We start from the raw sequence: 71232 nt of genomic DNA on the forward strand, positions 1-71232 counted from the left end.
AAACTCACTCACTTTTCTGAAAGTTTGTTCCCACTTAAAGTATATCTATTCCCAAGGAGCCCCCGCTAGAGGCATAAAATCTCGAGACCCCCCAAGGTGAATATCTTGCCATGACCACCATCATCCCCAGAAATAAGAATGGCTTAATTCAGTGTGGGAAGCAGAGTAAGAAGGGGCATGGTGCCAAGTTTCACTTCATAACAAACAGCTTTAAATAAGGAGAGGGGAAGTAGTTTAATTTTCCTAAATTATTTATTAACATTATGTCACAGTAAATAAATCACTTCATAATAAGTCATTTCACTGTTGACACTACAGGCAGAGTGTCAGTTTGACTCAACAATTATTGAGTCACATGAGAGAAGAAACACTGAGCTAAATATAGAGGCAACACAGTAATTAGAAGAACATGGATCACAACCTAAAATGGTCTATCTTGTTGATTGGGAAAGGAAATAGGAGTTTTTCTACGAATCAGACAGAACCAAGATAGGATGAAACTGCAACTGTCTTTGAATGTCATCTCTAATAGGCCTTCAAATTCTAATATATTCTAACATATCAAACATACACAGTTTTGTCAATTATTCAATCATGCTAGAATGAAAGAATCAATTGGTTAGAAATATTCTAGTCTTCCACCCCAATGCACCCCAAATCTTTTGCTTCTCCTATCACTCCATCTGCAGGATGCTCACCCACCAATGCAGGGGTATGTCAGGAAGAGTAAATGGCCCTTTTTGATGCCATAATCTCCCATGATCTTCCCATCTTCCAGTTTCTTTCCATTGCAATTCACAATCTGCTTCTTAGGGGGTATAGCGGTCTTCATCTTGATCATCTCCTTCACCTGGGTCACTGAGCTGGACCTTCGCACCTGGAGCTCGTGCCTCTGCCCCTCGTCACCAGGCTCCACCAAAACCAAGGGCAGCTCCTCATCACTGGGCTTCACCACCTTCAGGGTGAGGTGGATGGTCATCTCCTTGTCGATGCCATACGATGACAGAGTTCTCTGCGGCTTTAGGGTCTTCGAGCCCAGCTGCAGGACCTGATCTGGCACGGGAACCTTGGTCTTAGAGCGGACATGTTCCTTGATCATATTCACTCTGTCTCCCGGATGGGCAGTGAAGGACATTGGTCTCCATTGCTCAGAATGGACAGTCACCTGGACAAAAACAAAGCCAAGAGACAGTAGCCCAGAATGCCTGCCCTCTTCCACACCCTTTGTGCCCCCTCCTTCATTGCTCCCACCCTTCACTGCCAGTCTGGTACTCCAGATCCTTTACAACAAGCTGTCCTTCCCTTGTTTCAAACTTGTCTTTGAAATTACCAGGTTATAATGCAAGAAAACCAGTCTTATTTTGTAACCACACCTCTTATCCACCCCCAAAATGTTATCAATGATTTCCCACCTCATTTACCTGTCTCCTATCCAGATAAAATTTGTCAGATGTCAAAAAACAAAACATCTAAAAATGTACACCGGAGTTTATAAACACCTCTCAAAGAGAATTTTGAAGACTTAACAATCTCATGGAATACTCATAGGGCTGTCTTCCATGACTGTGACTATTTTAGATGAAAACCCTGTTTAGGAAACATCTCTGTACTGTTTGTACTTTTTTTGGTAACAATAATTCATTTATTATAGTGTCCCTATTTTCAGTATCACTTGGCCATATGTATTTCCTATGTTTTCCTATCCACATATTATAGACTATGATCTCTTCCTTTTATCAAATCGGGGCTCCACTCACAGAAAGTAGGGACTACATCTGAGTATTACTTCAGTAATCTCAACAAAGGGAATCTCATTCCTATGCTCTTGCTGGAAAGTCTCAGAGGACTTCTTCCAGGCTTCATTCAAAAATATCTTCCCAGTCCAGATGGCACAGAGATTTCTTCACTGAACTCTCACTCTTCTGTGCTAAGCATTGCCCTCATTACAGGTTCTCTTTGTAGAGAACATAGTCTTACATAAGGTAATGTAATAGGACTTTAACAACTTAAAAGAATTCTGTCAACCTTCTTTTGGTAAAAGAAGAAAGCTTATGTTTAATTGCCCTGGAGGCCTGAACAGGGTAAAAGAGAAAGGGATCAAGACAATATTTTCATAGTTTCAAGCTTGCCAGCCCTGCTGAGCACAAACTCCACTCCTGCTTCCTACCAAGTATCCCTAAGTGTGAGCAGTGCAAGGTCTCCATGTAAGAGAACTCAGGAGCCCAAGAACTCTTTATAGAAACTTTCTTCACGTTCAGTAGGTATTGATGCCCATCTCCTCCCCTTCCAGAGGTCTTCCCAGCAACCCCCCACCTTCATCTCCCAGCACTGTCCCTCATCTATTCCTGAGTCTCTCCCATGTCTCAGAGGTCTTCTCCCTTTCCCCACCTCTGGTATCAAATCTCAACTCACACAGAGGGTGGCAGCCATGTCTGCAATCAGAGGTGCAGAATCAGGAGACAGAGCAAAGGACAGGGCCTCCAGTTTAAATAAGCAGCTGAATGGGAAATACCCCGCCTGCCTGCTGTGTTTATTAAGCCTCTCTGTACCCTTTGCTCTTGCATGATATGCTGAATTTACTTTCACTTTTGCTACTGGGGAGTCCACAAACAAAAATACCTCCTGACCAAGCACTTCTCAGGTCAGCCAATCCATTTGCCCTCCTTGTTCCAAACAGGGGATGGTCTTTCTCTGTTGAGAATTTTCCCCTGATTAACCACCCACCACTCCCAATCCTGACTTGTAACTTCCTAACCTGCAGCTCTGACCTTCACTGGCTTGAAGACCTTTAACACTGGTGATCCTCCCCTTAGCTTTTAAGAGCCCCCCACCGCCATTGGTCAGAGAACTTCCTGAGAACAGGTGTGCCTGGGAGAGAACAGCGAGAGTTGCCATGTGTGATGTGACCAACAGCACCCTGTTAACCCTAGCCTAGCAGAATGTGAGAAGCTGGCCTAGAGAAAACATGGGATAAATAACCCTAGACTGAGAAGAGCCGTGAGTTCCAGTCCCAGGGCTGACACTCAATTAATTTACCTGGGAAAATCTGTTCACCTCCCTGGATGTTGGTTTTCTGGTCTATAAAATGATATGATTGGAGAGAATTCCTAAGTGTATTCCAGGCTCAGAAAATCTTGTTTATAAATATCCTTTACAAAGAACTTTAGATTCCTGGGTCTTGAGCTTTCTAGCACTTCCTCCGGTGTCTGCAAACCAAACCCACTACTTCAGAGCAACCCAAATCCAGCAGTCGAAAGCTGACTACCACCTTCCACATGGAAAACAATCACACATCCCGTTCACACCACAGTGCCTCCATTTCCTCACCTTTACTCCTGGATACTCACTAGGAGCTATTTGCTCCCCGGCTCTTCAGATTTGGATTAGGACGAAAAGGGAATACATAACTGTGTGTGCTCAGGGAGTTTTCTTGATATCTCCTCCTAACATTCCAAATTAATCGCTGTCTTTTCCCAAAGTCTCAGGTCTGTGCCTGCTAAGTCGCTTCAGTTGTGTCTGACTCATTGCGACCTCATGAACTGCAGGCTCCTCTGGCCATGGGATTCTCCAGGCAAGAATACTGGAGTGGTTTGCTGTGCCCTCCTCCAAGGGATCTTCCCGACCAGGCATCGAACCTGCATCTCTTGTGTCTCCTGCATTGGCAGGTGGGTTCTTTATCACTAGCGCCTCCTGGGAATCCCCCAAATCCACTTTAAGAAAAACATTTATTGAAAGTGCTTTAAATGTTGTCAGAATGAAAGGTTTATAAAAATGCCAAGTTGTCATCTTTGTTTACTGTGTTTTCAGTGATCATTTACCATATCTTCACTCACTGAGAAATATCAAAGATCCCATTTATTCCAGGGATTTCCATCCTGGAGAACTTGGCTTTACACAAGTGCCTACACAGAGTAATGGGATCCAAGAGCTCATTCCAATATATCAATAAGTTTAACATAAATTATGTTCTCCTATTTGAAGCTCTTATCAGACAGTTAATAAAATTGGAAAAACTAATTGCTATTTAAATTGTTTTGTGGGATAGACATACTTTTTTAAACTCATAGGGTGTGTTTGAAGGGGAAAGAATGCCTGATGGAATAGCTTGGAGACCTTGATCTTCTATTTGCCCTTCAGATATCTTACCACGTTCTCTATTTAGAAAACATCATTATGACATCTAACTCCTCCACTGTCCAATAGGATATGGGGACTCCGAAACATCACCAGTGGCCAGGCAGAAAATGTCTGATCAGGTTGAGGGTGATAGAGAAAGTGAAACCCCTGCAGTAGGACAAGGATGGGGGATGGGTCTGGAGAGAGAAAGGGAAAGCTACACAAAGCAGACTTGAGGGAAGTGTTTTCAGTTTTCAAATTTTATTTGTACCTTAGGGCTTCATGTCATTTCTGGAAAGAGAACAAGAAGAGTAGATGGTAAAACTTCTTATAATCAAATAACTTTTTTCTCACCCCGAGGCATACAAGGTCTTAGTTCTCTGGACCAGGGATTGAACCCATGCCCCCTGCAGTGGGAGAGTGGAGTCTTAGCCATTGGACCTCCAGGAAAATCTAGCCTACACCATCTTAGTGCCAACATCTGCATTCTCTGGGGAAGCAGGGGGCCTTAGTCAGAATCTCCTGGTGGGAGAGCCCAGGAATGACATTTCCCAGGGATGATATTTGTCTGTTGATACCCCTCAGATCTGTGCCCGCAGCTGGCCCTGAGCTGCAGATCTGTAGGTCTAGCTGCTTCCATGCATGGTTCCCTGGACTCCCTGCATGTTTTGAACATGCCAAGGTCTCTCTGTCACTGGGTCACTGAGCATGACTTTCTGTCCACTGTATTCCCAACACTGTGGATTTACAATAATATGCAAGGTAAGCAGCATCTCCTCCAGGAAAACCTCCCTGATATTCTTCCATCCTGTTCTGGGTTACATGCCCATCTTCTGTCCTTTTATATTTCCTCTGCAAACCTCTCAGAGGCCATTTCTCCAGCCACAAGTTCATCTGCTTACTTGTGCTTTACCCTCAATCAACAGTAGGAGTCTAGGAGGTCATAACTGTGTCTCTTTTTTGGCTGTGCCATGTAGCTTATGGAATCATAGTTCCCTGACCAGGGATCGAACCTATGCCCCCTGCATTGGAAACGGGGCAATGTCTGGACCACCAGGGAAGTCCTTCATAATTGTGTTTTAATTGTCTTGTGTTTTTAGCACTCTTTAGGCATGCTGTCTGGCACACTAAATAATAAATATTTAGTAAATGCATGAATGAATTATTAAATGAATAAATAAGTGAATAAAAAGTGAGAAATAACATTTAGTGAGTATTATTATATTTCAGAAACTGCACATGATATTATTAAATGGTACCTCATTAAAATTTTAGCATTCTAGTGAGGTAAGTATTAGTAATTTTGTTGATAATAAGAGTCCTATTAGTAGTAGCTGGTAAGCAAGGGTTCAAATACAAACCTCTATTTCTACACTCCTTGTCTTCTCCTGTTTCCTCTTACAGTGGAAAGAAAAGTGAGGCGTGTGTACACGTGTGCGCTTTTTATTACAGCAAAGATACAAGTTGAGGGAAGGAATAGAGAGAGAAAGGAAAGCTGAGGATGCAAGGAACCTTAGGATGAATAAGAACAAGAAGGGTTTGGCAGAGGGGGCTCTATATGTAGGCAGGAGCATCCCTGGGTGGTGGGCCCTACCTGGAACAACATATGTGCCTCCACTGGGCAGAAAGAACAAAGAGTCTGTGAATGCAGGACTCAGAGCCTGGAGGAAGACTGCACCCTGGTGCAAAGGTAGAGGAGAACTGCTGTCTCAGGACTATGAGTGGAAAAAGCCAACATTGCAAGGCAATACCACAGAGCAGTAAAGAAATTGCCTGCTGGAGTTGGGGATTTCCTGCTTAGACAGGATCTGGATTCTAAGAAACAGTGTCCTTTCAAGGAAGGAGAATAACAAATCCGGACTGGCATCTCTCTTTTCCTTCTTCCCTTCTTATGTGAAATTCCCTCCCAGCCTATGTCCAGGGGGAGGGCTATCCTAAATGCCCCAATGTCCTTTTGCTGACCACAGGTTTTTCTTGGGAACTGACTCCTCTTTGCTTTTTACAACAGCATCCATCTGAATTTTTTCCATCTGTCACAATAAACTTTTTCAGAGGCAAATAAAAATCTCTTTTGTTCCTCTAACAAATCTGGAAAACCAGCCAAGGTCAAAGATCATGCTATGGAGATTTTGGCAGGTTTTCATACAAATGTCTCAGATATCCAGAGCCTCCCAACTCGGTCCTAGCTGGCCAGGTGATCTAGGGCTCATCATTGTCCCCACTGGGACCCCCTGGAGCAGATGTCTCTTTCCCATCTCTTTCATAAATGCCCATGAAAGAAGTTGCAAAACTGGGATCAGGAATATTGCTTCAGAAATGCCAAGAAAACTCAACCAAAATGCCCCTGTGAATTCTTATATGATGATGGTTAGGGGGAAAGTCTGTCCACTCTCAAGAAGGACCATTTGGAAAATATCTGCCAAACTCCAAAATGGATGTGCCAAACTAAAACAACCCAAATATTTTTCAGTAATAAGGAAATAGACAACTGAACTGTAGAACAGCATCAGCAATAAACATGGATGGATGATACCTGCAAACAATGATATGGATGGACGTGGCACATACCAATTGAGTGAACGAAAACAAGGCCAAGGAGACTACAGAGAGTATGATACTCTTCATAACTCTTCAAACCAAGCAAAACTACACAGAGAGACAGAGAAAGAGATAAGCTACTTTGAAATTCAGAGTATATTTGTTTTTTAAATAAATAAAGCCGAATCCAAATGGTGATAGGAGTTACTTAAAGATTTTCAACAGGGAATAAGGCATTTAAGAACCCTCTGATAGCTTATCCTATTATATTTAGAGTCTAAAGTTGAACTTTGGGAACTTAATGTTTGGTGACACAGTGTATTGAATATAACTAATGTATGTTTTGTGTTAGTTGCTCAGCTGTGTTCAACTCTTTGTGACCCCATGGGCTGTAGCCTGCCAGACTCCTCTGTTCATGAGATTCTCCAGGCATGAATACCCGACTGGGCTGCCATTTCCTTCTCCGTAATGGGCTTCCCTGGTGGCTCAGAGGTTAAAGCGTCTGCCTCCAATGCGGGAGACCCGGGTTCGATCCCTGGGTCGGGAAGATCCCCTGGAGAAGGAAACGGTAACCCACTCCAGTATTCTTGCCTGGAGAATCCCATGGACGGAGAAGCCTGGTAGGCTACAGTCCACGGGCTCGCAAAGAGCCGGACACGACTGAGCGACGGAACGGAATGTGTGTTACCTTATTAATTGATTAATTAAGAGATTAACATCTATTCACTCTATTAAAGGTACAGTAATGTTATGACCTGGGCTTCCCTGGTGGCTCAGCCGGTAAAGAAATCTGCCAGCAATATAGGAGACCTGGGTTTGATCCCTGGGTTGGGAAGACTCCCTGGAGAAGGGAGAGGCTACCCTCTCCAGTATTCATCTGGAGAATTCCGCTGAGTGATAGACCATGGGATTGCAAAGAGTCGGACACTATTGAGTGACTTTCACTCACTCACTCAGTATTATGACCTAAAACATAAATAGTTCTAAAGGGAAATAAACATAAGCAAAACTGAACAGTCAGTGTTTAGGACCATACATGTGTGCATTTAAACTGTCATAAAAGTTTGAAAACCATGAGTGTTGTTTATGACAAAATTATGCTTTAGAGTTTACATATATTACATATATTCATTTGTGGTACCAAAGTTGGTGACAAAAATATAATTTTTTTAAAAAACTCATATACATATCCTAAATCCAACAATTCCATTTGAGGAATTTATTCTATTAATATACTCATATATGTATTAAATAAGACATATATCAATGCAAGTATATAGTCATGTGGTATTATTTGTATTAAAAATAGAAACAACATTTATCAATAAGGAACTAAAAAAAAAAAGGAATGGGAAAAAATGACCTCAGATGATTAAAAAGTGATGAGTTATAAGGGGATTTTGGTGCATCAAATGAAGATTAAACAATGTCCTAAATGGCTCTTCAAAACTTGAGATTCTAGAATTTGTGCTTCTTACCCGGTAGTCCAACACAGAGAGAATAAAATAAAATAATCTGAAAATTTACAACAAAGAGAATAGTCTGCATTAGATTACCTCTCCTGTCAATAATAATTATAAATTCTCTGAAAACAAAAAATATATAAAAAACAACACACAAAGTCAGTGGGAGTGATGAAAAGCAAGGAGAAACTAGAGGACATTTGACCCTTGAAAAAAGAGAGCTGTTCTAGCAGGAAATTAAGAAGAAATCCCAGGAAAGAGGAAACTGCAAAAGGACAACTCCCCCACCCCCAAACTACATACTTATGAAAGAGAAATTCAGTCAAAATGTTCCTTTGTTAATACTTTCTGGATACATAACAGAATATTGAGAAATACTTCAGTATTCCAAACAAAATAGGTGCTCAGTAATTGATTGCTGAATTAATGAAAACTAATTAATTAATCCATATTTCACATTAGTTTCTTTTGTCTTCCCTTGGTGAGTCTGAGATTCCATTGTGAGGCTCCATGTGTTTTCTGCACATTCATGGTTTCCTCATTCCCACTGGACCCCATTTGACCAGGAGGAACAGGGGAAGAGAAGGAGCTGCTGGATGGTGACGTGCTGGGAAAGAGGCTGCGTGAGTGATGACAGAAGAGTCATCCACCTGGTATGACCTGACAAGCACCCAGGGCGAGTTATTATAAAACAGGTGAGAACACACGTTCAGACAGCCCTCATCCCTCCAGGTCTGGACAGGAATAGGCCATGGTTAACAACAGCTTCCCGATGAACTTCCTCCATCTGGGCTTCTCTGAACACCCAGGGCTTCAAAGAAGTCAGGATCTATTCATAGTTGAGTGAGCCCTTCAGAAGTGAACTGGTGATTATATCCTGAGGTTCTTGAATAATGTCCCTTAAGTGCTGCCAACTTATGTGTCTGTTGCATACACTCATAGGCTGTAGATCTTCTGTTTTTTAATTATCTGTACAAATGTTTCCATTTGCATCCAATTCAGTAGCTTCTATATGTTTCTCTCTCTCTGCTCTGTTAAGTGTCCAACTCTTTGTGACCCTGTGGACTGTAAGCTCCTCTGTTTATGGGATTTTCTAGGCAAGAGTACTAGAGTGGGTTGCCATTTCCTCCTCCAGGGGATCTTCCCGACCCAGGGATTGAATCTGTATTTCCTTCATTGCAGGCAGATTCTTTACCTGCTGAACTATCAGGGAAGCTCCTTTATATGTTTCTAAAATAACCTACATTTTCCTCTTTAATCATTTGGTTCCCCAGTGTAACTCTTCCTATCTTAATGCAAACATACATTAGCTCATTTCCACATAGTGAATCAGCAAATATTTCATATTAATAGTTCTCTCTGCCGTGTTTCAAACCCCTTGGAAGAATTCTCTGATACCCACACCACCCACACACTCGTACACTTTATTCTATCATTCTCTATGCCTTTGGCCTCATACTTGTCCCAAACTCAGTTGTGTAGTGGCTACTTATGTTGGAGTTGTATCTCTGACCATCTCAATCTGCTTCAGACACTTTGAGGTTGTGATTGAGTGATCCTGTGCTGGAGTTTGCCCTCGAGTATCTAATAGATAACTGTCCACGCAGACTGAGTGCATTTGAAATGTTAGTCCTAAAGCCTGTGTTAAACCATTTATTCAACAAATCAGTTTTCATGAAAACATGTTGTTTACACAGCTTCATTTAATTATCTATTGTATTTCCCTTACAGTCTGTCTAGAAAGGATTTTCTTATATGGGAACATTAGGGCCTCTGGGCAGAGGAAGTTGATAAAGAGGCAAGAAGAGTAGAGGTTTACTGGTTCCACTAAGAGAAAGAAGATGGAGGTGGTGTACGGTCAGGCCACTCAAGATGGATGCTCTCTTGCTCTCTCTGTTCACTCCTGCTGACCAGTTCCTGCCTTACCTCACCCTACTCACAGGACTGACCTTCCCCCTCTTAGTCATAGAGCTTAATCAGTAACTATCTCCATGCTGGCCCCAGGCTCCAGCAGTCATTGTTCTTATCTTTGGGTCAGGTCAGAAGAGTTTCACTATGCTAGTTTATCAGAGAAAAACATCTGATCCTTGACTGACTTAATGGAAGGGTTAACCTACCTCCTGAGGAATCTGTATGCAGGTCAAGCAGCAACAGTTAGAACTGGACATGGAATAACAAAATGGTTCCAAACCGGGAAAGGAGTATGTCAAGGTTGTATATTGTCACCCTGCTTATTTAACTTGTATGCAGAGTACATCAATGCAAAATGCCAGGCTGGATGAAGCACAAACTAGAATCAACATTGCGGGGAGAAATATCAATAACCTCAGATATGCAGATGACACCACCCTTATGGCAGAAAGCAAAGAACTAAAGAGCCTCTTGATGAAAGTGAAAGAGGAGAGTGAAAAAGTTGGCTTAAAACTCAACATTCAGAAAACTAATCACATGGCATCTGATCCCATCACTTCATGGCAAATAGATGGGGAAACAGCGGAAACAGTGACAACCTTTACTTTTGGGGACTCCAAACTCAATGCAGGTGGTGATTGCAGCCATGAAATTAAAAGACACTTGCTCCTTGGAAGAAAAGTTATGACCAACCTAGACAGCATATTAAAAAGCAGAGACATTACTTTGCCAACAAAGGTCCGTCTAGTCAAAGTTATAGTTTTCCTAGTAGTCATGTATGGATGTGACAGTTGGACTATAAGAAAGCTGAGTGCCAAAGAATTGATGCTTTTGAACTGTGGTGTTGGAGAAGACTCTTGAGAATCCCTTGAACAGCAAGGCGATCCAACCAGTCCATCTTAAAGGAAATCAGCCTTGAATATTCATTGGAAGGACTAATACGAAGAACTGACTCATTGGAAAAGACCATGATGCTGAGAAAGATTGAAGGTGGGAGGAGAAGGGGACAACAGAGGATGAGATGGTTGTATGGCATCACCAACTCAATGGACATGACTTTGAGTAAACTCCAGGAGTTGGTGATGGACAGGGATGTCTGCGTGCTGCAGTCCATGGGGTAGCAAAGAGCTGGACATGACTAAGCGACTGAACTGAACTGAACTGATGAGAGGTGTGCTCCACTGCTCGTTTCCCTGGTAATAGATGGGCCAACCAGAAGTCAATTCCCCCTGTAACTGGTAACCTCTGCTCATCCCTACCCCTGCAGCTAATGTCTGATCTCTGCCTTATGCTGTGCGGGGGTCACTCCAAGATCTTTCTCTATCCAATAAACTGATATTCAGTAAATCATTGATGTCTCTGTCACTGTTCTGGGCTCTTTCTTCAGACTTAAGGCTGAGTGATTACAGGGCTTGAGAAACTTCATGGTGTAGCCCAATAGGTAATCAAGAAAAAAATGTATTACAAATGTTTGAAAAGTGGAATTAGGCTTAGCATTCATTGTAGGGCAAGATTAGAATTATCAAACAAAATGGGAAATCTACATTGAAATTATGGTAAGGCTAGTAAGGAGGCCAAGAAGACAAGAAGATTGGACTAATGGATGGCTGAAATGAAGATTAGGATTAAAATAGAGTTAATGCTGCTATTCTTTGCTGATGCCAGAGTAAATGTTGAATCCAAGCCATTTTGTGTTGGGACTAGAATGGAGGTGGAAGTGTTAGTCACTAAGTCGTGTCCGACTCTTTGTGACACCATGGACTGTAGCCTGCCAGGCTCCTCTCTCCATGAAATTCTCCAGGCAAGAAAATTGGAGTGCCATTCCCTTCTCCAGGGGATCTTCCCAACCCAGCAATTGAACCTGGGCTCCGCATTGCAGGTGGATTCTTTACCATCTGAGCCACCAAACCTAGGCTTTTCCTTTTTCTTATTTTATCAGCATGTACCTGAGAGAATTTGGTATTGGTGCCATTGCCATGGGAGAGCTGGGAGAAAGTATCTGTGAGATTAGGACTCCAGTACCCTTTACACGTTCTTTGGAGACATTTACTCACTCATTCTTTTATAGAACTAATTATGGGCCAGCTTTCTGCAACTTCTTGGTCCTTGCTTCTAGGACCCTGAAGTCCAGTGCAGGAACTGAGGAACACACACCATGTACCAAACTTCCTCAACACACACCATGTACCAAACTTCCTCAACACACACCATGTACCAAACTTCCTCCAGGCAGGGTATTGTTTCTTGTTTCCATGGGATACTTTGCAGCATGTTATAAACTCTTATTCCAGGGGAGCAAAGCAACTAAACACTTTTTTAGACTGGGATGATTTCCTCAAAGTTTTTTAAAAAAATACTTATTTGGTTGCACTGGGTCTCAGTTGCAGCATGCAAGATCTTTTAGTTGTAGCCTGCGAACACTTAGGGCATGTGGGGTCTAGTTCTCTGATCGGGGATGGAACCCAGGTGTGGAAGCATGGTCAGAGAAATCCCCAATTTCCTCAAAGTTTACTGAGAGCTTGAGAATTCTCACCTGGGCTGGGGAGACACTATTTGTATCCAACTGCAGGATGAAAATCATGAAAACTCAACCCAGTCCTCTCGGGTCCAAAGCTCTGACATTGTTAAGCTGCTACTAAATTCTGGGTCTTAGTTTCTGCATCTGATAAAGGATATTACATATTTCATAGTATTGTAATAGTGATTAAAAGAGCCAATGTCTGTGAACTACTTTAAATGGTACCTGGGATATCATACTCACTATTTAAATACCTAATAATAACAATACGATAATTATCATCTTTCTGAGCAAGAGTACAGGACTGTTGACCCTGGACAGGTCTTAGGTCAGAAGTCTGAGATGCCAGATGTAATGCCACATATTGCCATTAGCAGTGTTAGTCACTCAGTCATGTCCGACTCTTTGCGACTCCATGAGTTGTAGCCCGCCAGGCTCTTCTTTCCATAGGATTCTCCAGGCAAGAATACTGGAGTGGTTTGCCATTCCCTTCTCCAGAGGATCTTCCCGACCCAAGGATAGAACCCGGGTCTCCTGCATTGTAGGCAGATTCTTTACCATCCGAGCTACAGGGAAGATCCATTCAGTTCAGTTCAGTTCAGTCGCTCAGTCGTGTCCGACTCTCCGCAACCCCATGAATCACAGCACACCAGAAGATCCATTAGATGGCATCAATCCCTCCTTGTCAAAACTGCTCACCAGCATAAACATTTTGATGTCTCCCTCTCTGTCTTAGAGGTTGGTCTGTCATCTGTGGGGGCCAGAGAAGAGGAAACAGTAGAACTGAAGAAATTAAGGTTTCTCCTAAGCCTCTGTTCTGACTTCCAGCCCAAGTATACGGAAATGTTTGATGCTGGTATGAAAACAACTGCCTGTAATTGTGAAGCTGCCTGATGGAAGTCATGGGGCCTGGGATTTAGTCCTAACACTGTGTGTCCTTGGGTGAGTTTTGGAACCCCCTGGGCTTCACCTCCCTATCTCTTTGCTGTCATGTGGGGGTAAAATAGAATGAGATAGCAAAATAGACACATAGGGAGGTGGAAAAAACTTAAGGGAAAACTACAGTAGAAATTAGAAGTGGAGGTGAAGAAATAGTGACAATGTGACAAGGAGGTGAGTTAGAAATGGAAATGATAAAGCTGGGGAGATCATCATTTTGCGTGAAACACAAAATTGGGAAAATATTAAATTTGATTCATATGTTTCATGGAAGCATGGTCAGAGAAATCCCCAATTTCCTAACTCCGCTTAACACATTTTCAGTTTTTGTCTCTCTCTCTTTGTGTGTCTTTCTCTGTGTCGCACATACACACTCACACTTACATGCACAAACAGGGGGCTGTCAACCTTTTCTGTGGTATGATGGGTGTGAGGAGAGCAGAGTTGTGTGGACACAGACTTCCTGGCAAAACCACTGAGAAGCTGTTTGTGCTTTTCCAGCACATCGGGCAGCTCTCCCTCAGCTCTCCCTGGAGTCCACATCCTTCCCCAGCAACCTCCCGAGCGCCCTCTTTACCTCCTTGCTCCTCAGGGTGTATATGAGGGGGTTAAGTAAAGGAGTGCCCACTGCATAGAAAAGACCAAAGAACTTGCCCCTCTTCTGGGCGTAGGGATTTTTGGGCTGGAGGTAGACAGCAATGACTGAGCTGTAGAAGAGGGTGACCACAATGAGATGGGAGGAGCAGGTGCCCAGAGCCTTCCTCCATGCTGTGGCAGAGTTAATCCGCAGCACTGCCCGGGCAATGGCACCATAAGAAACCAGGATGAGGCTGAGAGGCACAACCAAGATGAAGACACTGGCAACAGCCATCTGGATCTCATTGTAGGTGGTGTCTCCACAGGAGAGGCGGATTAGAGCTGGGACCTCACACACAAAGTCATCCACTCGCCGGTGGTGGCAGAAAGGCAGGCGGAGGGTCGGTGGTGTCTGGACCACTGACTCCACCAGCCCAATGACCCAGGCCACGGCTGCCAGCTGCCGGCACAGGCGGGGGTGGATGATGGTGGCATAGTGGAGGGGCTGGCAGACAGCCACGTAGCGGTCAAAGGCCATCACGGTCAAGAGGACACACTCCGTGGTCCCCAGGAACAGGAAGATGAAGAGCTGGACAGAGCAGCCAAGGAAGCTGATGGTCTTTCTTGGGCCCCAGAGGTGGACCAGCATCTGCGGGACACAGCTGGTGGTGAAGCAGAGGTCCAGGAAGGAGAGGTTGGAGAGGAAAAAGTACATCGGGGAGTGGAGCCTGGGGTCCAGCATGGACAGCAGGATGATGAGTGTGTTGCCCACCAGGGTCAGGAGGTAAGAGATCAAGACAACCACGAAGAGGATTCTTTCAAGCCCTGGGTGTTCAGAGAAGCCCAGAAGGAGGAAGTCCACCGGGGAGCTGTGGTTGACCATGGCCTGTTCCTGTCCAGAGGGATGAGGGCTGCCTGAGTCGTGTGTTCCCACCTGTCTTAGAATAACTCGCCCTGGGTGCTTGTCAGGTCATACCAGGTGGATGTTCTCTTCTGTCATCACTCACGCAGTCTCTTTCCCAGCACGTCACCATCCAGCAGCTCCTTCTCTTCCTCTGTTCCTCCTGGTCAAATGTGGTCCAGTGAGAGAGAGGGAGCTATGAATGTGCAGAAGACAGATGGAGCTTCACACTGGTCTCAGATTCACTGGTTCAGTTTAAAGGGGGCTGGTGTAAAGCATGGGTTAATTAATTCACCCAACATGCATTTATGGAGTGCTGCTGTTTTCAGAGCACTATTCTAAGTGTTGTCTTTTTCCTTATGTATTTGTTGGAAGAAATAGCAAGGTATATACTTTGAATACATTTTCTGATTATAAATGTAGATTTGATCATTTCTCCCTTGTTCTGATGAATTTTTAGAGCTACTTATTTATGCTCCATGGATTTTGTGGTTGTTTATTTGCAAGGCAGCTTATGAGAAATGGAATGTTTATCTATGAGACAGGTTGTCCCCTTGTGTCTAATGACAGATAAATTTGCTTGCCTGAGTCACTGAAGCCGCAGTCCTGGTTGCTGAGTTGATCCACGTGCTCAGACTCTGCCACAGGAAGCCTACAGGCAGGAAGTGAGGTGGTCCCGTGTACATTAAAATCATGGAGAAGATCTCGGGAACATTGTCAAAGACTCCAAGATAAAGGTCAGGAATACCAACACACTGAGTGAATTAGAGAAAAAGTCAGAAAGATGAAGGACCAACTTGGGTAGGTGTATCAGGGAAAGCTTCCTAGAGGAGGTAACTGGATTAAAAAAAAGTAAATAGGGAAGTACTGGGGTATAGAAGGTCAGCTCAGGAATGGAGTAGAAGCTGCAGCCACTCTGGCAGTTGAGAGACAGGACTCAGGGTTCTCTGGTCTTATAAGATCTTCAGAAGGCTGCTGGGGGATGGGGGCAGGTGGCAAAAGTGCCCTGCAGCTCTAGGGTGGCCTGAACATCTCTCATCACAAGATCTCTATCTGTGTTTAAGCTCTATTGCTTCCCCTTCTTGCCAAAAACTTCTGCTTTTGTATCTCTCTTGGTTTGTTCTTTCTTTTTCTCCCATAGATCTTTTTTCCTTTATAGGATATAATTTAAAGTACTTTCAGATTGTTATATACTCAAATGAAAGTGTAAGCAAAGCATATCTCTATAGTCTAATGAGTAATAAAGTCAACCCAGTAAATGTGCCAACCTGGACTGAACCAACGTCTCAAGCATCTTAGATGCTCCCGGGGCCCCTCCCTGACTGCTCAATTGCCCACTCCTAAAAGTGTAACCACCATTTTGAATTTGTTTTTAACATTTTGAATTTTAAATTGTGACTTTGTTTTCTTTTTTGAAGATATATTTTACATACCATAAATTCACTCTTTTAAAGTGTAGGTTATCTAATGGTTTTTAGTATATTCATAAATTGTGCAACCAGCACTATCAGCTCCAGAATATTTCATCTCCCCAAAAAAGAAATCGCAGGCCCTTTGAGCAGTCATCACTTCCTTTATTTCTTTACTATAAAAGCCCTTGTATCCCTAATCAATAACCAACTATTTCTTAAGATTAATTCACCAACTATCATCCTAATATTTTTTTTGTATTTCTAACTATCTCATTCTTTTGCCATTTCACTCCCTTTTTTCCTCTGCTTTACTCCTGAGTCTCTTTAAGTGAGATCTTTCTTAGTGAGTCTCTCCTTTTTCTCTCCTTTGATCTGTCTTTTCGACTTTTTTTTCATTTAGTATCTTTCTCCTTTTCCTCTGATACATTCATTCTTCAGCTTATACATTGATTCAGTTTTTGCGCCCCAAAAGTACCAGCCTTGTGCTAGGAGCCGGGGCAGGGGTTGGCGGGTCCACTAAAAGGAGTTTTAAATAATCCAGTGATCGGTACCTGCTCTTCCTATTAGTCACAACATTTGTTAAATGCTCCCTATGAGTCAAGCTTGGTGCCAATCAACTCTTTGAACACCTGGTTCTCATAGTAACGCTGCAATATGATGTTATTATCCCAGATTTACCAAGAAGGGAACAGTTTCAGAGAGGTTAAGTAACTTGGCTAAGGTCAACCAGCCAGTTAGTTTCTGGGCCAAGATTCTAGTCCCTGTTTTAGTTTGAAGCTGTTGAGGACATGTGAAATGTGAAAACTCATGCCTCAAAGGAGGATAACAAGCTTTTCACTTACTCTCAATCAGATAAAAATCTCTTTTGCTGCCACTGATGACAAAACTCTTAACTGGTGCCTAGCCTTCTTTTGGACATCAAGGGGAAAATCTGAAGTAAAGAGGAATGGACATCCTTGAATGGGCAGTAGGTGTCTGATCACAATACAGATTGCTAATACTTAACTGCTAGGCACTTTTCTAAGCATATGAGCCTGTGATGTGTTGCAGTTGACTCATACTAGCTCCTGATTGTTAAATTTTCAGGAATTTTGTGAGACATATACTAAACTATTGGTAGGTTGAATCAGCCATGGCAGCTATATTTACATAATGGAAACTGGCAACGCTTCAATTTAGGACTCTGTCTCCCCACAGCCAAGCTGGTTGTTTAACCTTTGCCAGCACATCTCTGATTGTCCTTACCACAGTTCTGAGTGTTATCTTCCTTTTGGTGGTGGTGGTTCAGTTGCTAAGTAAGATGAGAAAATGGAAACTAAGAATATTTAAATAGCTGTGCTCCCTCTGGACAGCACATATACTAAAATTAGAATGATACAGAGACGATTAGCATGGCCCCTGCTCAAGAATGTTTAAATAACTTTACCCAGACAATGTAGTTAGTAAGCTGATATTTGAAATGAAGTAGTGGGTTGTAGAACCCACTCCAGTACTCTTGCCTGGAGAATCACCTCGGATAGAGGAGAGCAGGGGGCTGCCGTCCATGGGGCAGTAAAAAGTCAAACATGACTGAGCGACTCAGCACAGCACAGCACAGAGGGTTGTAGGGCCTCCCCTGCTGGCACTAGTGGTAAAGAACCAGATGAGGGTTCGATTCTGGGGTTGGGAAGATACCCTGGAGGAGGGAATGGCAACCCACTCTAGTATTCTCGCCTGGAGAATCCCACGGACAGAGGAGCCTGGCAGGCTACAGTCCATAGGGTCACAAACAGTCAGACATGACTGAAGTGACTTAGCATACACTCATGCAGTGGGTTGCAGAGACTGTGCCCCAACCACAGCCCTGAGCATCTCTGGAGGGAAGGCGAGGCCAATGGAGTGGAGGTCAGAGTTACCTATGCTGTGGAGCTCCTTTCCACCAATCTTCTCTCTCTGTCTGCAGGAGCTGTTAGCCTGTTTTTGTGGCAAGGGAGGTTAAAGATTGACACTGGTGTGGTGATGGAGGGAGGGGTCCCAGGATTCCCATCCGATGGAGAGGTAGCCCTCATTACTCTGCTAAGACCCTGGGGCCTCACAGTTTACAGGCAATTAGCTAGATATTCCCCCAGGAGAATATCTAGAGGAGATGTGCCAGCAATAGTCATCCCTGTGGGAGGTAAAAAGGTCACCCACCAATTCTGTCAATAGGGAGAACAAAGTGATCTCTCCTTTTCTCCACCTCCAGAGAGTCCCCCCTAGGCTTCCAGATAGTCCTTTCAAGCCTCTGATTCATCAATTCAGGATCCCATTTTAATTTTTTTGGCTCTGCCTGAGGTCTTAGTTGCCATGGATAGGGTTCTCTCTAGTTGTGATGCCAGGGTTTCATAGCACGTGGGCTCTTAATTCCCGATCAGGGATTGAACTGCAGCCCCTGCATCGGAAGGTGGATTCTCAACCTCAGGACCATCAAGGGAGTCCCAGGATGCCACATTTATTTTATTTTTTAAAATTGATTAATTAATTTTATTGTTGAGTGTGCTGGGTCTTCGTGGCTATGCTCAGGCTTTTTCAGGTTGCAGCCAGGTGGAGCTACTCTCTGGCTGTGGTGCTCGGGCATGTGGGATCTTCCAAGACCAGGGATCAAACCCCTGTCTCTTGCATTGGCAGGTGGTTTCTTAACCACTGAACTATGAGGGAAGTCCTCGCCTGCTTTTTAAAGTTCTCTACTTCTTCCTTTTCCATTTCAAAGCACACTGTAGTGACACAGAATTATAAGACCCTAGGGTTGGAAGGAAAGTTATGACCAACCTAGATAGCATATTAAAAAGCAGAGACACTACTTTGCCAACAAAGGTCCGTCTAGTCAAGGTTATGGTTTTTCCCGTGGTCATGTATGGATGTGAGAGTTGGACTGTGAAGAAAGCTGATCGCCGAAGAATTGATGCTTTTGAACTGTGGTGCTGGAGAAGACTGTTGAGAGTCCCTTGGACTGCAAGGAGATCCAACCGGTCCATTCTAAAGGAGATCAATCCTGGGTGTTCATTGGAAGGACTGATGCTAAAGCTGAAACTCTAATACTTTGGCCACCTCATGTGAAGAGTTGACTCACTGGAAAAGAGTCTGATGCTGGGAGGGATTGGGGGCGGGAGGAGAAGGGGATGGCAGAGAATGAGATGGCTGGATGGCATGACCGACTCAATGGACATGAGTTTGCGTGAACTCTGGTAGTTGGTGATAGACAGGGAGGCCTGGCATGCTGTGATTCATGGTGTCGCAAAGAGTCAGACATGACTGAGCGACTGAACTGAACTGAGGGTTGGAAGAGCACTTAAGCGTTCAGTCTAACCCTCATATGATGTAGCTGCATCATTATCACGCCCTTCCCCCATCAGAGCAGGGCTATGGAGTCCTCTAATAAATGGCATCCTGGCCCAGTCCAGATCTCAATGGATCTGCTAGGTGCATGGACCTACCCAGTAGTCATCACTGCAGACCCTGAATATATAACTGGAATGCATGTACTTGGTAGTTGGTAGAATCTCTACAACTGCCCTTTGGTCTGTGGAGTAAGAGAGGTGGGAGTGGGTGGGAGATGTGGAGTGTGGGGCACCCACGTTGGAAGGGCTGTGAGAAGGCGACCATCAGGCTGGGTTAGGGCTCTGAGACTGCTGAGAGCTCATGTCTTCTGGGCACACAGTTGGGGCAGGGCACCACTGAATGTCCTCATACCTCCTCCCTGGACCAGTGCAACCACTGGGCCCAGAGAGAGAAGCCCTTTCTCCTGCAGTTCCTCCTGAACCCTCTGAGAAACCTTAATGTCCTCCTCACTGTAAAGGGGAAATCTTGAAAGGAATTCTGTCCAATAATACATAGCAGTTATTGAAGCTGAATTTGGAGCTGAGTCAATATATTGGTAACTGGTATGCACCTACAAATAAAATAAATATAAATGTGCACAGTCCTTACTTTAAAAAAAATTTATAATTTTTATACTTTTGACTGGGCTGTGTGGCTTGTGGGATCTTACTTCCCAGAACAGGGATCGACCCCACACCCTCAGCAGTGAAAGCACAGAGTCCTAACTACTGGTCCACCAGGGAATTCCCTACTGTCCTTCCTTTTAAAAAATACTGCCAGCACAGGGACCTCCTTGGTGGTCCAGACTTTGCCTTCCAGTGCAAGGGGTGTGAGTTGAAAACATCAATCAGAAGCAATATTGTAACAAATTCAATAAAAGCCTTAAAAACAAACAAGAACAAAGACACCAATATGTTTTTTAAAAATACTGCCAGCACATTATTCATACATTGCACACCTCATTTTGTTCATTTGCTAGATGATCTTCTTAATTTCTTGTTAACTCCTTTGGTTAACTCCTAGAGGTTCTGAAATGGTTGTTTCTATTTTGTCCAAATTTATTAATTAGTTTTGAGAAGAAGATTTGCTGGAACCTCTCAGCTAGGCACTCTGCCTCCACTGAATTTCTACTCTAACCATCAGTAAATAAAAATTCAAAGTAGGTTTGGGTTTGGTTTGTATTTCTAAAGCATTACTTTTTCTATTCTGTTAATAGTGTGCTTTCAAAGCACTTTCTCACATTCTCTCATGAGACTTTACTCCTAGAAGGAAAGGAAGCATCTTCCCCAGGGAGGACTCGATGGGTGGATTGATTTGGTCAAGGCCACTTCATCATCCTGGGGCAAGAAGGGAGGTTCATGGGCTTATGCGCTACTTATTCCATCTCCTTAACCTGTTAGAATTCCCACAGTCTAATTCTACTCCTTGTCTGATTTATTTTTATATTCCTAGAGAATAAACAGGGTCTTCTCAGGTGGCTCAGTAGTAAAGAACCAATGCAGGAGATGTGGGTTCAATCCCTGGGTAGGGAAGATCCCCTGGAGAAGGAAATGACAACCCACTCTAGTATTCTTGCCTGGGAAATCCCATGGACAGAGGAGCCTGGCGGGCTACAGTCCATGGGGTCACAAAAGAGGCGGGCATGACTTAGCAACTAAGCAACACAAACTACAGAGAATAAATAAGCTGAGACTATTCTGTCTTCAGAGAATATTCTCTGAAGAGAATTTTACTTTTTTAGGACACGGAGCAAGAGAATCCATTCTGATGCTGTATTTGTAGCCAAGGATGTGTGACAACTCCTGAGAAAAAAAGTGTTTTTGATCAGGAATGAAGGCAGCTGGGGAGTCTGGGTCTGTTCTGTCTCTGGGAATGAGGTAATTTGACACAGGAAGGGAGGAGCAAAGAGGGATGACTAGGATCCCAGGTTTGTTTTCTTGAAAGGGCAGCATTTCCCTGAACTCTGGCCCTCACTGTGTAGGGAATCCCCTGGGTTAGTCTTTCCTGGAAGGATCCCATGTTTCCTCCTGTAACAGCTGCAGGCTGTAAATCCCCAACTCCAGTGGGCAGGTTCTCTGTTGTCACTAGGGTCTGGCCAGTCAGGAGCAGCATGACACTCAGTGAGTTTGGAGGTGAGGATTTCTATTTGTGAAATCTGTAAGGGGAGGGGGATTTACTTTAACTGACCAGAGGGGTAACTGACACAGCTCTAAAACTCTGTGTCTTAAAGTATAGTGTATTAATAGATACAGATATGAAACTCAGTTATGCCAACAGTTTCAAAAATGATGGCCACTGAAGAGATGGTTTATTACTCATAGATTTCAAGAGGAGGTGGCCGTGCAGGGTCACATTGGAAAGCAGCAAAGCTGGTCACAGGAAGAGACAGGAGCAGAGAATTGTGGGCAAGAGGCTTTCATGTGGTTTTGGCAGAAAAGAATGAACAAGACAGAAGGAGGTTGAGAACTAGCTAGTTTGTATAATTTCAGTGGACTCTGACAAAGGGATTGTTTCTCGTTGTCTGGAACCTGGCCCTGGTGAGATTAAGGCGGGTGGATGGTGGCCTGGAGTGTGAGGGCTTGATGAAGGAGGTGGTTGGGGTCTGAGCTCCGAGTTGGTTGATTTGCATTTGAAAAACCATTCCCAGGGTGACCTGTTTACTGAGCAACTGTTGTGCCAGGGCTTTCTCTAGTTGTGGCGGGGGCTGCTCTCTAGTTTCGGTACACAGGCTTCACATATGGTGGCTTCTCTTATTGAGGAGCACAGGCTCTAGGTGCATGGGCTTCAGTAGTTACAGCACTCAGGGTCAGTAATTGTGGCTTGCTGGGTCTAGGGCACGCAGGTTTCAGAAGCGGCAGCATTGGGGTTCACTAGTTTTGGCTCAAGAACTCTAGAGCGGGCAGGCTTCATTAGTTGCGGTTCTTGGGCTCTAGAGCCTGGGCTTGGGAGTTGTGGTGCCATTGCTATGAGGCACGAAGAATCTTCCAGGACCAGGGGTTGAATCTGTGTCCCCTGCACTGGCAGGCGAATCCTTATCCACTGTTCCACTAGGGAGGTCCAGGAATGAGCTAGTCTTGGGGCAAGTCCCTCCAGGGTCAACAAAACCCTAGATGTCAAAGCATCAGGATATAACAAATGAAAGACATGATTAATATATTCTGCCTGGGAGTGGAGACCTCAGGGGTTTAGTCTTTGCTTTGCTCAAATGTTGAGACCCTGGCAATCCTGCAGGAGCCTATAGGCCATGTAGCATCAGCTGATGGGTGCGAGTATTGTCTGAAATACAGGCTGGTGGGGTCCTGAACACTCACAGTCCTGGGAGAACAGTTCTGGTCTACCTGTCCTCCAGGCTGCATGCTTTCTCCAGGCCCCGTCCCCTGCATTCAGGGGCTGTTCTCTTTCCTCTGCAAAGTATGGGAAAAGTGCATGGAGAGGGGTCCCAGGGAAGGCCCGCCATCCAAAGATACTTGCTCCTGCCTGCATGTAGATCCCAAACCTCTCCTTGTTTTCACTCATACCAAAGCTCCTTGAAGTTCTCTTCACTCTTTTTTTTTTTTAAAACTCTGTTTCTCTTTATCCAACATACATGTCTCCTGTAACACACACACACACACAGACACACACACACAGACACACTGTGACCCACCATAGCAACTTGGATAGGTATAGGGAAGGCTGTAGATTGGAGAGATCAAACTTGTTAAAAAAAAAATAAAGAATATCCTCTCAATGAAAGCACATCAAGCAGCTCACCTTTAGTTCTCCCTGGAGTCCTTGTCTTTCCCCAGCAACCTCCCGAGCGCCCTCTTTACCTCCTTGTTCCTCAGGGTGTATATGAGGGGATTAAGTAAAGGAGTGCCCACTGCATAGAAAAGACCGAAGAACTTGACCCTCTTCTGGGCGTAGGGATTTTTGGGCTGGAGGTAGACAGCAATGACTAAACTGTAGAAGAGGGTGACCACAATGAGATGGGAGGAGCAGGTCCCCAGAGCCTTCCTCCATGCTGTGGCAGAGTTAATCCGCAGCACTGCCCGGGCAACGGCACCGTAAGAGATAAGGATGAGGGTAAGTGGCATGACCAGGAAGATGACACTGGACACAGCTAACTGGATTTCATTGTAGGTGGTGTCTCCACAGGACAGTTGAATTAGAGAAGGGACTTCACATACAAAGTCATCTATCTGCCCATGTAGGCAGAAGGGCAGGCGGAGGGTTGGTGGTGTTTGGACTACTGATTGGACCAGACCCATTACCCAGGCCATGGCCGCCAGCTGCCGGCACAGGCGGGGGTGGATGATGGTGGCATAGTGGAGGGGCTGGCAGACAGCCACGTAGCGGTCAAAGGCCATCACGGTCAAGAGGACACACTCCGTGGTCCCCAGGAACAGGAAGATGAAGAGCTGGACAGAGCAGCCAAGGAAGCTGATGGTCTTTCTTGGGCCCCAGAGGTGGACCAGCATCTGCGGGACACAGCTGGTGGTGAAGCAGAGGTCCAGGAAGGAGAGGTTGGAGAGGAAAAAGTACATCGGGGAGTGGAGCCTGGGGTCCAGCACGGACAGCAGGATGATGAGTGTGTTGCCTACCAGGGTCAGGAGGTAAGAGATCAGGACAACCACGAAGAGGATTCTTTCAAGCCCTGGGTGTTCAGAGAAGCCCAGAAGGAGGAAGTCCCCCAGGGAGCTGTGGTTGACCATGGCCTGTTCCTGTCCAGAGGGATGAGGGCTGTCTGAGCCGTGTGTTCCCACCTGTCTTAGAATAACTCGCTCTTGGTGCTTGTCAGGTCATTCCAGGTGGACGTTCTCTTCTGTCATCACTCACGCAGCCTCTTTCCCAGCACGTCACCATCCAGCAGCTCCTTCTCTTCCCCTGTTCCTCCTGGTCAACTGTGGTCCAGTGAGAGTGAGGGAGCTATGAATGTGCAGAAGACAGATGGAGACCCACACTGGTATCTCAGACTTACTGAGTGAAGGCAAAAGAAACTGTGAAATATGGAATAATTAGTTAGTTTTCCTTAATTCAACAATCATTTATTGAACGCCTATTTTCTTCTGAGAACTGTGGTAGTTTTTGATATTCCCTTATGTCAGAAATCATTACCAAAAGAATCATTTTTACTGAGTTTCCTTCCTGAGAGTATCTATGCAGTACTTCCTACTTTGGATCATAAATTTTCTGGATCACTCATGTTTTATCCACTTTCCTCTCATTTATAGGAGAGTCACCAAAAGCAAAATGTATGAATTAAGGACATTTCTTCTCTGTATGAAGTGACCCCACCACAGAGCTATTAACTAGGTTATCCTGTCCCATGAAAAAATTGTGATTGGGACTTCCCTGGTGGTCCAGTGGCTAAGACTCTGAGCTCCCAATACAGGGGGCCAGGGTTCGATCCCTGATCAGTGAACCAGATCCCACATACATATCAGACCTGGCACAGACAAATAAATATTTTTAAAAATTGTGATTTATTAAACTAAGTACAAGAATGTTTTCTATAAATAAAAAACCCGAGGACTTCCCTGGTGGTCAGTGGCTAAGATTTCGAGCTCCTAATGCAGGAGGCCCAGGTTCAATCCCTGGTCAGGGAATTAGATCCCACATGTCACAACTAAAGATCCCACGTGCCACACTAAGACCTCATGCATCCAAATAAATAAATAAATTTTTTTTATAAAGCCCTAAGCATTCATGGGGTCGCAAACAGTCGGATACGACTGAGCAACTGAACTGAACTGAACTGACTGAAGCTCAACTTAACATTACATGCGTGTCACAAAATAAGACCAAACAGGCTGCCAGTTGTCTTGCTTTGGAAGTAGAAACATCTATACTAATTGGACCTTGAAATAAGGAAGATGATGTAATTTTAAAAAATACTTTCCCTTTCAGATAAGATTATATCAAAAGGAAAATATGCTGCATTGATATTGAGGTATTTAAGTAGAACATAGAATTTGTTGAATGCTTCCTTAATTCTACTCAGTATTTGAGATTTTAAAACTTTCTATATCCAACTCTGAAACTTGCAGAAAATTTCCAAGTCTAAAAATTCTTATTTATTCTTGGTCAATAAATTGTTAGTATTTGCCACTTTTAAATCATTCTATCTTTTCTTTATATACACAGTTATATTTATTCAGAGCTATTGGTGAGTAGGTTGCATACATAATGCTTCTTCACACCTTCATATGTTAGCATGTAGTTTCTAATCAAAAGGAAATTCTTTTCTGTAAACACAGTACAGCTACTCAATATAGAAAATCTACCATTGGCAAAACACTGACTATAGCTCATACTCATAATTTTGCTAATAATATTTTTTATAGCAAATTTCCCCATAAAAGATCCAGTGCCTATCATTTACGTGTGACCTTGATCCTAGCCTTTCCTTAGTACTGAAATGAACAAGTCTTCAAGTATAAGGTGATGGGTTCAAGTCTCACCAGGAGAAGCAGAGGCTGGCGTACAGCTGGCCTCGTGCAGTAGTTCAAAAGGGAGGAAAGGCATAGAAAATATCGAGACTGCCAAGAAATTGAAGGCAAATAAAGCAAAGATGATGGGTGTGTGAGAGAAGGAAATCTGCACGGTAAGGAGGATTCTGGGCAAGTAAGTCAAGAAAACATCCTGGAGAAGGTGACCCGGATCTTTGCTGTGAAAGACAGTTTGGGTCACAGGTGAGCTCACAAAAAATCCTAAAGGAAATCAGGCCTGAATATTCATTGGAAGTACTGATGCTGAAACTGAAACTCCAATACTTTGGCCACCTGATGCGAAGAACTGACTCATCGGAAAAGACCCTGATGCTGGGAAAGATTGAAGACAGGAGGAGAAGAGGACGACAGAGGATGAGATGGTTGGATGGTATCACTGAGTGGATGGACCTGAGTTTGAGTAAACAGGGAAGCTTGATGTGCTGCACACCGTGGGGTCGCAAAGAGTTGGACACGACTGAGTGACTGGACTGAACTGAGCCCAAAGATGGTTGCGAGATGTGGAACCACTCTGGCGGTCAAGGGGCAGAACTGGGGGTCTTCTGAGAAGAGACAATTGTAGGAAGCCATTCAGGGGATGTGGTGGCAAGCATGTGGGTAATTTTAATGGCAGAAAATGTCCCAGAAACTTTTGGAATGGGATAGGCTTCCATGTTGGCTCAGTGGTAAAGAATCTGTCTACCAGTGCAGGGGATGCAGGAGCTGTGTGTTTGATCCCTGGGTCGGGAAAATCCCCTGGAGGAGGAAATGTCAGCTCACTCCAGTATTCTTGCCTGGAAGATTCCAGAGGAACCTGGCAGGCTACAGTCCATGGGGTCACAAAAGAGTCAACATGACTTTGCTACTAAATAACAACAAAGCATCTCTTCATCACAAAGTTGCCATTTTGTGTTAGAAGCTACATTTCATTCCCTTTTTGTTCAGTTCAGTTCAGTTCAGTTCAGTCGCTCAGTCGTGTCCGACTCTCCGCGACCCCATGAATCACAGCACGCCAGGCCTCCCTGTCCATCACCAACTCCCGGAGTTCACTCAAACTCATGTCCATAGAGTCAGTGATGCCATCCAGCCATCTCATTCTCCGTCGTCCCCTTCTCCTCCCGCCCCCAACCTTTCCCAGCATCAGAGTCTTTTCCAGTGAGTCAACTCGTCGCATGAGGTGGCCAAAGTATTGCAGTTTCAGCTTTAGCATCAGTCCCTCCAATGAACATCCAGGATTGATCTCCTTCAGAATGGACTGGTTGGATCTCCTTGCAGTATAAGGGACTCTCAAGAGTCTTCTCCAACACCACAGTTCAAAAGCATCAATTCTTCGGCGATCAGCTTTCTTCACAGTCCAACTCTCACATCCATACATGACCATGGGAAAAACCATTGCCTTGACTAGACGGACCTTGGTTGGCAAAGTAATGTCTCTGCTTTTTAATATACTATCAGTTAGGACTCTTTTTTGTCTTCTTCTCCAGTTCTTCTTCCATTGTTACTTTCCCTTTGAGGATAAGATTTATTCCCTTTAATACTTTTTTTTTTTTTTTTGCAGCTTGTGGAATATTAGTTCCTTGACGAAGCACTGAATTCATGCAGTGAACATGTGGAGTGTTAACCACTGGACCACCAGGGAATTCCCAACAATTTATTATTTGAGTAATAAAGAGTATATAAAATATGTCTATAGGCTTTATAGGATAATAAAATAAACACATGGCATACCTGCCCCCGACTCCAATTTAAGAGCAGAACAAATGTGACCATAGCTCTGGGTACCTCTCTGATCACATATGATCACAAAGAGACATCTTCTCTTTGCCCTTTAGGAAGTAATCAGTATTCTGCTTATTTTAAATTTCTTTTGAACTTTATAGTTGTCCTATTGCTTGTATCTCAGCAACTATTCACCATGTTTTATTCATCCATCAGCTGTAGAATTTCCCTACTTTTATTTTCTTGGCAATGTGTTGCCTTACTCTGTATGTTATTTCTGGATATCTTCAGGTTCTATCTTCCTGTGACTCTCTGTTCCTTCTTTTTGTCTGTCTTTCGTAACACGTCTTTTCCTCACCCTCTTTCTCTAGGTTCTTCTTTTCTCTTACCCCAAGAAAGGCAAACACTACTTCCTTGTTCCCATTGATTCCAATATTCATGTGCATGTTTAATCTTTTATCAGTCACCAAAGAGTCAGTCATTTCTAAGAGCTACAAGGTCATGAGATGCAAATTCAGCATCCAGTAGTGATAATCTCATATTATTTTCATAGTTATAATCTCTTGAGTGTGTCCTAAGCACCAGGCACTATGTTAAAAAAATTCTCAATATCTGTATCTCACAAAAGCCATGAAAGAACTTGTTGATACTATCCCCCATTTATAGAAGAAACAGCCTCAGAAAGGATAAGTAAGTCACCCAGGATTATCCAGCTAGTAAACACCAGGGCCAGATTTCTAGACACTGTTTCATTCATAATATTAATGATGATATATAGTAATGGATGGGCTATAGGAGAAGAATAAATATGTGACTTACCCACAATCAAGTCAGTCTCCTCATTGCCTTGCTGCCAGAGCATCCCCATGATATGGAGCTTTTGGACTGGTTCAAGCCTTCACTTGATCCTCACACTGAAAACTAAAAGCATATTATGAGAAATACTATATCCCTGAAATTGATTAAAGCTCAGATTTCAGGTAAGGGTAATGATTGCTATGGCTTCCTTCCTCAGTCACTTTGCAAAGCACAACACAGTATATTGCTCCTTATGACAATTTCAAGAGATGGGCACAATTATTATCTTCTTTTTTGGACAAAGAAATGAAAACGAACAGAGGATGAATCACTTGTTCTGAAAGTGTAGCTAGCAAGCACCACTGCTGAGATTTGAACCCAGGGTGGGGGCTGAGGAGGTCATGTAATAATCACATCCCACCATCACTTTGCTGAACATGTGAGGCCAGAGGCAGCCTTTTACTGTGGAGCTTTTTGATAGCAAGTTCTCCTCCTCAATCCAGGAAGTTAACTTCTCTTTTAGTGGTACTGGAGGTAGAAAGGGAAGAGTGGTGAGGTGATGGAGGGAGAGATCCCAGGGCTCTTATCCCATGGAGAGAAACAGCTCCTCAATTCTGCCAAGACTGGGGGCCTCATAACTCACAATTAATTAGCGACTGCCACTAATCATTGTTAAGAAAAGACAGGAGGATCTAGAGTAAATGTGCCAGAAACAATGCTCCCTTTGGTAAATAGAAAGGTCTCCCTCTGCTCCTCTGTGTCACAGGGGAGTACAAGGGTATTGTTTTCTTTTTACTACCACCTCCCGAGTGTCCTGGGCTTCCCTCGTGGCTCAGTGGTCAAGAGTCTGCCTGCCAGTGCAAGAGATGCAGGAGATGCGGGTTCGATCTCTGGTTTGGGAAAATCCCCTGGAGATGGAAATGGCAACCTACTCCAGTATTCTTGCCTGGAAAATCCCATGGGCAGAGGAGCCTGGTGGGCCACAGGCCATGGGGTCACAAAAGAGTTGGACATGACTTAGCAACCAAACAACAATAACAGGGGGAACAACAACATGCCTATTTAAAGACTATTTCACAGCCTCCCTTTCAATTTCATGTGGTTGTAAGATGCTAGGCAATAGGATGTATGAGAAATCTCTTCTGGCTATTTCATGGAGCCTTTTGAAAAATACCACTGAAGCCCTCTCTTCTTGGAATAACAATGCAGTGGCTGGAGCACTAGCTACCATTTTGGACCACAACAATGTGGACCGTATCCTAAAAATAGCACAGTTCAAAGGAAAGTGGTCCTAAGCTGCTTTTTTTTTAAACAGAACTATCACATTGGCTCTGAATCTTCTACTTCTGAATTTTGAAGCCACTTCTATCTTGATGAAGCCAAATATTTTTAGGTATCTGTTAATGGAAACAGAGCTTAATCCTAAGTGAAATCCCCAGCTGACAGAAGAAAGTACTAAGTTTGAGGATGGTTAAATAACTTGCATAAAAGTAGGAAGTAGAGCCTGAATTTATTCTAGGACAGCCTAATGGCTGCAAAGTGGATGTGGGACACTGGCCCACACGCCATCCCACACCTCCTAGTGCATTAACTACTCCAGGTATTTTGTCCATTTAGTCAATTTTCACACATGGCCATCAGACTAAGATCATGGCCAAGTGATAGTTCTTGAGTTGTATATATATAATATATATATTTGGTTTATTTGGTTAGATTTGACCAAAAATCTAACCAAAGATTAGGTTTGACCTCTGACTTTAGCTAAATTTAAATTCCCTTGATTTCAAATAATATTATAGAATATATTACTGATCTTTCCAAGTTTGGGATTATGTAAAATATTAGTGGATGTTGCATGTTTGGGAGTAGAGAAGGCACAGGATCATGACAATTAACCTACTATCAGTTCAGTTCAGTCACTCAGTCGTGTACGACTCTTTGTGACCCCATAGGCTGCAGCACGCCAGGCCTTCCTATCCATCACCAACTCCCAGAGCTTACCCAAATTTGTGTCCACTGAGTCAGTGATGCCATCCAACCATCTCATCCTCTGTCATCCCCTCTCCTCCTGCCCTCAATCTTTCCCAGCATCAGGGTCTTTCCAAATAAGTCAGCTGTTCGCATCAGGTGGCCAAAGTATTGGAGTTTCAGTTTCAACATCAGTCCTTCCAATAAACACTCAGGACTGATCTCCTTTTGGATGGACTGGTTGGATCTCCTCGCAGTCCAAGGGACTCTCAAGAGTCTTCTCTAGCACTACAGTTCAAAAGCATCCATTTTTCAGCACTCAGCTTTCTTTATAATCCAACTCTCACATCTATACCCTGACTACTGGAAAAACCATAGCCTTGACTAGACGGACCTTGGTTGGCAAAGTAATGTCTCTGCTTTTTAATATGCTGTCTAGGTTGGTCATAACTTTCCTTCAAGGGGGTAAGTGTCTTTTAATTTTATGGCTGCAATCACCATCTGCAGTGATTTTGGAGCCCCCCAAAATAAAATCAGCCTCTGTTTCCACTGTTTCCCCATCAATTTGTCATGAATTGATGGGGCCTGATGCCATGATCTTAGTTTTCTGAATGTTGAGCTTTAAGCCAACTTTTTCACTGTCCTCTTTCACTTTCATCAAGAGGCTCTTTAGTTCTTCTTCACTTTCTGCATATCTGAGGTTATTGATATTTCTCCCAGCAATCTTGGTTCCAGCTTGTGCTTCATCCAGCCCAGCGTTCCTCATGATGTACTCTGCATATAAGTTAAATAAGTAGGGTGACAATATACAGCCTTGACGTACTCCTTTTCCTATTTGGAACCAGTCTGTTGTTCCATGTCCAGTTCTGTTGCTTCCTGACCTGCATATAGGTTTCTCAAGAGGCAGGTCATGTGGTCTGGAATTCCCATCTCTTTCAGAATTTTCCATAGTTTATTGTGATCCACACAGTCAAAGGCTTTGGCATAGTCAATAAAACAGAAATAGATGTTTTTCTGGAACTCTCTTTTTCGATGATCCAGTGGATGTTGGCAATTTGATCTCTGGTTCCTCTGCCTTTTCTAAAACCAACTTAAACATCTGGAAGTTCATGGTTCATGTATTACTGAAGCCTGGCTTGGAGAATTTTGAGCATTACTTTACTAGTATGTGAGATGACCTACTATAGTGCTAGCTTTTCATGGCCAGCTTCTTAGCAGCTAGTGATTGGACACAGAAACTGGTTCCCATTGGTGCATGGTGCATAGCTTGTCCAGTTCTGTTTTGAGGCAGTGACAGCATAAAAAAGATACATACCCCTTCCTTCACCCCTTTCTCTGCTCCCTCCTCTCTTTTGCTATTGAATAGGTAATACATACACAGGAGGCTGAGAAATGAAATATTGCCAGCTGTACCAGAAAACAGTGTCACAGTCATCAGTGATTGCAGCACAGATGAGCGGGTGAGCCCTGAGGGAACTCAGGAAGGAAACAAAGAATACCTGCCATCTAGCAGCCATCAGACTGCAGCTGCTCTCTAAGGTGAGCCCCAAGGAAACTCAGGATGAGAAAACACAGGATACTGGCCCCAGAGAGCTGAGATGCATATCAAAGGAAGGATTTCAATGAGCCCAGACTCTAACATCTTCCCATAGGTAGAAAAGCACTGAATTCCTTAAGATACCTAGTTTTCTTTTATTAACAGCAATCTTTTATTTCTAGTACCTTCCCTTTGTTGCAAAACTCCTATATATCCTAGCTTCCACTTCACCTTGCAGCAGTTTTCTCAGGGTTATTTGAGATATTGCTCTGGAGCTTAAAGCTGTTGGCATGTCCCCTGAAGAAAACACAACCCTTAACTTTTAGGTGGTGAATATATTTTTTTAGTCAATGATGCAAAACTAAAAACAGTAACAGCACAAGGCACATAATCAGTAAATCTCCCTCCCAGTCCAGTTCCTTAGGCAACACAGCTTCTTTCCTCTCAGAGATGTTGCGAGTATGCATATTTCAGCATATGTGTGTATGTATTTTTCCTTTTTAAATATCAGAAAATTATACATTTTATAACTTGATTCTTTCAGTTAATTCCTCTGTACACACTTTCATTTATTTAATTCCTTGTTGAAAAATCTTGTTTCCATTTTTTGGATGACAAGTAATACCACATGAATATGCTTGTATTGATACATATCTTATTTCACACATATATGAGTATACTGATAGAATAAATTCCTAAAGTGAAATTGCTGGGTTTAGGATAGATAGATTAAAAAAAAATTAGTTATAGCTTTGGTACCACAAATGGATTATGTAACATATATAAACTCTAAAGCCTAATAGTGTCAAAATCAACACTTATGGTTTTTACCTTTTTATGACAGCTTGATGACACACTACATGGTCTTAAATACTAATTGTTGTTTTGCTTGTATTTATTTCCCTTTAGAACATTTATGCTTTAGGTTATAACATTATTTTATCTTTAATTGACTGAATATGTGTTTTCTCTTAATTAATTAATAAGGCAACATACATTAGTTACATTCAATACATTGTTTCACCAAACATTAAGCTCCCAAAGTTAAACTTTAAACTCTAAATATGACAGGATGGGGCTTCCCTGGTAGCTAAGCTGGTAAAGAATCTGCCTGCAATGCAGGAGACCTGGGTTGGATCCCTGGGTGGAGAAGATCCCCTGGAGAAGGAAATGGCAACCCACTCCAGTATTCTTGCCTGCAGAATCCCCATGGACAGAGGAACATGGCAGGCTATCGTCTATGGGGTCACCAAGAGTCAGACACGACTGAGCACAGCACAGCATGTGACAGGATGAGCGATCAGAGGGTTCTTAAATGTATTATTCGCTGTTGAAAATCTTTCAAGTGACCCCTTTCAGCATTTAGATTGGGCTTCATTTATTTAAAAAACAAATATACTCTGAATTTCAAAGTAGCTTATCTCTTTCTCTGTCTCTCTGTGTAGTTTTGCTTGGTTTGAAGAGTTATGAAGAGTATCATACTCTCTGTAGTCTCCTTGGCCTTGTTTTCTTTCACTCAGCCAGTATGTGGCATGTCCATCCATATCGTTGCTTGCAGGTATCATCCATCTATGTTTATTGCTGAGACTGTTCTATAGTTATCTATGTCCCTATTACTGAAAGGTATTTGGGTTGTTTTATTTTGGCATGTCCATTTTTTATTTTGACAAATATTTTCCAAATGGTCATTCTTTGAGATTAGACAGACTTTCCCTACAGTCATTATTAAATAAGAATTCACAGATGCATTTTGATTGAATTTGGTTGGCATTTCTTTTTATTTATTTATGGCTATCTGAGTCTTCCTTGCTGCATGGGCTTATCTCTTGTTTCTGTGAGTGGGGACTTCTTTCTAGTTGCAGTACAGAGGTTTCTCATTGCAGTGGCTTATCTTGTTGCAGAACACAGGCTATAGGGCCAGTAGGCTTTGGTAGCTGTGGCATATAGGCCCAGTAGCTGTGGTTCCTGGGCTCTAGAGCACAGCTTCAATAGTTATGGCACATCCGTGGCATATGGGATCTTCTCAGACCAGGGATTGAACCCGTGTCTCGTGCATTGGCAGGCAGATTCTTCATCACTGAGCCACCAGAGAAGCCTTCTGATTGGAATTTCTGAAGCAATATTCCTGATCTCAAGGCAGTTTTACAAACTGTTTCATGAGCGTTTTGAAAGAGATGGGAAAGAGGCTTCTGCTCCAGGGAGTCCCAGTAGGGACAGTGACGTGCCCTAGACCACCAGGTCAGCTAGGGCCAAGCTGGGAGGCTGTGGATGTCCAAGACATTTAAAACCTGCCAAAGTTTCCACAGCATGATCTTTGAACTTGGCTAGTTTTCTGAATTTGTTAGAGGGGCAAAGGAAAAGAGATCTTTTTGCCTCTGAAAAAGTGTATTGTGACACAGAAGACAAAAAAGTCAGATGGACACTGTGGTAAAAAGCAAGGAGGAGTCAGTTCCCAAGAAGAGCCTATAGACAGCAAGGGACATCGGGATGTTTGGTACAGCCCCTCCCCCGGACTTAGGCTGGGAGGTAATTTCACAGAAGAAGGGAGGAGGGCAAAGAGAGATCAGAGTCCAGATTTGTTATTCTCGTTCCTTGAAAGGACTGAGTTTCTCGGAATCCGGATCCTATCTGGGGAGGAAATCACTTGAACCAGTTTTTCCTGGGAAAATCTGTGGCTTGCCCTAGAGTAACTCAAGGCAGTAAAATCCCCAGCTCCAGCGGGCAGTTTTTCTACTGCTCTGTGGAATTGCCTTGCAGTGCTGTCTTTTATTACTCAGAGTCCTGGGAGAGCAGTTCTCTCCCTGGGTGCAGTCTTCCTCCAGGCTCTGAGTCCTGCACTCGCCACTGCTCTGTTTACCCCTGCCCAGGCAGGGTCTGCCACATGCATCCAAAGGCTCCTTGCATCCTCTGCTTTCCTTTATCTATTTGTACGTTTCCTGTAATAAAAAGGTATGCAAGGGCATATACTCCCCACCCTTCTTTCCACTGAAGCACAGCGTGAGAAGATGAGGACTATAGAAACAGAGGTTTGCATTTGAACCCTTATTTCTTGTTGCTCAGTCTCTCAATTGTGTCCAACTCTTTGCGACCCCATGGACTGTAGCCCACCAGGCTCCTCTGTCCATGGGATTTCCCAGGCAAGAATACTGGAGTAGGTTGCCATTCCCTTCTCCAGGGGATCTTGTGGATCCATGGATCGAACCCATTTCTCCTTCATTGGCAAGTGAATACTGCTGAGCCACCAGGGAAGCCTGTGGAACCCTTACTTACCAGCCAGCACTAATATGACTGTGGGTAAGTTAGCATCCTGTTTATCCATGAGGGTACTAATACTTACTTGTCAGAATCCTAAATTACTTAATGAGGTACCATTTAATAAAACCTTGTGCAGTTCCTGTAATATAATTGGTACTCACTGTTATTTTTCTATTATTATTCACTTACTTATTCATTCATTTGGTTTACTCAATACATTTGGTAAATATTTAGTAAGAATGGAGTGTCAGACAGCCTGGGAAGTGTTGAAGATACGAGTTAAGACTTAGCCATGACCCTCAAGAGTCTCACTGTTTACTGAGGGTGAAGGACAAGTACACTGATGACATTATTTCTAGAGAAACATGCTCTGGGAAGTTTGCTGAAGGAGTATAGAAGGACAGAAAATGGGCATGTAACCCAGAATAGGATGGAAGGGAGTCAGGGAGGTCTTTCTGGAGGAGACACTGCTTCTGTTGTATATTCTTATAAATCCATGGTGTTGGGGGTAGAGTTAAAGGGAAAGCCATGTTCAATGATCTGGTGGTGGAGAGGCTGGCATGTTCAAAAATACACAAGGAATTCAGGACCCCATGCATGGAAAGAAGTGGCTAGATCTACAGTTCTGCAGCTCAGGGTGGGGCTGTGGACACAGATGTGAAGGGTATCAGCAGACAAATATCACCCCTGGGAAATAGCCCTGGGATCCTCCTCCCCCTGAGAATGTAAACATTGGCACCAAGGTAGTATAGGTGCCAATATTTACATTCCCAGGCCAAAAAGGCAAAGCAGAAAGGGTATGAAAAAAGAGTGATTTAATTTAAAACAGCTTTAATCATCTATTCTCCCTCTTCTCTTTCCAATAATGATGTGGAGACCTAAGAAATTGAGGGGTGCAAATTAAATGTGAAAACTGAAAGTTGTTTCCTCAAGTCTGCTTTGTACAGCTTTTTCTTTCTCTCTCCAGACTCAACACCCATCCTTGTCCTGCTAGAGGAGTTTCACTTTTTCTATCACTTTCAACCTGATCGGACGTTTTTTGCCTGGCTACTGATGATGTTTCAGAGTTCCCAAATCTTATTGGACAGTGGGTGCAGGGTAGCCCTTCTCTACTGTGGGGTAGCCAGAGGTCACAATTATGTTTTCTAAACAGAGAGGCTCTTGGAACCTGCAGAAATATCTGAAGGGAGAAGAGCAGGGCAGGGTTTTCAGTCTATCTCATCAGGTTGCATTCTTCCCCCTTCATTTTCATTCTGTTTATAAAAAAGTTTGTTTACCCCACAAAGTATATTTAAATAATAATTAGTTTTACCAGCTTTATTAACTATTAAGAGCTTCAGTTAAAAGAACATGATTCATGTTAAGCTTGTTGAAATATTGGAGTGAGTTCCTGGATCCCATTGCTTGTGTAGACATTTCTGCAAAGCCAAGTTCTCTAGGCTGGAAACTCCTGAAATAAAATGGGATCCTGTGAAATTTATCAGTGAATGAAGGAACAGTAAAGGTTCACTGAAAGCACAGTAAAGAAATTAACTTGGCTTTTTTTTAACAGACTTTTTACTTTGAAGTACTTTATTTGGAGCACTTCAAATACATGTTTTATTTTTAAAAAAATGGGTTTTATGGAGATGTCCTGAGACTTTCAGAGAGAGCAGGGATTAACTTGAAATGTTAGGAGATCAGAGTGATCAAGAAAATCCTCTGAGCACGCACAGTTTATGTATTCTCTCTCTTTTTTTAAAAAAGTATTCATTTACTTGGCTGTGCCAGGTCATAGCTGCAGCAGGCGGGATGGCATGGGAATCCTTAGTGGAGGCATGTGGGATACATTTCCCTGACCAGGTTGAATCTGGGTCCCCTGAATTGGGAGCTTGGAGTCCTAGTCACTGGACCACCAGGAAGGTCCCCTCTCTTTTTGACCCCAGTCCAGATCTGAAGATCCAGGGGTAAACAGCTCCTTGGGCATTTCTGAGGTCATGCTAGTGAGGGTCCAGGGGTAAAGGTGAGGACGTAGAGGCACTGTGGTGCAACAAGGGTGTGTGGTTGTTTTGCATGTGGAAGGTGGGAGTCAGTGTTCGATTGTGGGCTTCAGATTGTTCTCAAGTAGTGGGTTTGGCTTCCAGGTTCTCAGACAGCACGAGAAGAATGTTAGAAAACTCAAGACCCAGGAATCTAAAGTTCTTTGGAAAGGACATTAATAAACAAGATTTTCTGAGTCTGGAAGACACTTAGGAATTCTCTCCAATCATATCATTTTATAGACCAGAAAGCCAACATCCAGGGAGGTGAACAGACTTACCCAAGTTAATTGAGTGTCAGCCCTGGAACTGGAACTCATGGTTCTTCTCAGTCCAGGGTTATTTATGTGTTTTCTCCAGGTTAGCTTCACACATTCTGCTAGGCTAGGGTTAGCAGGCTGCTCTTGGTCACAACAACCATGGCAACTCTCACTGTCCTCTCCCAGGCACCTCTGTTCTCAGGAAGTTCTCTGACCAATGGCGGCGGGGTGGGGGTGCTCTTAAAAGCTAAGGGGAGGATCACAGGTGTTAAAGGTCTTCAAGCCAGTGAGGGAGTGATCAAGCCAGTGATTGGGAGTGGTGGGTGGTTAATCAGGGGAAAATTCTCAACAGAGAAAGACCATCCCATGTTTGGAACAGGGAGGACAAATGGATTGACTCTGGGGCCAAGTGCCTAATCATAAGGTATTTTTGTTTACAGACTCCCCAGTAGCAAAAGTGAAAGTAACTTGAGGTCTGACAACAAAAGCTAGAGAAAAAATTGAAAACCACAGCACCCAGGCAGGGGATTTCCAGTTTAGCCACTTATATAAACCGGAGACGAGGTCCTTTGCTGTGTCTCCTGATTCTGCTCCTCTGACTGCAGACATGGCCACAGTCGTTGATGTGAGTTGATTTGATACTGAGGGTGGGGAAAGGGAGAGAACCTCTGAAAGGGGGAGATTCAGGAATGGATGAGGGGCAGTGCTGGGAGGTGAAGAGGGGGTTGCTGGAAAGGCATCTGGAAGGGGAGGAGATGGGCATTGTTACTTACTGAATATGAAGAAAGTTTCCATGAAGAGAACCAGGTCGCTTGGCTCCTGAGTTCTCTTGCATTGAGACCTTGCACTGGTCACACTTAGGGGTATGTGGTAGGAAGTGGGAGTGGGCTTTGTGCTCAGCAGGGCTGGCAAGACTTGAAACTATGGGAATATTTTCTTGATCCTTTTCTCTCTTATCCTGTTTAGGCCTCCAGGGCTCTTAAACTTAAGCTTTCTTCTTTTCCCAAAAGAGAGGTCCACAGAATTCATTTATTCTAAGTTGTTAATGCCTGTATAAGACTTTATGGTCTACAAAAAGAACCTGGAATGAGGCTAATGCTTAGCATAGAAAAGTGAAAGTTTAGTGAAGAAATGTCTGTGACATCTAGTTTGGGAAGATATTTTGAATGAAACCTGAATGAGGTCCTCCAAGACTTTCAGGTGATAGCACAGGAGTAAGATTCCCTGTGTTCATATTATTGAAATAAGACTCACATGCAGACCCTACTATCTGTGAGTGGGACCCTGATCCAATTAAAGGAGGGATCATATTCTACAACAGGTGGATATAAGAACACAGGAAACAGATGAACAGGTGATATTGAACATAGCTTCACTACAATGTGTGAGTTATTATTTAAAGCATTAAGAAAGACACTAACAGTACAGAAAAGATGTGTCGTAAACAGAATTTCCTTCTAAAGAAGTCATAGTCATGGAGGACAGCCATGTGTGTATTCCATTAGGCTGTCAAGTCTTGGGAATTCTGTTTGAGAGCTGTTTTTCAAATCTGGCGTACATCTTTGGATGCTTTCTAGTTGCATTTAGTTTTTGACATTTGACAACATTTATCTGGAGAGGAGACAGGTAAATAAGATAGGAAATTATCAATAACATTTTGCAATGGATAAGAGGACAAATGGATAAGACTGGTTTTCTTGCATTACGACCTGGACATTTCAAAGACAAGTTTCATACAAGGGAGGGGCACAGCTTGCTGTAAAGGATCTGGAGGACCAGACTGGCAGTGAAGGGTGGGAGCAATGGAGGAGGGGGCACAAAGGGTATAAAAGAGGGCAGGCATTCTAGGCTACTGTCTCTTGGCCACTTTTGTCCAGGTGACTGTCCATTCTGAGCAATGGAGACCCATGACCTTCCCTGCTCATCCAGAAGACAGAGTGAATAAGATCAAGGAACATGTCCGCTCTAAGACCAGGGTTCCTGTGCAGGACCAGGTCCTCCAGCTGGGCTCGAAGACCCTAAAGCCGCAGAGAACTCTGTCATCGTATGGCATCGACAAGGAGGCGACCATCCACCTCACCCTGAAGGTGGTGAAGCCCAGTGATGAGGAGCTGCCCTTGGTTTTGGTGGAGCCTGGTGATGAGGGGCAGAGGCACGAACTCCAGGTACGAAGGTCCAGCTCAGTGACCCAGGTGAAGGAGATGATCAAGATGAAGACTGCTATATCCCCTAAGAAGCAGATTGTGAACTGCAATGGAAAGAAACTGGAAGATGGGAAGATCATGGGAGATTATGGCATCAAAAAGGGCCATTTACTCTTCCTGACATATCCCTGCATTGGCGGGTGACGACCTGCAGATGGAGTGATAGCAGAAATGAAAGAGCTCATTTTCTTTTACTTCTTACTAACCACACCCTCTGAAAATCTCCCCAAATTAATGTGAAAGATAAATAGAAAGAGCAGATTTAGGTTGGGTTGGTGAAGAATGTTGTAGAACATTTCTAATTCATTGATTCTTTCATTCTCACATGATTGAATAATTGCAAAATCGCATATAATACATTATATGTTGATATGTTAGAATATATTGGAATTTAAACACCTATTAGAGGTAACATTCAGAGCCAGCTTGCAGTTTAATCCTGAATCGGTTCTGTCTGACTCATAGAAAAACTCCTAGTTCCTTTCCCAATCAACAAGGGTACATTTTAGATTGTGATCCATGTTCTTCTAATTACTGTGTTTGCATCTATGTTTAGTGCAGTGCCTCTATCATATCACTCAAACATTGTTGAGCTACACTTACTTTCTACCTATAGAGAATAGTGCAATGCTTTATTATGAAGTGAATTATTTACTGTGATGATTCCAATCTTATTAATAAATAATTTGGAAATTCAATCAAACTACTCCCCCTTGCCTTATTTAAAGCTATTTGTTATGAAGTGAAACTTGGCACCATGCCCCTTTTTACTCTCTATTTCTCACACTCTTATTAAACCATCCTTATTTCTGGGGATGATGCTGGTCATGGCAAGATATTCACGGTGGGGATCTAGAGATTTTATGCCTCGAGTGGGGGCTCCTTGTGAGCAGATGTACTTTAGGTGGGAACAGAGTTTTAGAAAATTGAGTGATTGTGAAGCAGTCTCTGTCCTGACTGCCTTAGGCTCTAGCAGTTCTTCTCTGGGTTGGATGGGAGCTGAGGATAGGTTTCTGGGTTGACCCCAACACTCTGCCCACCGTCTGGCTAGTGGAGTGTTCCCCTCTCTGCTTCCTCTGTCTCCCTCCCTTCCTTCACTTCTCTGTCTCACCACCTTAGGTCTCCTTCCCAATCACCTATATGTTTTTCTTGCAGCCTGAAACATGTCCACCCTCTTCCCCACTAGCCTCTTCTCTTCTTTATAACGGTCTCAAGAACCACTTCCTGCAGAAGCCTTTCTGAACTTATCCCCACTCAGCACAAACCGCACTTACAGGTGTTGCTGACTATAATTATGGGTCAAGTTCTCCGGGGTGGGCACTATTTAACTGGGTAGGAGGGCATTTGTTTGCACTGATTCTCTGCAATGAGAGACCATGTCTTCTTTTTTTGGGTGGAATCTCCCACAGGGATGAGTCTATGATTTTATTGTCACTTAAGGATATGTCTGATGACAGACACCATGGGGTCTTCCATGGCCTCTTCCACTAGACTGCGATCTTCATACATCTCTTATCAGCATATGGACTCTTGAACTGGGGATATGGTAAGCCTGAAGATGGGAAAGGTCCTCCCCAAATCTCACTTTCTTATTTTCATCATTTAAGAGAAAGCCCAAGGGCCATTTCCCCCTCACTAAACCTGCACAGTTAAAGAACATGGGGGTTTTCCCTGCAGCACAAGAGCCTTTTCTGATGGGAGGAAGGGACCTCCCCATTAACCATGGGCTTCTTAAGGACTAATCTTATGGATTCTTGCAGAGAAATGAAAAGCCTGAAGGCTAAACCCTTTTCACTGGGCATTCCCATCCTTGGGCCCTGGGGCAACACTCCCCACCTTCCCTCCCCGCCTGACTCACTGTGCATCTTGCCCTCTCCCCACACCCCCCAGGAGCCTCCTCGCTGCCGCCTTCACTTCCTTATTCCTGAGGGTGTAGATGAGCGGGTTGAGGGCGGGTGTGACTACAGTGTAGAAAAGAGAAATGAACTTGCCCCGCCGTTGGTTGTAGCTGTGCGTGGGTTGCAGGTAGGTGTAGATGGCTGAGCCATAGAACAGGCAGACGGCTGTCAGGTGAGACCCACAGGTGCCCACCGCTTTCCTGCGGCTGCCTCTGGTCCTCATTCCCCATACAGCGCGGGCCACGCCGCCATAAGAGGCCAGGATGACGGCGGACGGCACCAGCAGGATGAACACGCGGGCAGCAAACATCTGGCGCTCGGTGGAGTCCTGGCCGCCGCCGCCGCCGCAGGCCAGCTGGAGCAGCGCGGGCAGCTCGCAGATGAAGTGGTCCACCCGACGGGGCGCGCACAGCGGCCGAGCGGCCAGGAGCGCGGTTTGAGCGGCAGAGTTGGTGAGGCCTCCGAGCCAGGCGGCGCCGGCCAGCGCGTGGCAGAGGCGCGGGGAGGCCAGGCCGGCGTAGCGCAGCGGACGGCACACGGCGGCCGCGCGGTCCAGAGCCATCACCGCCAGGAGGACGCACTCGGCCGAGCCCAGCGCCAGCGATGCGCACAGCTGCGCCAGGCAGCCGCCGCGCTCCAGCCTCAGCGCCCGGCCGCGCAGGTTGGCCAGCAGGGGTGGCAGCACGCTCGTGGTGAAGCCCGTATCCACCAGGGCCAGGTGGCAGAGGAAGTAGTACATGGGCGTGTGTAGTCGCGCCTCGCGCACCGCCAGCAGCACCAGCGCCGAGTTGCCCATCAGAGTCAGGAGGTAGCAGAGGAGGACGACGACGAAGAGGACAGGCTGCAGGGAGGGCCAGTCGGAGAAGCCCAGCAGGAGGAAGCGCTCCTCTGTGCTGCGGTTGCCCTGAAGAGGGAAACTCGCAGGTTTGGAAGGACGACACACCCAGGGTGATGTGTCCCTTACAAGCAAAGGAAAACCTGGACCATGGGAGTGGGGAGGGGGAACAGATGGCAGCACACACATGCTTAGGTGTCCATTGGAGCTCATTTACAGATCTGAACCCTTAGTTTAGGAAGGCAGCCTATATATTCTACTTATATATTTACCAGAAAATTCTATGAGGAAATAGAATCTCACTCCTAGAGATGAACAGACTTGGGCTCAGTAAGGTAAAGCATCCCAAGGTCATAGATAAGTGAGTGGCCCTGTGGACATGTACTCAGGACTATTTGATTTCCAAAATCAGTGTTTTCTCAGTGGCTTTCCTGCCAGAAGGAGACATTTTAATTTGTGTTGAATCTCTCTTCTAGGCTGTGTCCAGTGCCCATGCCACTCCTGCTTACCAGCTGCTGTGATGAGCGTGAACAACACGGATGGACACATGTGTACCAGCCTTTAAATCCAGAGCCATCTGGGTAGAGAAAGACCACTAGTCAGGAGACCTGGGTTTCACTTAGTAGAACTCCCTTTGGCTAATGATTTGATACGGGGACGTCACTTCATTTCTTCCCACCTCAGTTGAGTCCCTTGGACTGCAAGGAGATCCAACCAGTCCATTCTAAAGGAGATCAATCCTGGGTGTTCATTGGAAGGACTGATGCTAGAGCTGAAACTGCAATACTTTGGCCACCTCATGCGACGAGTTGACTCACTGGAAAAGACTCTGATGCTGGGAGGGATTGGGGGCGGGAGGAGACGGGGATGACAGAGAATGAGATGGCTGGATGGCATGACCGACTCAATGGACATGAGTTTGAGTGAACTCCGGGAGTTGGTGATGGACAGGGAGGCCTGGCGTGCTGTGATTCATGGGGTCGCAAAGAGTCGGACACGACTGAGCGACTGAACTGAACTGAACCATTGAGTACCTTCCTGGCTCTCATTTTAATAAATAATTTTTTCATTTTAATAACTATTTTTCAAGCAAAGTAAAAGTGGATGCAAAAGTCTGAACCCTTGCTGCTGCTGCTGCTGCTAAGTCACTTCAGTCGTGTCCGACTCTATGTGACCCCATAGACGGAAGCCCACCAGGCTCCCCCGTCCCTGGGATTCTCCAGGCAAGAACACTGGAGTGGGTTGCCATTTCCTTCTCCAATGTGTGAAAGTGAAAAGTGAAAGTGAAGTCGCTCAGTCGTGTCCGACCCTTAGCGACCCCACGGACTGCAGCCTACCAGGCTCCTCCATCCATGGGATTTTCTAGGCAATAGTACTGGAGTGGCTTGCCATTGCCTTCTCTGCTTAACCCTTGAGGTAATGCCTAATCAAGTTTCTAACAGTACAGAAACCATCATGGTTGATGTGATGGATAGAAGTCACATAGAAATCTTCCTACTGCATGGTCCCTGACAGGTATCATTATAAGGATAACATTTTAAAAATCATATTCACTGTTCTTAAATTATAATCCTGTATTTTTTATTGTTCAGAAAAGAACCTTCCTCCCCCTAATACAACATTGTATTTGTATGGTTCTCTTATTTATCTTCCTTAAGCAGAACAAATATGAATGTTTTGATTAACAATTAGGGTTTGGGGGACTTCCCTGGTGGTCCAGGGGCTAAGACTTGGCACTCCCAATGCAGAGACCCTTTGTTCAATCCCTTGTCAGGGAACCAGATTCCACATGCCACAACTAACAGTTCACAAGACACAACAAAAGAGTCCTGCATGCAGCAATGAAGATACTTTATGCTGCAACTAAGACCCGGCACAGCCAAATATTGATAAATAAATAAATATAATTAAAAAAACCTCAAGGATTTGGGAGTCAGACTGCCCCTGTTCCATTCTTGCTTCTCTCATTTCTTACCCGAGCGACCTTGGCCAATGTTGTTTAACCTCTCTGTGCCTCAGTTTCCTCACATGAAAGTAGAATTGGTTAAGTAGGTCAAACATGAAAGCTCTTAGATCAGTTTCTGACAATGTAGTAGATGGTGAATAAGTGTTAACTATTGAACCCTATTTCATATCAGGAAATAGGCTTTTAGAGGGTTCCTACACTAGGTAAGGACAAAACTGGTGTGTGAATTTATATCCCCTTTCATATGTTCACTCTGACCTTATGTGAAAAATTAGATAATCTCCTTATTTTATATAAGAGAGGAGAGCAAAATATTGAGGTTAAATAACTTGCTCAAAGTCACATAGTTTGTAAATGCCTCTCACAATTTCAACCCAAATCTGATTAATTCGGGGAATCCTTGCTTTTTTAAATGAGCCAGGCTCTAAGATGCTAAGGACTGTGATGGATAAAATTCCATACAAAGATTTACCTTTATTTCTGGATAATATTATAGTCATATCAAAGATGAAAAAAGTATGAAAGCTGACATTCAGGCTTATGGTTCAATGGCGTTAGGGACGTTGAGTTATAAAAAGTCAAATTTTCTAATTCTGTGGCTACATAGATACACAACAGTCCAACCAGGCAAGCCTGAAGACATTCCTCTGCAAACCTGCCAAACTCTGAAAACAGGCACACAGTGGTAAAACTGCACAGACATCTTTACTGCAGGTACACACAAATTCCCAAACAAGTAGCTCAGACATGTTTGCACACACACACAAACACCCCATAATGCCCCTCAAGCATCCAGAACACAAATATGTTGTAAAAAATATTCTAACGTGTCCTCACACATCATTTGGTGTTCTAGAGTGCACCCCTCATCCATAAGACCATTTTTAAAAAGTGGGATGTGGTAATAAGCCTACCTTCATGTCTTATTCTTTGGCACTGGTGTTTAGGCCTTCAGCTAACAGATGAGAGGCTGATCTCTTGCTCCTGCTGTGGATTCTCTGGGTTTGAAGTGGCTGGGGAGGGATGAAAGCAAGGCCAAGTCACATGACTGTTGATTTCTGGAGTGGGTGCCTGAGATCAGAGGTTACCTGAGGGAAAAAGACTTAGGGTGGGTGCTTCTTGCTGCTCAGCAGAGGAATGAATAGAATGTCCTGCGGCAAGAAGCCCCCTAAGTCCTGGGATACACTGAGATCCAGGTAGAGGTGGTGATGCGGGTTCCCGGAGAACCCTGTAATTAGATGTAGACAAGGCAAGGACCTGACCCTTGTGGTGATGGCGAATCAGTATTAGTTGGTGGTGGCAGCAAAGATGTCTTTCTTTAAAAATGTTTTTTAAAGAATGAAAAAAAGCCCACATATCATTTTATTAGATTTGGTTCTTATGTATTCAAAACAAAAAAAGAAGCATAAAAATGTTTTTCAAAAATAGAAAAAGTCCATATCCCATTTTATTAGATTTTTAAAACAAACAAAAAGCATAAAAATCTTTTCAAAAAATAGGAAAAAAAAATGTCCTTCCTGATTCTTAAGGGCAGAGCACTTGTAGAGAATGAGAAAGGAGCCCCGGGGAATTAACCGATTCCTGTTATTTAGAGAAAGGGTGGAGCTCTGGGGACTCTATGACCCTCTCGCATAATTAGTCCTTTGTATGGAGGTGTCCAGAGAGAGAGCTCTCCCAGGGTGGGCCAGGGAAAATACGAGAGGGAACGGTCCTTTTGGGTAGAGTGTCCCTGGCAGTGTGTGGAAGCCAGAGGCAGCTCGATTCCTTCTCACATTGTTGCTAATCTTAGTTTAACTGGTTGAGGATTTCATTCTCTGTTGGGTGACCTTCAGCCAGCTGTTCAACCTCAGTGATTCTTGGTGTCACCATCTATAAAATGTAGGTAGCAATCCTGACCTGTGGGAGATGTAGATTCGATGCGGTCATCCTCAGTTTTGAACGCAGCTTCGGCTCTCACTTCATCAGCTTTACCCCCGACACTCCTCACTGCTGTCATTTCCCACCTCACCCACTTTGCTTTCCTTTGAAACACACACATATTATGTAGCACTTTACCTCCCCACCAACAGCACACCAGGGCTCTCTTCCCCACATCCTCACCGACACTTGTTATCTCTCTTGTCTGTTTGATGATGGCTGTTGTAATAAGTGTAAGGTGATATCTCATTGTGCTTTTTTTGGGGGGAGGTCTGTGATGGGTCTTAGTTGTGGTGTGCTGGTTCTCTGTGGCACTGGAGGTTAGTTTCTCTGCGGCATGTGGGATCTTAGTTCCCAGACCAGGGATTGAACCCGTGTTTCCTGCATTGAAAGGCAGATTCTTAACTAATGGACCACCAGGGAAGTCCAGTCCCCTCTCATTGTGCTTCTGAGTTGCATTTCCCTGATGGCTAGTGATGTCAAGCACCTATTCATGTTCCTGGTAGCCCTTTTTTATGACTTTGGAAAAAACGTCTATTCAGATCATTTGTCCACTTTTTAATCTGATTATTTTTTTCCTGAAAAATATCTGTTCAAGTCCTTTGACAATTATTTAATTGAATTTATTTTGCTAGTGAGTTGTATATGTTTTTGTTTTGACTATTAACCCCTTATCAGATAATATGGTTTACAAATATTTCCTCCCATTCTGTAGGCTGCCTCTTTCGCAGGCCTAGTGAAAACACTTGAAGCCAGAAACCTTCACCATGGTCCCTTTGATCTTCTTTCTATGTCCCTCAGGGTCTTTCAGAGTCCTTGTATTCATCTTGAAATTAACCTAAATGATTCCTGCCTCAATAAGAGTGTTGGAAGGTTGGTGAAGTATGTGACTTTCTCCAGTGCCCCCTCTCCCCAGATAGAGCCAGTAGTCTGACGTCTGGCATTCCAGGCCTCTAAGAATCCAGCCTCAAGTTTCCAGGCCCGGCATGTGTTCTGCTTTTTCTCACATACACTTGCTGCACTGGTGGGGTGGGGTGACTCTGCATCCCCACCTCTGTATTTTCGCTTGAAGGAATGCCCTCCTTGTCCCCTTGCACCGACCTCATTCCTCCCCACCCCTCCAGCTTCAAAACAAGCATCACCTCCTCCAGGAAGCCTTTCCAAGCCTCTTCTCACTTCCCACAGCTTTTAGAATTTGCAAAAACAAACAATCCCTTTTCACCTTCTGCTCTTCATTTCCTTATAGGACTTCCCTGGGGTCTAGTGGGTAAGAATCTGCCTGCCAATTCAGGGGACTTGGGTTCAATCCCTGGTCCAACATCTCTGGAGGACCCAGGCTCCTTTCTGCTGCGCGCCGTCCTCGGAGCGCTTTGGCCTCAAATCTCTAGAGTTGCTGAGGACAAGGGACACCAGCAGTGCACGCACGCCGCTGAGCTGCCCTGCCCGCAGTGCACCCGCAGCTCTGGCCGCATCTCATCATGCTTGCGCACCAGTGAATCCACGGGGGCCAGCAGTCCTACCGCGGCAGAGTTTCGACAAGTGTTTCCACCTTGGCCAAGACCCGGCACCGGCGCATCCACGGTGGCAAGCGGCCCCACAAGTGCGCGAGTTGTACCAAGTGTTTCAGCCACCGCACCAACCTCATTCCACACAGGCGGGTCCCCACGGGCCCGGCAAGACAAGTGGTGGGATGGCAAGGAGCTCGCACCTCATCCCGCATCTGTGGCTGGGGATGGCTACGACCAGGCCTTCAGCAGATGGTCGTGCACTGCAGGGTCCATGTGCGCTAGAAGCCCTAAGGCTGCGCGACCGGGATGCGGGGGGTGGGGGGGCAGCGGCAGGAGCTTCAGTCCTAAAACCAACCTCATCACGTCCAGAAGCTGCAATCCTTTGGCCAACTGATGCGAACAATCGACCCTGATGCTGGGGAAAGATTGAAGGCAGGAGGAGAAGGGATGATAGAGGATGTGATGGTTGAATGGGAGCACCGACTCAACAGACATGAGTTTGAGCAAGCTCTAGGAGATGGTGAAGGACAGGGAAGCCTGGCGTGCTGCAGTGATGGGGTTGCAAGGAGTCAGACACATCTGAACTGCTGAACAACAGCAATCGGGGTTTTGCCTTTTCTCAGAGCGAAGAAGAACTAAAGAGCCTCCTGAGGAAAGTGAAAGAAGAGAGTGAAAATGTTGGCTAAAACTCAACATTCAGAAAACTAAAATCATGGCATCTGATCCCATCACTTTGTTGTAGCCATGAGTTCTGGGAAACAAACTCACTCAGAAGGACAATGCAGATAGTGGAGTGCAGTTTATTACACCGGCAGGCCCAAGGCAGAGTCTCCTCTTGGCCAAGGACCCCGACTATTTTTTGTGAAAACCTTATATACCCTAGACTTCCCTGGTGGCTCAGACGGCAAAAGCATCTGCCTACAATGCGGGAGACCAGGGTTTGATCCCTGGGTTGGGAAGATCCCCTGGAGAAGGAAATGGCAGCCCACGTCAGTATTCTTGCCTGGAAAATCTCATGGACTGAGGAACCTGGCAGGCGGACTTCACTTTCACTTTCTTATATACCCTAAGTGTACATGCACAAACCTGCCTCCCCAAATTCCCTGAAACTAGTCTGAACAAAGGAAAATGAAAGATACAATCCAAGTTAACCGTGATTCATATGCCTTAAGGCTAGGTAGTTAACAGTGGACAATTATCAATAGGCCTGTGGTCATATCCCAATAAGCATAATAGAATGTATGATTCTATTCTGTTACCCACATAATTAGGGCATTCTTTTAGGCTATGGAGAGCCCTGGAGCTCTTCCTTCTGGGGGTCTGGTTTTCCAGTTGGTATGTTGTTTCCATAGATACTAAGTCCACAGTCTGGCCCAAGATGGAGTCCTGCTTTCAAGATAGAGCCTGTTCTGTTTCCTCCTTCAACTTCATGGCAAATAGATGGGAAAACAATGGAAACAGCGAGAGAGTTTGTTTTTTTGGGGGGCTCCAAAATCACTGCAGATGGTCACTGTACCCATGAAATTAAAAGACGCTTGCTCCTTGGAAGAAAAGCTATGACAAACCTAGACAGCATATTCAAAAGCAGAGACATTACTTTGCCAACAAAGGTCCATCTAGTCAAAGCTATGGTTTTTCCAGTAGTCATGTATGAATGTGAGAGTTGAACTATAAAGAAAGCTGAGCACCAAAGAACTGATGCTTTTGAATTGTGGTGTTGGAGAAAATTCTTGAGAGTTCCTTAGACTGAAGGAGGTCAAACTAGTCCATCCTAAAGGAAATCAGTCCTGAATATTCACTGGAAGGCCTGATGCTGAAGCTGAAGTTACAATACTTTGGCCACCTGCTGTGAAGAACTGACTCATTGGAAAAGACCCTAATGCTGGGAAAGATTGAAGGCAGGAGGAGAAGGGAATGACAGAGGATGAGATGGTTGGATGGCATCACTGGCTTGATGGACATGAGTTTGAGTAGGCTCTGGGAGTTGGTGATGGACAGGGAAGACTGGCGTGCTGCAGTCCATGGGGTCACAAAGAATCGGACATGACTGAGTAACTAAACTGAACTGAGTGGCCTTCAGGCAAATCTCTGGGATTGATGGTTACTAAGTAGGGTTTCTAAGCAGGCCTCGGTCCTTCCTGCCTCTTCAGTGTCTTCCATGCCCCTATCCCAGAAATGTAAGAAATCCTAGAGAGCATCAGACAGCTAATCCCTGGGTCCTCAGGGAATGATCTGGGAGCAGAAGGAATGGGGCAGGTGGTATGTGCTCAGGTTAAATCTGTTTGTAGAGTTTTCTCATCTAACTTACATCATCTTATTTTCTAAGGTTTTTATTCTCACTTGTTGGAGCCCCTGGTCTATTTCATGGTAGAAGATAAAGAGGGAGGAGAAGGTGGCCCCCTTTTGAAGAGGTCCCCTGAAATATTTTCACCTCCTAAATGACCTGAGCCCTGCAGCCCAAGTGTCCTCATTTGTATCACCCCAGGGTCAACTTGATCCTCCTCCCTCACCCAAATCTTCGGTTTTCAGAGTTCTGAATTTTGGTGTTACGGAGTTTTGTTTTCTTTAGAATTGTACTCTGCTTCACTGGTGCAACTTCCTGCCTAAGAGTTGCATTAGGGCAGGATGTGGTGGGAGTCTGTGTGACTAGCAATTAAAAAAGCCAAACAAGCAACACTTTTTGTGTTTCCACAGAACTCAAAACAGGGGGCAGAAGTCAAACACAGGGGTGATGGTGGTGGAGGGTTAGCGGCCCAGTTTCCTCTCAGCACTTGATTTTTCTGGTTGAAGAGGTGTCAGAGGTGAGAGTAGCAATACCATTCTTTGCTCAGTCCTATAACTGAAAATCAGCCTTTCTGGAGCCAAAAGTTATCACCAGATTCCACTGGATGCACCTCCTGGAGGTTGGTACTTCCTATATGTTTCCTTGTACACTGACTTTTCCCTTCAATCAGCTGTCTTTCGCTGGAAGAAAATTATTTTTAAGCTTGTGGTTGGTGGAAGCCAGCACTTTTCTTTCTAGATGAATTATTTGACTAGCCCCACTTTCCTGTGCAGTCTTGGCAATTGGTTTAAAAATATTTTCATTTTGACTTTTTAATTCTCCTGAACTTTCCAGGAGTCTACCAAGTTCTGGGCAGAGACATTTCCCTATGTCATTGCATACTATACACTTTAGGTCAAAATACTAGGAGTTTCAAAGAATACCAAGGAGAGATAAGAAAGCATTTTTAAGTGAACAATGCAAAGAAATAGAGGAAAACAATAGAATGGGAAAGAATAGAGCTGTCTTCAAAAAAAATTAGAGCTACCAAGGGAACATTTCATGCAAAGATAGGCAAAATAAAGGACAGAAATGGTATGGACCTAACAGAAGCAGAAGATTTTAAGAAGAGGTGGCAACAATACACAGAAGAACTATACAAAAAAGATCTTCATTACCCAGATAACCACAATGGTGTGATCACTCACCCAGAGCCAGACATCCTGGAGTGTGAAGTCAAGTGGGTCTTAGGAAGCATCAGTATGAATAAAGCTAGTGGAGGTGATGGAATTCCAGCTGAGCTATTTTAAATCCTAAAAGATGATGCTATGAAAGTGCTGCACTCAATATGCCAGCAAATTTAGAAAACTCGGTAGTGGCCACAGGACTGGAAAAAGGTGTTTTCATTCCAATCCCAAAGAAAGGCAATGCCAAAGAATATTCTAACTACCACACAATTGGACTCATTTCACATCCTAGCAAGGTCATGCTCAAAATCCTTTAAGCTAGACTTCAACAGTATGTGAAGCAAGAACTTCCAGAAGTACAAGCTGGATTTAGAAAAGGCAGAGGAACCAGAGATCAAATTGTCAACATCCACTGGATCATAGAAAAGGCAAAAGAATTCCAGAAAAATCTACCCCTGCTTCACTGACTATGACAAAGCCTTTGGCTGTATGGATCACAACAAACTGTGGAAAATTCTGGAAGAGATGGGAACCCCAGACCACCTGACCTGCCTCGTATGAAACCTGTATGCAGGTCAAGAAACAACTGTTAGAACTGCACATGGAACAAGGGACTGGTTCCAAATTGGGAAAGGAGTACGTCAAGGCTGTATATTGTCACCCTGTTTATTTAACTTCTATGCAGAGTACATCATGTGAAATGCTGGACTGGATGAAGCACAAGCTGGAATCAAGATTGCTGGGAGAAATATCAAGAACCTCAGATATGCAAATGACACCACCCTAATGGCAGAAAGGGAAGAGGAATTAAAGAGCCTCTTGATAAAGGTGAAAGAGGAGAGTGAAAAAGGTGGCTTAAAACTCAACATTCAAAAAACAAAGATCATGGCATCCGGTCCCATTACTTCATGGCAAATAGATGGGGAAACAATGGAAACAGTGACAGACTGTTTTCTTGGGCTTCAAATCACTACAGACAGTGGCTGCAGTTGTGAAATTAAAAGACGCTTGCTCCTTGGAAGAAAAGCTATGACAAACCTAGACAGCATATTAAAAATCAGAGACAGTGCTTTGCCAACAAAGGTCATATAGTCAGAGCTATGGTTTTTTAGTAGTCATGAACAGATGTGAAAGCTGGACAATAAAAAATACTGAGTGCTGAAGAATTGATGCCTTTGAACTGTGGTACTGGAGAAGACTCTTGAGAGTCCCTTGGACTGGAAGGAGATCAAACCAGAGAATCCTAAAGGAAATCCTGAATATTCATTGGAAGGACTGATGCTGAAACTGAAACCCCCAATACTTTGGCCACCTGATGCGAACAGCCAACTCACTGGAAAAGACCCTGATGCTGGGAAAGATTGAAGGCAGGAGGAGAAGGGGATGACAGAGGGTGAGATGGTTGGATGGCATCATCGACTCAATGGACATGAGTTGAACAAACTCCGACAAATAGTGGAAGACAAACCTGGTGTGCTGCCGTCCATGGGGACTGAGCGACCGAACATCAGGATGTCAGGATTGGTATGCCACCCTGTGGCCATAATGGAGAACTGCATCATCTCCAGAATTTCGGAGAGCGAGTCTCGATCCTGAAATACTGTAGCAAATATCCCTTGAGCTAAGGTCTAGGATACTAATTTTAGTTTTTAAGCTGGATTTTACCCACAGAATTCCTGATTCAGTAGGTCTGGGGAGGCACCTGAGAATTTTACATTTCTACGTTCCTGAGAGATGTCGTTCCTGTTGGTTAGGAGGCTGCATTTTAAGAAGCTCTGTCCTAGTTTAGTGAAAAGTCAGTAGTATAGAGCCCTCAGCTCCATCACTAAACGTTCCCACCCAAATCTAAACCAAAGGCGATCAGGGTGTTGCAGTCTGTACAGTCTGTATTGAAGAGATGGAGATTGTAATCTGTACCAGCCCCTGACCACAAGGGGGCGCGTTATAAAATTGTCTGTTTAATTAGTTCATCAGGAAAAGCTCAGAAAAGTGCAAGGAAATGAGAGCCCAGATGAAGTCTGGCTTACCCCGGAGAAGCCCTACGGTTGACCAGGGCACACTGGGACATGGACAAAATCGAACTTGGCCACCTTTCCAGACCCTTCCTTTAATTTTATTTACTTAACATTTTGGCTGGGGGACATGCGGAATCTTAGTTCCCTGGCCAGGGATGGAATCTGTACCCGCTTGCAGTGGAAGTGCAGAGTCTTAACCACTGGAACCACCAGGGAAGTTCCCAGACCCTTTGTATTTGTTTGGCTTCTCCATATGTCTGGGTTTCATGTTCTGAAATGTCTTGCTCTTAGAACTCTACCTTAACCTGTGAATGAAAAATGATCACATTTCCAGAAATTCCTGAAGTGAAAATTGCCTGTAATTCAAAGGGAAGGGCTTTTATGAGTCTTTAAAAGTGCGCTTCAGGCACCTTGTCAGGCAGTTGTGTTACTGTTTTTAGTGCATGTGTCTGGTGTGCAAATCCACCACGATGTTGGGATTGCCTCCTAATAATACCGTAGATGCTGATGAAACTTCCCCTCTTTGGGAGATCTCATCCAGACACAGGGAGGGATATGGCCTGTGTGAGACACTAATCTCAGATGACATTTTCTTTGTGAGATACAGCTAGATACAGCTCCCAGATATGATGAGCATCCATCAGAAAGATGGGGCAAAAGCCACATTGGATTTGGGAAGCAGATTCAGATTTGTCAGTAGATTCTTTAATCTTGGGTGAAGGTGGACATTGGCCACCCAGAGATCTCTCTGATAACTGGCTCCTCCCTGTATCTTTTCCTTCTTTCCTGATGAACATATGCTTGTCTGCTCTCTGCTAGAAATCTCCACGTGAATAAATAGAAATGTTAATTCTCTTATATCTGGGGTCATAATTCAGAATTTAGAAACTTCCTGTCTATTGTGAGTGGTATTTGCCATAGCAACCAAGGGGACAGCTTGTATTGGCCAGGATTCAAGCTTCCTTGGTGGCTCAGATGGTTAAAGAGTCTGCCTGCAATTCAGGAGACCCAGATTCGATCCCTGGGTCAGAAGATCACCCAGAGAAGGTAATGACTACCCACTCCAGTATTCTTGCCCGGAGAACCATGGACAGAGGAGCCTGGTGAGGAGCCATGGAGTTGCAAAGAGTTGGACACAACTGAGTGACTAACACACATACACAATGTAGTTCAAGATCCCTTGGTAGCAGTGGTGGGGAGGGAGCATTTACCAGATCTTCTTTTTGGTTCTTTATCCAAGAATCAGCCAAAAGAAGTAGAAAGTCCTCAGGGAAATTGACATAGAATAGTGGAGCTTGAACCTGACAAAGAGCTCAATTGATTCAGCCCTTTTCCTTTCAGCCCTCCTCTCTGCTATCTTTTCTGTGCTCATGACGCTAGATCTTGTTCGAGAAAAACTTTAACAAGCCTTACATATTATCCACAAAGTAAGGATGAGGTAGATTGAACAAAGAAAATGGCAGAATAGAAAAAAATAAGATGATGTCAGATATCAGGTGAATATTTCAAAAGTGTACTGTGAGGGAATGTACATTTCCTGAAGATGACTTAAAAATTTGGCTTTAAGTTTACTAGTTGTCATGCAAGCAGAGCAAAGTGATTAATTGGTTTCTTAAAAAGTTAAACACTTTCCATATGATCCAGCTATTAAACACCTAAATATTAACTGAAGAGAAATAAAAGCAGACAAAGACTTGTACATAATGTTCAAAGCAGCTTTATTTGTAATAACCAGAAACTGAAAACAACCCCAATTTCCACCAATAGGTTAATGGATAAATATTTTGCCATATATTTGTATAATGGAATAACACAGCAATAAAAAGAAATGAGCTGTTGATTCACACAACATAGATGACTTTCAAATTAATTGTGCTGAATGAAAAAAGTCACAAAAGAGTACCTACTTTGTGATTCCATTATATAAAACTCTAGAAAAGGCAAAATAATCTATAGCCACAGAAAGCTGATCATAGGTTGCTTGGGAATGAGCAACGTGTGGAGGGGTAGAAGGGAGAAATTGAAACAGGACATGAGAAAACTTCTGAAGGGCTTGAATTCTTTCATGTTACGCATGCGGGGATGGTTTCACAGGTGTGTGTGTGTGTGTGTGTGTGTGTGTGCACGTGTGTGTGCTCAGTCGTGTCCGACTCTTTGCGACCCCATGGACTATCTTCAGGCCAGAATACTGGAGTGGGTAGCCTTTCCCTTTTCCAAGGAATTGTCCCAACCCAGGGATTGAACCCAGGTCTCCTGCATTGCAGGTGGATTCTTTATCAACTGAGCCGCCAGGGAAGCCCAGATTCACGGGAGTGAGCATTATTTCCTCAATCAGCTAGCAAGCACCATCTGGGCAAAATCACCACTCTCTATTTCTCTGGTATTCACCACAGTGCCAAGCAGAGCAGTGGGCATATGGAAGGCCTTCAGTAAATGCTTGTAAAACTGAATAAAGTATTGCATATAAGAAAACGAGTATGGATTGGATTCTTAATAATGACTGAATATTTGCCTCCGAGACATGGTTTCTGATGGTCTCCGCTCATCTCATTTTTTTGTTCTGTGTGTCTCTGACTCTTCTGTACTTTGCATTATATCTGCTCTATAGTGGCTTGGTTGTCTTTATGTCTGTGATGGGTGTGGAGTCTTCCTCCACTCCTTTGAATCTTGGTGCAGGAGGTCACTGACACTCCAAGAAGATCCTTCTCTCTCCCAGCAAAGGTGTCCAATGTGCAATGGATATTATCCTCTGTACAGATCTGTCTGGCTCTCTAATAAAACCATTTATTCAGTTCAGTTCAGTCGCTCAGTCGTGTCTGACTCTTTGCGACCCCATGAATCACAGCACGCCAGGCCTCCCTGTCCATCACCAACTCCCGGAGTTCACTCAAACTCATGTCCATCGAGTCGGTGATGCCATCCAGCCATCTCATTCTCTGTCGTCTCCATCTCCTCCCGCCCCCAATCCCTCCCAGCATCAGAGTCTTTTCCAGTGAGTCAACTCGTTGCATGAGGTGGCCAAACCATTTATTAGGAGACACTATTTTGTGTGAGACATTGAACTTGGCTATTTAACAAGTCTATAAATCCTCAACAAACCAGAAGAAATACTCTATTATTATGCAAATTTTATGGATAAATAGATTAAGGCTCAGAGTGATGATATAGTTCTCCTGTTATCACACAGGTAATCACTTGGAAAAATTATGATCTTGAATTACAGACATTATAATCTATTTGCTTAACCACTCCTGGAGTGGGTAGCTATTTTCTTCTCTATGTTATCTTCCTAACCCAGGAATGGAACTCAGGTCTTCTGCACTGCAGACGGATTCTTTATCAGCTGAGCCACCAGGGAAGTCTGATTCTCATAAGAACTTACCTTTCTTGAAACTTTTTTCATTGCTCTCACTTCTTAGCTGCTAAGTCACTTCAGTCGTGTCTGACTCTGCGCAACGCCATAGGCAGCAGCCCACCAGGCTCCTCTGTCCCTGGGATTCTCCATGCAAGAGTACTGGAGTGGGTTGCATTTTCCTTCTCCAATGAATGAAAATGAAAAGTGAAAGTGAAGTCGCTCAGTCGTCCCTGACTCTTAGCGACCCCGTGGACTGCAGCCCACCAGGCTCCTCCGTCCATGGGATTTTCCAGACAAGAGTACTGGAATGGGTTGCCATTGCCTTCTCTTCTCACTTCTTAAGGGCTTTTCTACCTGGTGATGGATTTACTTAGGTATAATTATGTGTGTTAAGTACTAACCAGCAGGACCACCCAGAGACTAAATGCCTTACCTTAGAATGTACAAATATCCAATAACTTTAAGGATCATTACTTTGGTTGGGAATTTTATTATCTTCACTTGTGAGGATGACAATTTGTAACATTTTCCCAGTTGTCAACTTGCCATCCTAAATTTTGCCTGTTTCTTAGGAGAAGGCAGAATAGTGTCTGTGTGCGTGCGTGGGTTGCTGAAGTCGGAGGAGGTGTTTGATTCCAGTAGTTCTTTAAGGTAACATTTTCCTCCTGACAAGCTGCCCTCTCCCAGGAACCAGGCTTCCTCTCCCTTTGATCTTTGGTGATTTGGGGCTGACTGGGAATGGGGGTCATCATCAGTGACCCTTTGTCAAATCTCTGCCGGCCCCATTTTCTGGATGGTTCTCTTTAGGGCAGGCTTGACATCAGCATTCCGAAGGCTGTAGATGATGGGATTGAGGATGGAGGTGACTACAGCATAGAAGAGGGATACAAGGGGGTCAGTGGCGGGATCATAGCTGGCCTTAGGCCGGATGTAGATAAAGATGGCGGTGCCATGGAAGAGGGACACAACCACCAGCTGGGAGGAGCAGGTGGAAAAGGGTTTGACGCGGCCAGCAGCAGATGGGATCCGGAAGATAGTAGCCAGGATACACCCGTAGGAACCCAGGATGAGGCCAAAGGGACAGAGGATGAGGAGAGCAGCAGCCAGGATAATCTGTAGTTCATTGAGAGAGGCGTTCCCGCATACCAGCTGCAGGACAGCCTGGATCTCACAGAGGAAGTGTGGGATGGCCTTGGGGCCACAGAAGGGCAAGGAGAAGACAAAGGAGGTGTGGCCCAGGCCCACCAGTGCCCCACAGGCCCAATCGGACCCAGCTAGACCCAGGCACGTCCGTTGGCTCAGCAGCAGCGGGTAGCGAAGGGGTTGGCATATGGCGGCGTAGCGGTCATAGGCCATGGCTGCCAGGAGGCAACACTCTGTGGGACCAAAAAGGAGAAAGAAGAACATCTGGAGAGCATGACCAGAGCGAGGGGTGCGGCGCTGACTGGTGAAGCAGCAGGGGGGCCGTGACGTGGAGCCCTTCTCCAGGGTTGAGAGGTTTCAAAGGAAGAAGTACATGGGGGTCCGGAGGGTGGCGTCAGCGGAGACCAGCAGCCCGATGAGGAGGTTGCCGGCCGCGGTGAGCAGGTCGATGGTGAGGAAGAAGGAGAGGAGTAAGCCCTGGAGGTCAGCCGGGCGGGAGAAGCTGACAAGAATGAGTTCAGTCACCACAGAGGCGTTGGTAGGCAACCTGCTCAAATCCCTTCTGCTGAAGGACGAAAGAAATGGCGAGGGAAAGTTGCAATTACGGAATCGTGAGGTGGGCAAAGATGGCGTCTTGTTGGGACTGCTCTGTCCATCAGGTGGTTAAGACTTCTCCTTCCAGTGCAGGGGATGCGGTTCCAGGCCTGGTAGGGGAACTACGATCTCAGGTGACACAGGGTGTGGCCAACAATTACAAAGAAATAAACCTTGTTTCAAAATTTGAAAATTTAAAAAAGATAACCTCTTATTGTATCTGAGTAAAGCACTGGAACTTCCTGTCTTTTAGAATTTCGTGGCCTTTGAGGCAGCACAGCCTTGAGTCCTTACTAGACTCTTGCTGTTTCTTGGAACCCTGGGTGAATAGGGCTCTCTGTGCCTAACTCCGTCACCTGACTTCTCCCTGGTGGTGCCCACCTTTCATAACAACCCATTGAATTCTGTTTTCAGTTACTCCAGGGATGAGGGCTGGATCATTCTAGCCTCCTTTTTACTCTTTTCTCCCTTGCCCATCCTTACCACAGTGCTGGGGACAGAATGTTCCCTCCCAGCAGATATTTCCCTTCTCAAAGTCAGATGTGTTCCATGTTCAGGGAGGGCATGAAAAATCCCATTTTAGTCGGAATTTTCTCTCTGTGTTTTTTCCTTTCTGAGTCCATGTCTGTCTTTTACTTTCCTTCTTTCACGTTTCCTCTTTCCATTCCTCTCAATTTGTCTCCCCTCTCACACAATTTTCACATAGTTTTCCCCTTTTTCTTCAGTTATCAGATCCACTCAGGCTCTCTCTCTCTCTTTTTTCCCTGTCAGTTTCCCATTAGATAAATTTCATGGTTTTCAAAGGGGAGAGAAGAAATTGGAAATACCATCTCTCCTATAGGCAGTTAAAGAGTTAATTATCCAAAGGAGTGAGAATGACTCTCATTTTTAAAGATACTCAGGAAGGAGATGACAAGGTCCTTCCTGATTGTTATTTTTGCATTATATAGCCCTCAAACTTCATCTTTGTTTATCTTAATATGTATGCAAAAATCCAAACCACATATGTAAACTTCACTGATCCACACACTAACATATTACATTTCTAAACACAAGCACAGAAAAATAGCCCAATATCCTCAGATGCTAGAGTCAGCTAAGGTCACAAATAAATCATGTGTTGTATATACACACAGATATCACTACAAATAACAAGGAATGTGAAAATACATTTAACCTAAAAATATAAATACACCCAGATATATAATAGAAGCATAAATCTAAATTCTTTGCAAAAATATAGCCATATTCAAGAACATCTATTAATAATACAAGCTCAGACACTGGTGTCCTTCTGCAGTTCGAGAATCCTTGGTTCATTCCGCCTTAGTGGCTCTTTGAGTGTTTTCCAGGAGATGTTATCAGAATTCTTTTTATTTGAAGAAACAGCATAAAGGCAGATGGTCTTTGATGACTTGCTTATTTTCTCCTTTCTCTACGTAGTGGATCCCTCCTGAGGAAGGTATGGTTCAATTTGGTGTCTCTTTCATGTCTCTGAGGACTGAGTCTCCGAGCATATTTGACTTTCCAAAGGGAAGAACTCTTCACACAGCCAATTAATGTGTTATTTTAAAGTCTGTTTCTTAGGTTGTAGAAATTGTAGGGTGACCTGTCAAGAGCATATCCGAGAAAATGTCCAGGGCTATTGTTTTTCTTAGCTATCCCATAACATCGAAAAACAAATAACCCAATTTAAAAATGGGCAGATGAGTTGAAGAGACATTTTTTCCAAAGAGGAAATGCAGATGGCCATCAGGCACATGAAAAGATGCTTATTATTGCTAATTATCAGGGAAATGCAAACCTGAAACACGATGACGTATCACCTCACATCTATTGGAATGGCTGTAATCAAAACGAACAGAAACAGCAAGTGTTGGTGAGGATGTGGAGAAAGAGAATGCTTGTACACTGTTGGTGAGAATGTAACTGGTTCAGCCACTATGGAAAACAGTATGGAGGTTTCTCAGAAAACTACAAATAGAACTATGACCCAGCAGTTCCACTCCTGGGTATATATCCAAACCAAACCAAACTGAACCAAAACACTAAAAAGATACACATACCCGTGTTCATAAGCACCATTATTTACAATTGTCAAGAAATGGAAGAAACCTAAGTGTCCATTAACAGGTAATATAGTATACACACACACACACACACACAATGGAATATTACTCAGCCAAAATAGGGATGAAATAATGCCATTTGCAACAACATGGATGGACCTAGAGATTATCATACTAAATGAAGTAAGCCAGACAAAGACAAATATTATATAATATTGCTTATATATGGAATTTTAAAAAATGATACAGATGAACTTCTATACAAAGCAGACATAGAAAACAGACTTATGGTTACCAAAGGGGAAAGGAGGGGAGGGAAGATTAGGAGTTTGCTATTAACATATACACACTATCATATGTAAAATAGATAACCTACAAAGAATCTATTGTATAGCACAAGAAACTGTACTCACTATTTTGTAATAACCTTTAAGGGAAAAGAATCTGAAAAAGAATATATATATATATGAATCATTTTACTGTGCACCCGAAACTAGCATAGCATTGTAAATCAATTAAACGTCAATAAAAAAGAAAAGAACAGGCAAAGTTTATTTGGGCTGCTATAACAAAGTATCACAGATGGGATGGATTAAATAAAGAGATTCATTATCTCACAATTCTGGAATCTGGAGATCCAAGTGTTGGCAAGGTTCGTTTCTTCTGAGTCTACTCTCATTGCTTATAGAAGTCTGTTTTCTCCTATGTATTAAAACACTGGTTTTCTCTCTGTGTTTCTGTGTCCTGGTTGCCTCTTCTTAAAAGGATGAAAGTGAAAGTGAAGTCGCTCAGTCATGTCCGACTCTTTGCGACCGCATGGACTCTAGCTTACCAGGCTCCTCTGTCCATGGAATTTTTCAGGCAAGAGTACTGGAGTGGGTTGCCATTTCCACTAGTAGTCATATTGGATTAGGCCCCATTGCAGTACCTCATTTATCCTTAATCATCTCTTTAAAGACGCTGTCTCCAGATACAGCCTCATTCTGAGGCACTGGGCATTAGGGCTTCAACATAAGAATTTTTCTGGGTCGGGGGATATGGTCACACACAGTCCAGCTCATAACAGCACTCCAAGGAAAGAAAACTACACACCAATGTAATCTAATAAACCAGCACTTGTTCCCTGTTTTCAGTTCACTTGCTCAGCAGTGTCTGACTCTTTGCGACCCCATGGACTACAGCACACCAGGCTTCCTTCATCACCAACTCCTGGAGCCCACTCAAACTCAAGTCCATCGCGTTGGTGATGCCATCCAACCATCTCATCCTCTGCTGGCCCCTTCTCCTCCTGCCTTCAATCTTTCCCAGAATCAGGGTCTTTTCCAATTAGTTGGTTCTTCCCATCAGGTGGCCAAAGTATTGGAGTTTCAGCTTCAGCATCAGCCCTTCTAATGAATATTCAGGACTGATTTCTTTTAGGATTGACTGGTTGGATCTCCTTGCTGTCTAAGGGACTCTCAAGAGATTTCTCCAACACCACAGTTCAAAAGCATCAATTCTTTGACTTTGCATGTTCACTGCTTTGCATGTTATTAAGTCAACTGAACATCAGAACTTCTCTCTGAGAGAACTAAAAAGGATTTGATGTCCTTTGGTTACCTGCCCGATAGCAAATGAGGGAGCTCGATGTCCAGCCCAGATGCACAGACTATAAACCCTGTGTGATTTCCCAGCACTTATATGAACGTGAGAATATTCACTCCTCTGGAGAAGCTGAGCAATGGAAGGAATAGGCAAAAATGGACACACTAGGTGGCAGGAGGAGAAACTGTTTCACTTAAAATATGCCATGTATAACTCCCCAGAGCAAGTATATAGACTTAATGATTGGACTTCCCTGGTCATACAGTGGATGGGAGTCTACCTACCAATGCAGGGACACTAGTTCAATCCCTGGTCTGGGAAGATTCCTCATGCTTGGGTGTGCCACAACTAAAGTGGGTGTGGCAGAACTACTGAGCCTGCACTCTAGAGCCTGAGAACCACAACTACTGAGCCCACACACCACAACCACTAAAGTTCCTGTGCCTAGAGCCTGTGCTCCAGAACAAGAGAAGCCACTGCCATTAGAAGCCAGTGCATCGGCACGAGTAACCCCTACTTGTTGCAACTAGAGAAAGGCTGCACAAAGCAATGAAAACAGTGCAACCAAAAATTAAAAGAGAAATAAATAAAAAGCTAAGCTTAATGATGAAAAAAGTTACCTTGCACAGGTAAAATTCAATGACTAGGAGTTATTTTCTGCTGGATATCTCACCAGCTTTGCTTTCTCTGCTTCTCCTGTGGCTCCATCACTTTGTCTTCCCGCTTGAGTAGTAGAGCTTTTTCATCCAGAACACCAAGACTTTCAGAGCTTCCTTGACATCCTTGTTACGGAGTGTATAGATGAGAGGATTGAGAAGGGGAGTGATGACTGAGTAGAAAATAGCCACAATCTTGTTGATACTTGACTCATACTTAACTGCGGGGCGGACATACATGAATATGAGAGTGCCAAAATAGATGGTGGCCACGGAAAGATGAGCTGTGCATGTGGAAAAGGCCTTACGCCGAGCAGCAACTGAGACCATGGCTAGAATTGTGGCCAGGATGTGGGCATAGGAAGCCATGGTAAAGACCAGGGCCCCTAAGATAACGACAGTGCTAGAAGCATAGCCCACGGCTTGGATGGCATATGTGTCTGTGCAAGAAAGGCGGAAAATCTGGTCAGCATCACAGAAGAAGTGGTTGATCTGGTTGGGAGTGCAGAAGGAGATCTGTGTAAGGAGGAATGAGGGTAATACGGGGCAGAGGAATCCCGCACCCCAGCAGACGCCAGCCAGGGTACCACACGTTTGAGGGCTGAGCAGCAGTGTGTAGTGGAGTGGTCGGCAGATGGCCGCATAGCGGTCATAGGCCATGGTGGTGAGAAAGAAGAGTTCTGTGGCAGCCAAAGAGAAGAAGAAGTAGTACTGGGTGATGCAGCTGGGAACTGAGATGACCCCTTGGGAACTGAGGAAGTTGGCCAGCATTTTGGGAACAGTGACTGTGGTGTACCAGAGCTCTACCAAGGAGAGGTTGCAGATAAAGAAGTACATGGGCTTGTGGAGGCGCCCGTCCAGGGCCACAATGAGCACAACAAGCCCATTGCCCACCAGGGATGAGAGGTAGATCAGGAGGAAGAGGGAGAAGAAGAGCAGCTGCAGACATGGAGAGTTGGAAAATCTCACAAAGACAAATTGAGTGACCAAGGTGCGGTTGGCTCTCTCCATTCAGCCTGGTGGGTCAACTGGGCATGAAGAAGACATATGAAGATCGTGAGATGTCTTCAGTTACATGGTTACCTCTCCAGCTTTATCTCACCATCTGGACTCCACACACTCCCAGTATTCCTTTTAATTCACTTTTTGACTGCCTCAGAACTTCTCCAAAGCAGAGAGTACTCTACTTCTTCAAAAGTAGGGTTACTAAATATTCAAGATGCTCTCTTTTTCTCCTCATTGAAATAGGTCCTAAAATGCCACATCTCCCAGGAATTCTCTTTAGAATGATTAAAGGAGAGGACTCAGCTGTGGCTCTAACTAGAGTGAACATGGAGCCACGCTGTACCCAAGCATAGGTTGAATTGCATATTATTGAAGATATCAAATTTTTTGGATTTCAGACCAGGAAGTTTATATTATTTAATTAATATTTCCAAGGATTAGTTAGTGTGTATCCTTGAGCTCACTGATCCCAAGAATCTTTAACCTTCAGGCTTGCAGAAGATATGGGATTTTACTGAACTTCTATCTGCCTGCTCTGGAGAGTAGCTCTGTCTTTTGCCATCAGATCTCAGAAGGTGGGGAGTGGTGAGTATGTTTCCCTTTGTACAGATTCCAGCACAAGACTGGATAAAGGCCCTTCATGGAGACTCTTTGATTCTGAGAATCAAAGGCAGAGTAGGAGAGATCTTCTTGCTTAGTGGAGGGTAAGGAGTGGAATATAGTTTAATGTGAACAGTAAATGTAGGTTTGGATTCCCAGATGGGAATTTGGGGATGGGTTAAGATCCTTGAGAGGAAACAACTATTATAGATATGTGCTTAAATCCAAACTGATCACAAAAGCAAGGCTTAGAGGATAGTCAGGTTTGCATAGTTGAAGTTCTTTGGGATGGATGAAGGTGATAGCACTGACATTATTGAGATGTGAGTTTTACATATTTCCCAAATCTTGCAGGTTTCTTCATTTGAAGTGCTCTAAAAATGGAAATATCAAATATATTCAACATTTAGGAGTAAGATTAATTATGCTATACATTTAAATACATGAAATAAATAAAATACATGAAAAATTGTTTTGACACAATGTAAAGGTATGATGCAAAATCTAATATTCAATATGATCTGGTATATATGCCCAAGATATCAGATTACCAGTGACTTTATAAATGTAAATTTTTGTGTCACCAAACACTTTATAATAAATACACTTTCAATATCAAGAGGGATATTTTATTTTGCTATTAAAATATTTATTTTATTGTTGATGTCAGAAATAAATTAAGTTAGTTGATAAAGATCCTGCAGGCTGCAACCAAATCCTGGAGTAGCCAAATAAATAAATAAATATTAAAAAAGAAATGCATTGAGTTGGTTAAGAAAAACTAGAAAAAATTGACAAGTATTAAAAAGAAATTAAGAATCATCTGAATATTTTCCACTCAGTGTGAGAAACATTATTTATGTCAGAATGTTAACTTTTAAAATATTTTATTTTCATTTATGTATTTATACACACATATACACACACACACATGCAAAGACAAATGCACACTTGAAACCATAAAAAGAAATTTCTGAACTGTTTATCCTTTACTTTCCATTCTTCCATTGCCATCCTGATTCAGGCTTAGTACCATCTCCTTTGTTCATGATGCTACCACCCGTCAGCTTTCCCATGCTGCAAATATGGATTAATGTCTAATGACTCCCTTCTTCCCCTCTTTCTTTGCCCCCATGTCAAGGCTTACTAAAGTGCTTTGTGATATATCTGTTTATGTCTACCTTTCTGCTATTAAACTTCAGCTCCTTGAAGTTGGGAGCTCTACATTATTCACGGTTTTGTTCTCAAAACCTAGGATACAGCGTGGGAGACAGAGCAGTGAAAACTAAGTGTCAGGTGGAGGAATCAATAGATACACCATCAAAACTGCTTGCTAATTGTTACCCAGCTTCTGTCTCTTCCAAAGTGTCCAGAATTCCCTGCCAGATGGATTTTCCTGGACACAGTTTTCATTCCATCATTCTTTTGCGTATGGCTCACTGATTCCTATAATACATTATATCAGATTCCAATTCCTTTGCTTGGCATTCTTTTGCAGACCCTGCAAAATGTGTTCTATACCACCTAAGAAAGTGTGATTTTAAGTTTGCTGGTGGGATTTTTCCTATTTCCCCAGAGCTCATTCTAAATGCAAACTTTCTGTGTCTGTTTTCTCCCAGTAAGAACTGCTGAGAGATTTCTGTCAGAAGAAAGAACTCTTTCTCTCCACTCTCTGCAGCCCCAAATTTTTACTTATCTATGAATACCATTGAGCTTCTGACTTTAAGGAGCTCATGTCTAGTAGTAGAAATCTAGATATAAACAGATGTATCATGAAGTATTTTGGTAAGTGTTATAAACATGGGCTAGTCAAAGGACCTTAAGGAAACCACCGCAATTGAAGGATCTGACTTTAGAAGCAGAGAAAGGTTTCGCAGAGAAGGTCAAATTCAACATCAGTCTTTATGAATATGAAGGAGTTTTTAGGTATCAAAGAGCAGGGTGTTTGCAAATGCATGGAGACAAGAACTGAACACCGAGGAGTTCCCTAGGGCTTTGCTTAAGGTGAGGGCTGAGAGGAAGGGGTGGGTCATTTTTGTGAGGAAGGTAGGGCTTGCTTGCATGGACAGGCTACCTCCATCTCTGATCTTCCAACAGTCTTCCCCTTCTTTCCCTGAAGGAAAAGCGAGACCTGCAGAGAAAGACACTGACTTCTGATTTCCTCACTGGATGCTCACCCACCAGCAGATACTGACAGGGCTAGGGGAGGAGCTTTGGGAGAGGTGATGCGGTGAGATCTCCAGGGAGAGAAGAAACAGACCTTGCTTCCTTGAATTATTGATTTCCCAGTGGAATGAAGATGAATCCACGCGTAGGTACAGGCTCCAGAGTCAGAGTTATAGAGAGCTGATGCATTTGGGCCCGTACTGGATCATCGGGCAAAGAGTTTGGGGCGTCAGGAATTTCGTATGAAGCTCTCAGTTGGGAGTCAACTGGCAAGATGAAACTGAGTGGACGCCCAAGGCTTAAGGGAGCTGCTCGACTTCTGTTTAAATTAACTTCAGCTTGAGCCAAAGTTCCAACCAAGAAGAGGATGCAACCTTACCAGCGTATTGTTCCTCTTCTTCCTTATCTGCCTGAGCAGAAAAAGTAGATATGGGGGGAGAGTGGGGGCCATGCGAACAGACCAGGCTCTCCCTTTTACTCCTAGTAGAGCTAATAGAGCAAATCTAGGGCTGGCTGTTGGCTGGGGTTATTAAAAAGGAACATTGATATGAAAATGTGATTGGAGCAAAAACGAACAGGGATTTGTGTGCAAAATTTTACCCTAATAGAAGCAAAAGAAAAGTAAACAGTCTTAGTAGCCAGAGAACACTTTGAGAAATAGACATGACTGACAAATCTGTGGACATGAGTTTGAGTGAACTCCGGGAGTTGGTGATGGACAGGGAGGCCTGGTGTGCTGTGATTCATGGGGTCGCGGAGAGTCGGACATGACTGAGCGACTGAACTGAAATGAACTGAACTGAACTGAACTGAACTCAGGGTTATTAGGCAGGGTCGTCGGACACGACTGAGCGACTGAACTGAACTGAACTCAGTGGAAAGGGAGGGAGTAAACAGAGCACCGTATATGGCAGTAACCATAAAAATACAACTGCTGTACATTTGCAATCCATACATTGAATCTTCTTAGTATACTATATACATATATCAGCAATCACTGATGCACATTTAATTTAGAGAATCTAAAGGTTGGGGGCCATTTTAGGCAGCTTGCCTTATTTTGCCCCAAACCCTAGATTCCTTTCTGCCACAGTGCCTTTGCTCACGCTTGGCATCCTCCCCTGTGTTTTGTAAAACAGCAACGATTTTATTTGGATTCATTTATGAAGTCTCAGTCAAATGTTCTAGTCCAGGGACTAGTGAAATAATCCTGAATTCTTACTGTTCAGAGAGCTATACAGTTCAGAAGAATGGCAACTGGACCTGGAAATTCTGATGCAATAAACTTTACCTACAATAAGTGTTCCACAGACCAGAGAGGAAGGGGCTTGGAACAATCTCATCTCTTCTCATCTGTGCTGGATTCTGAACAACAGAACTGACGGCAGCATATTTATATTTTATCTTTGTATCCTGGAGTCGGTGTTCACAATACTATTATTTTTCCCTGTATAAATCTATGATATTCCTTACCGCATTTTATTTTCCAGGATCGGAATGAGTGAGGAGGTATAGGGGGAGTAAACCAGACTCTCTACTTCCATAAATTTTGTGGTCAAATAAGTAGTGGTCTCCTTCCTCCCACCACCAAGGGGCTGTGCTTGTAGTTGCTGGTATCACAATATTTATGCCTAGAATTTGGGCCAGGAATTAAGAAATGGCATCTATCGTCTCTCATTCGGTCATCTTAAAGAAATCATTTAATTTTTTGAGTCAAGGTTTCCTCTGAAACTTTGGACAAGTCATCTCTAATCCTAACTATAAAGACTCTTGAAAAATGTCAAACCATTATAAATATTTTCCTTTTCTTACCCTCATTTATTGTTTAATTTCAAAAACAGGCAAATATATAATTTTATTGAAAATAAAATTTCAAATGTCATTGAGTTAGAGCGATTGACTGTGTCACTGCCCTTTGTGAAATTATGGATAAAGTTGAGTCAGAGGGATGTATATGAAAATGGTCAGTCTTTAAAAATATCAGATAGAGGTTAAACAGCGGGTTGGTGTTCAGATGTCTCTGAGATGCCGAGTATGATTCAGAAATTAACAGTTCTAGGTGCTGTACCTTCTCCAGCTCTCTCCCTACTTCAGCAGCTGATAAAGAATACTTTTCTCTCATCCATCACTCCGGACATTTATTCTCTAGTTCTGAAGATGGGGAGAAATATTCTACACCATTCTGCTGTTCAGTGAAGCTCCAGGTTACTTTTGGAGTGTCCTATCCAGGCTTTTTTGAGTTTAGTTTTTTCTTCCTTCCTTCCATTACCCCTTTTCTTTCTTTTTAACATAGGGACACATGCTAAGTCACTTCAGTCGTGTCTGACTCTGTGCGACCCTATGGACTATATCCCTCCAGGCTCCTCTGTCCATGGGATTCTCCAGGCAAGAATACTGGAGTGGGTTGCCATGTCCTCCTCCAGGGATCTTCCCCACCCAGGGATCGAACTGCAGCTTCTGCATTGCAGGCAGATTCTGTCAGCCACTGCGGAAACCTTTCAGTTCAGTTTAGTTCAGTTGCTCAGTCGTGTCCGACTCTTTGCCTTTAAAATAGGGATAATGCAACTGAATTCTGACTAAGAGAGAAGATCTGGCTCATTATCATTAATTACACTCTAACTTTCCATTCCTAATTCTTTTCACATGACCAAAGACACTGACCCTCACTACCTTGGGCATCAGGGCAGGAGTAGATAGCACTCACCAATGATGGGAAAGAGGCCCGGAAAGATGCGGCAGTTGGTTCTGTGGGACAGAGGTGGGATGAAGCTTTTGTCTTAGGAAAAACAGTAATGAAGTCCAAATGAGGGAGGTGGCGTTGGAGAGGAGCTCCCCGTGTCCTTGCCTCCCATCTCCCTTTGCAGGAGCATGTCTTCCTTAGGGGGTCAGGGTCTCTGGAAAACCATGGAATCTTCAGAAGCACCTTCAGTTTATTTTCCAGCTTCTGAGCCTCCATGCTCTGAAGTGATTACCCTGTGAAGGGAAGTGTTTGTGTGTGTCTCTTTTCCTCAGGGGAACTGTACTCCCTGAGACGCACACACCCTGCGGTGACTCACAGAGATGATTGGTGTCAGGAGCCCAGCAGCCACACTGTTCCCTTAGAGTCTGAAAGCCCTGCCAGTGCAGACAATTCCCTGTAGAAGGACCACATCTGCCTCTCTGTGTATGGAGCAGGCTGATGGGGACCAGGTTTCCTCTTCTGCTCTCTGGAATGTCAGCTCTGAGGCTGTTGGTTCCAGAATTTCTTGATGTCATATTGTTCAATCTAGAGCCACTGAAGAAGATCACTCCCCACACAGAGTCCTGTACAGTCAGTAATGACCATTAGTAATTGGGAGTGTGTCCAATGCCCACCTCTTTTTTTTTTTAAGGTTATAATTTTTTTTTATGTTTGTTTATTTATTTGAACTTCCCTGGTGGCTCAATGGTAAAGAACCTTCCTGCAATGCAGGAGATGCAGGTTCGAGCACTGGGTCAGGAAGATCCCCTAGAGGAGGAATGGCAACCCACTCCAGTATTCTTGACTGGGAAATCTCATGGACAGAGGAGCCTGGCGAGCCATAGTCTGTGGGGCCTCAAAGAGTCGGACATGATGGAGTGACCAAACAACAGCAACAATATATTTATTTGGCGGCACTGGGTCTTAGTTGCAGCATGTGGGGTCTTGTTCCCTGACCAGGAATAGTACTCAGATCCTCTGCACTGGGAGTGTGGAGTCTTAGTCATTGGATAACCAGGGAAGTCCCCAATGCCCCCTTTTATGCTTTTGTTGAACACAACATTTGTTTTCAGGCTTTAGGGAAGACCTTCCTCTGTGGAAGTAAAGAGAGGTAAGGAGGGGAAAGGTAACAGCAACTTGCCTGAGTTCACTAATGAGGGCTTGAGGAAATTCTCCCAAGTACAGTTTGTGACAGGACAGGAGAAGTTCAAGTTTGAAGCATAATCATTACAATAAATATGCTGTTTTTTCATTCTATAACTTTTTCAATTCACTGCTGCATTAGGGTCAACACTTTTTGGTATCGGAAAATCCCCCAAAGCTTGTCTGATGCCTTGTCCTCCTCCTCATTTCCCTCGTGTGTGTTTTCTTTACCTGTTGTGTTCTAGGAAGTAAGCATATAGCAGAGGGAGCAGTGAACAGGCCAGGGTTTTGATCTTGGTTGTGGAATGTAATAAATAGAAAATAAATTTAAAGAGCAATTTGTATGGTAGTTGTTAGGGCTCGGTGGAGTTGCCTCTGAAAAAAAGACACAGACAACCTTCTGGAGACTGACAATTTGCTTTATTTTCCAAGCCCTATTATATAGTTTAACAAGGAAGTAAGACTTCAAAATCACTTCGGATGCTGATTGCAGCCGTGAAATTAAAAGACGCTTACTCCTTGGAAGGAAAGTTATGACCAACCTAGATAGCATATTAAAAAGCAGAGACATTACTTTGCCAACCAAGGTCCATCTAGTCAAGGCTATGGTTTTTCCCGTGGTCATGTATGGATGTGAGAGTTGGACTGTGAAGAAAGCTGATCACCAAAG

The 71232-nt window shown here is 43.9% G+C and overlaps 5 protein-coding genes and 1 non-coding gene across 7 annotated transcripts; 2 read left to right on the top strand and 4 right to left on the bottom strand.

Annotated features, from left to right (window-relative positions):
* Positions 1-233: 233 nt before the first annotated feature.
* Positions 234-2533, bottom strand: LOC129543612 (ubiquitin D-like). The gene is made up of 2 exons (XM_055406832.2): positions 2413-2533; positions 234-1165 (listed from the first exon to the last, which is right to left on the bottom strand). Exons 1-2 carry the CDS (start codon positions 2428-2430, stop codon positions 695-697), a joined length of 489 nt encoding a protein of 162 aa, XP_055262807.2. The 5' UTR covers positions 2431-2533; the 3' UTR covers positions 234-694.
* Positions 2534-14005: 11472 nt separating this feature from the next.
* LOC129543395 (olfactory receptor 2H1) lies at positions 14006-15086 on the bottom strand. The gene has a single exon (XM_055406474.2). The coding sequence runs from the start codon at positions 14942-14944 to the stop codon at positions 14006-14008; it is 939 nt and encodes a 312-aa protein (XP_055262449.2). The 5' UTR covers positions 14945-15086.
* Positions 15087-17709: 2623 nt separating this feature from the next.
* On the top strand, positions 17710-17815 carry LOC129543932 (U6 spliceosomal RNA). The gene has a single exon (XR_008683386.1). It is a non-coding gene; the product is annotated as a U6 spliceosomal RNA (small nuclear RNA).
* Positions 17816-22671: 4856 nt separating this feature from the next.
* On the bottom strand, positions 22672-38212 carry LOC129543437 (olfactory receptor 2H1). Of its 2 annotated transcripts, none has more exons than XM_088831157.1 (3): positions 37757-38212; positions 28719-28820; positions 22672-24618 (listed from the first exon to the last, which is right to left on the bottom strand). In XM_088831157.1, exon 3 carries the CDS (start codon positions 24402-24404, stop codon positions 23466-23468), a length of 939 nt encoding a protein of 312 aa, XP_088687283.1. In that variant the 5' UTR covers positions 24405-24618; positions 28719-28820; positions 37757-38212; the 3' UTR covers positions 22672-23465. The 2 variants fall into 2 exon arrangements, with proteins under 2 accessions (XP_088687283.1, XP_088687282.1); XM_088831156.1 differs by having other exon boundaries at positions 22672-24689.
* A 12-nt stretch (positions 38213-38224) lies between these two features.
* On the top strand, positions 38225-40642 carry LOC129543283 (ubiquitin D-like). The gene is made up of 2 exons (XM_055406380.2): positions 38225-38360; positions 39613-40642. Exons 1-2 carry the CDS (start codon positions 38343-38345, stop codon positions 40081-40083), a joined length of 489 nt encoding a protein of 162 aa, XP_055262355.2. The 5' UTR covers positions 38225-38342; the 3' UTR covers positions 40084-40642.
* Positions 40399-43140, bottom strand: OR2I1 (olfactory receptor family 2 subfamily I member 1). The gene has a single exon (XM_088831155.1). It carries the CDS (start codon positions 42883-42885, stop codon positions 41794-41796), a length of 1092 nt encoding a protein of 363 aa, XP_088687281.1. The 5' UTR covers positions 42886-43140; the 3' UTR covers positions 40399-41793.
* Between the last annotated feature and the right edge of the window lie 28092 nt (positions 43141-71232).

The sequence above is a fragment of the Moschus berezovskii genome, chromosome 23 (genome assembly GCF_049115385.1).
Source record: "Moschus berezovskii isolate FMDL1 chromosome 23, NW_MosBer_1.0, whole genome shotgun sequence".
Taxonomy (NCBI): Eukaryota; Metazoa; Chordata; class Mammalia; order Artiodactyla; family Moschidae; genus Moschus; species Moschus berezovskii.

Coding starts and splice junctions, on each gene's coding strand:
- LOC129543395 (XM_055406474.2), bottom strand. CDS start 14,944: ATGGTCAACCACAGCTCCCCGGTGGACTTCCTCCTTCTGGGCTTCTCT.
- LOC129543437 (XM_088831157.1), bottom strand. CDS start 24,404: ATGGTCAACCACAGCTCCCTGGGGGACTTCCTCCTTCTGGGCTTCTCT.
- OR2I1 (XM_088831155.1), bottom strand. CDS start 42,885: ATGAGCTCCAATGGACACCTAAGCATGTGTGTGCTGCCATCTGTTCCC.